Source organism: Xyrauchen texanus, chromosome 14, assembly GCF_025860055.1.
Source record: "Xyrauchen texanus isolate HMW12.3.18 chromosome 14, RBS_HiC_50CHRs, whole genome shotgun sequence".
Taxonomy (NCBI): Eukaryota; Metazoa; Chordata; class Actinopteri; order Cypriniformes; family Catostomidae; genus Xyrauchen; species Xyrauchen texanus.
Genome location: NC_068289.1, coordinates 26,097,512 through 26,169,600, shown reverse-complemented (window position 1 = coordinate 26,169,600; position 72,089 = coordinate 26,097,512). Strand labels below are relative to the sequence as shown.

Sequence of the window (72,089 nt, the reverse complement as noted above, 5' to 3'; positions counted from 1 at the left end):
AGCTGGCATACTCATACTCAATTACCTCGACGACTGGCTCATACTGGCACGCTCCCAAGAGTTACTATGCGCACACAGAGACCAGGTGCTCAGCCACCTCAGCCGTTTGGGGCTTCAGGTCAACTGCGAAAAGAGCAAGCTCTCCCCGGTCCAGAGCATCTCTTTTCTTGGTCTGGAGTTAGACTCAGTCTCAATGACAGCACGTCTCAGTCAGTGCTGAAATGCCTCGCTTCCTTCAAGCCAGGCGCCGTGGTCCTGCTAAAACGTTTCCAACAGCTCCTGGGGCATATGGCATCCTCCGCGGCGGCCGCGCCGCTGGGGTTGATGCATATGAGACCACTTCAGCACTGGCTCCGGACTCGAGTCCCGAGACGAGCATGGCGCCGTGGCACGCACAACATAAAAGTTACCTCTGTGCCACTCACATCCCCAGCAACCTCAATGTGATAGCGCGTCCGCTGTCAAGACAAAGCTTGCCTGGCGGAGAGTGGAGGCTCCACCCCCAGTCGGTCCAGCTGATTTGGGACCGGTTCGGCAAGGCTCAAGTAGACCTGTTTGCCTCCCAAGAAACCTCCCACTGCCCGCTCTGGTATGCCCGGACAGAGGCTCCCCTCGGGGCAGACGCATTGGCACACAGCTAGCCTGCAGGGCTGCGCAAGTACGCATTTCCCCCAGTGAGCCTTCTTGCACAGGTGCTATGCAAGGTCAGGGAGGACGAGGAGCAAGTCATTCTGGTAGCCCCTTACTGGCCCACCCGGACTTGGTTTTCGGACCTCACGCTCCTCACGACAGCCCCTCCCTGGCGAATTCCCCTGAGGAAGGACCTTCTTTCTCAGGGACGGGGCACGCTCTGGCACCCGCACCCAGACCTCTGGAACCTCCACGTCTGGCCCTTGGACGGGATGCGGAAGATCTAGCCGGCCTACCATCGACCGTCATAGATACAATCAATCAAGCCAGAGCCCCCTCTACCAGGCATCTTTACGCTCTAAAGTGGCATCTGTTCGCGGACTGCCGAAGACCTGCAGAAGTGCGCAGTTAGTTCAGTGCTCGTGTTTCTTCAGGAGAGGAGGCTGTCCCCCTCCACCCTCAAGGTGTATGTCGCCGGCCCACCACGACACGGTAGACGGCAAGTCTCTTGGTAAGCACGACCTAACACTTTTGCGAGATTCTACAATCTCCGAGTTGAGTCAGTATCGTCCCGTGTTTTCTCAGGTACCGAGCCCGTAGAACTCGGTAGCAGGCCCACGATCTGACCGGGTGAATCGCTTGCACCTAGCGCCCTTCCCCCTAACCAGGGGAAACAGTGCGCCTTCATTCCCAGGAGATCCCAGGTTTGGGACACTGGTTGATTCCTCCCTAGCCCTCGTGGGTCGCAGTTCAGCGGAGGAACTCGCCGACCCAAGCCACTGCGGGTACCGCAAGCTACCCTGTACTGGTATAGGTGCTCCACAGGTATGGCCTCCTTCGGACTCCTCCTGTGTGTAACACCACGGTTCTGTCCCCTCTGGTGAGCGGACTCCGTGTTTCCCTTAGGCAGTCACGGCTGCCTCGGTTGCCGTGCTGTATGTTCCCCCCTCTATGAGGCTGGATCCACCACCACACCAACTTTTCCACATAGGCCCTAAGTCAGGCCTCTGATGGTTTTGCCACTTAAACTTGCCTCCCCTCTCGGGTAGGTGTGGCCTCCGCAGGGTCTTCTCCGCCCTGAATAAGGGCTAAGACCCCCTTCCCTCAATGCATGTAAGGGCCCCGGCCTTAGTTGCTCTATGCGAGAAACATAGAGAGAAAAGAGGCCCGGCCAGGCTTGGCCCGTTCCCAGGTTGGCGGCCAGCACCTTATCGTTACCCTGGGGGGGGGCAAGGAATCCTGATGGCTTAAATGGGGCATTGGGGAAGGGTACGTGCAGCCTGATATAGTTGGTCGTCCTGTACGTAAGAATACCTGCTCGCTCCTGTATCAGCAGTTCACCTACACGGCTCAGCGCATGGCACTTTTATAAGTGGACCCCTAGTGTCGCTTCTCTGACACAACGTGGAGAGAGCGACAGAAGGGGAACATCTAGGTTACGTATGTAACCTCCGTTCCCCGATGGAGGGAACGAGACGTTGTGTCTCCCCTGCCACGTCGCTGAGCCGAGCCACTGTTGTGGCCGGACCATTTCGGCTCCTCAGAAAAATCCTGAATGAACTCCCATATTTGCGCCGCTTAAATACCCGTATGTCCGGGGCGGACATGCAAATACTGGTTGCCAACTCTCATTGGCCTTTTTTCATAGTTCAGAGGTGAATATCGGCGCTCAAGAGAGACCCCTAGTGTCGCTTCTCTGACACAATGTCTCGTTCCCTCCATCGGGGAACGGAGGTTACATACGTAACCTAGATGTTTTCCATATTTTGGGGGAATTTATTTTTAGGAAAAATATTCAATAACTTCACTGTTACACATTGTAGTGTCCCCAAATTCAGTTCACACATCAGTGGTCTCCTGCTGGCTATACTACAACACTTAGTTTGGAGAAATTTGCTTTTTCATATTTTTGGGGATTTTATTTTAGGAAAAACAATCAATAACTTCACTGTTACACATTAGTGTCACCAAATTCACTTTACACATCAGTGGTCTCCTGCTGGTTATACTACAACACTTAGTTTGGAAAGATTTCCTTATTCATATTTTTGTGGAATTTTATTGGTGGAAAATATTCAATAACTTCAATGTTACAGACTGTAGTGTCACCAAATTCACTTCACACATCAGTGGCCTCCTGCTGGTTATACTACAACACTTAGTTTGGAAAAATGTCCTTATTCATATTTTTGTGGAATTTTATTGGTGGAAAATATTCAATAACTTCAATGTTACAGACGGTAGTGTCACCAAATTCACTTCACACATCAGTGGCCTTCTGCTGGTTATACTACTACACTTAGTTTGGAGAAATGTGTTTTTGCATAATTGGGGTATTTCATTTATTTATTTTTTTATGTTCTTATGGTTAACTCATAGATCTCATGGCCACTGCCTTTAAACCAATCAAATGCAAGATGCATAGGGTGACTACGTCACTAGCCAATCAGAAGCAACTTTTAATTAAGCTCTACCTGCAGTGATCCTGTTTTAGTCTGCAAAAAACCTATGAGCTGTAAAGCAATCTTTCAGTTCTTTATGCATTTGAATTGTACACATGATGTACCTAACATATCATTACCATGCATTGAGATATTATTCAAATTAAAAATTAGGAATATTGATTTGTGTAAAACTTGAAATGTGATGTGTACTTGTTTGATTAGTTCATAGTTATGCAAGTACTGTTTGTTTAAAGTGCCAACGGTAGCATTACATATTGGTTAACCTTGTCTTACTGCCAAAAAATTGTGTCTTACAACACAAACTTAATTTGTATCTTTTTTATAGATAATCTTGACAAAAGATTTTATCTTCTTCATCTTGACAAAAGGTTGAAGCTTTGCCTGTACAACAATGGCTAGAGTTAAAAAAGGAAACAGAGCTCAGAGGGAAAACTTATGTGCAGTGGAAGCTTTGGTCAGAACAATGATAAGTGCTAACATTTCAAAAACAGATACAGGGTATTCCTCAGAAATCTGGGGCCCGTTCTTCGTACGTCGCTAACTCACTTAGCTGGATTTGATTGTTGGCGATTTGGCATGATCTTGGATTGTTTGGTTCTTCGACGCTCATCCTGGACTTGCTGTCATAGCAACAGGTGTGCAAGCTTGAACCTGCTCGCGAGCAGGCTTATTTCATGTAAACAGGATTAGATTGCGGCTTTATAAGCGGAGGAGATATGGAAGTCTGTAGTAGCCATGTCTTGTCCTTTTTTACGACAGCAACCTGTTGCGGAAGGTGCAAGAATAATTCGCAGAGCTTTTCGAATTAATCGCGTATTGCAGGATAGACAGGATCCTTTAGCGCAGCGCGACAGTGTAATTGTTGAGAGATATCGTTTTTCTCGTGAGGGTGTTATTTACATCATTTATTTGTTGGAACCACACATTAAGTGTTCAACACGGAGGAGTCGGGCTTTGACAACTGCACAGACTGTGTGCATTGCCCTGAGATTCTTTGCGAGTGGCACGTTCCTTTACACTATTGGAGATGCAGAGAACTTAGTGAAAAGTGCTGTCTGTCGTGCCATTCGCAAAGCACTCGCATACCTGGCACTCAAGCAGTTTTTAGGGGTTTTGTGGTATTTCCAAGCCACTTAAGACCCCAGGTTGTAAAGCATAATTTTTTTGCTATTGCAGGTACATTTATAATTGTTGTGATTGGTGCCATAGACTGCACACACGTCACCATCAAGGCCCCACCAGGCCCCAATGAAGGGGATTTTGTGAACCGAAAGGGGGTTCACAGTGTAAATGTGCAGGTAAGTTACTATTACAATTTATAATATTCCAGATTAGTAATATATTACATAAAAAAAAAAAGGAATGGAATCAAAAAGTATGCAGTTGACTGACTAAAATCTCTTAGATGGTGTGTGACTCTATGTTCCATATAACAAATGTGGAAGCAAAATGGCCAGGATCAGTGCATGACTCAAGAATTTTCAGAGAGTCACATTTATGCACATTATTTGAACGTGGTAAGGGAACATATACATGTCAAGCTCACAGTATTACACACACTTATGCTGAGCCTAACAAAACTGCATTTTTCCAAAATACAGGGGATTTTGATGGGATCCTGCTTGGAGACAGGGGCTAAGCCAGTATTTCATGACACCATTCCCTGACCCAAACCCTGGACCACAAACCCGTTACAATGCAGCTCTAGCCAGGACAAGGGCACGCATTGAAATTACCTTTGGGCAACTAAAGGAAAGATTTCAGTGTCTGAAGGGTCTGAGGGTTGCACCTGACAGGGCCTGTGACATAATTGTTGCATGTGCCATATTGCATAACATTGCCACTATCAGAAAGGAGAGGACCCCTGTGTTGGAGGTGCAGCCCGATGATGACTTCCAGCCAGTGCACTTGGACCAACCTAGTGGCAGAGCTGCACGGGACAGAATTGTGGAACACCATTTTTGAATGTGTAATAAAAGACAAGACAAATATGCTTAGTTCCTGGAGTTTTATTTAAACAATTCTTTATAAAGAAAATCCAGCAAGTCATCTTTTGCCTGCAATAAGAGATAGTTATGTAAAGTCAGCAATACTACTATGTGTCAAATGGTGTATTAGCACTTACTCTGAAAGTCCTTTTGAAGCAACTCTATCTCTAGTGCAATTTTTCTCTTTTTCAAGTTGTCGAGTTCAATTTCTCCTCTTAATTTGTGTTTTTCAGGTCAAAATACTCGATTTTTTGTTGAAGATGCCGTTTATATAGGGAACGGATGTCACCCTGTGTCATTTTGTGAAAGAAAAAGAAAGGGTCAAAACATGCCTCATGCAACAAAAGTAAAAAGTAAAAGTACAACACTGTCCACCTCTGTATCAGTTCTTTGTGCAGGCTCTTCTGCAAGCCTTTCTGTAGGCCTTTCTCTAGGTGTGGACTCCTGCAACTCATATTGCAGACAGAAAGAATAGGTACACAAGTATATACAAATTAGTGTAAAGTTATTTATGCACTTACAGGTTCTTCCTCCAAAGGACAGTCATCTGAGAGGGTTTCTTCACTGTCCTGTGCAATGGAAATAAATGGGTATTACAAAGTGTTGCATTTTCTTAGAAAAAGTACACAACTTACTGCATATGCTTCAGCCAGCACTTGCTTGGGAACAGGTAAAAGTGTTGGTGTATTATGTAAAACTGCACAAAAGAGGGGCAAAAAAATTGTCATTACAATTAACTACACTGTAAAAAATATAATGTGATCAATAACTCATGGCAACATATTTTATATTAACTAAAAGTTTAGAAGTTTTCACTTTCACAAACGGTTGAAATGACTGTCCCAGCCATTTGGATTATACTTATGCAGCAACAAATAATTTTACAGTGTACTAAGAGAATTGAAAGCTCATTTAGCCTACCAGTAATGAAGGTGTTGCTGCTACTGGTCCCTGGCTTTGGGTCTGAGGAAGAGCTGCCCCCAGGGATGCCCTCCACAATGGGTCGGTTTTCATTCAACCCAAGTGCCAGCTCCTCTGCTGGGGTATATGGTGGTGGTGCAGGACCACCACCTGTTTTTTTTTTTCAGCCTTTTTCTTGGTGGCTGTTATAAACAGACAAAGACCTTATTTAACAGTGGCTTTTAAAAATAAAGACAGTATAAGAATTAAAGGCTACCATTTTGTAGAATATTCTTGTACTTCACTTTTACTTGTCCCCATGTTCTAGTGGGTCCCGTGGAGGCTCTAACATAATAGAACAAAGTAAATATGAAATTATTAAAATGCAAAAATACATACTTTTTGCCAGCCCTCTCTCCTGGCTTTTGCAGACTTTGAGGTGTCGTTTTAATTAAAGACTCAAATTCGGCATAACCTTCCATTAAAATCTCTTGTTCTGCTTGGGAGAAAAACTGGGCGCATTCTTTGGCCATTCTGAACAGCCAATAACAGCGTTGCTGATCAAAGTTTCTACTATCGATACATATCCCCTTTTAAACCAACGCATGAACGCGCAATTATCTCAGATAACTCAATCCAGCGATACTAATCATAAACAACAGGTGTGTTCGAAGAACCCAATTAGCCGGATCATGATTAGCACGATGATATCATATTGGATGTCTCATTTTATCTCGGATGTTTTAAGCAATGTGCGAAGAACGAGCCCCTGGTCTGAACTCTCTGACTCTGTTTGGTCAAGATCATAAGAAAAAACATCATTGACTATGGGTCATATGGACCAGAAACCGAAGTGGAATGAGGGATTCAATTAGTAAACAACAGATTAATGAAGCTCAGGTTATGAAGAAAAACAAATCTGATTGTGAGACTAAGGAGCCAAAAAAAACTGATGAAGAGAGACATGTTAGAGAAGAATGTACTCAAGACAGTGGGACAGAAGACCTGCCTCTGAGCATGATTCATTATATCGAACCAGTATCAGATGAGGACACAGACAAGAATGAGGCAGAAGATGAACAACAGAAAATGTCATTGCAGAGAGGAGCCCAACCTGAACATGGAAAGACAGGAAACAAAAAACAATGGAGAAAGTTGCCAGTGGTTTCAAAAAGGTTCACAATTACAGTGAACAGAAAGAAATGGCAGACTATTGTTCTACTGCACGGTTCAACGAAACTGAGGCAACCATGGACCAACATATTGTACAAGAGTTTCAGAGAGAAAACTCCTTGTTGTACCCTTGCCTTCAAAAGCCATCATATCAAAACTCCTCACAGCCGGAAAATTAATAGTCCCTATTTAAAGAGCAACATGCAGATTGGACACCCCTATATAGCATAGTGTATGTTGATGATAAAACAACTAGATTTTCTGAACTGGAGTAATATATATTTAGCCATTAACAATATTTTGAGATAAATTGTGATAAAATAACTTCCGCGTCTATAAAGCACTAACCGGAAGTGACGATGGCCGAGGGAGTCTGGTCAAGCTCAAGCTCAGGTTACAATGGATGCGAATGAAGAAACCGAGTTCTCCGGTGTGGACGAACATGCCTATGATGGCCCACAGGCCTATAATTATGAGTAATACATTTGGACCTTGCAATTTACTGGAGAGTATAACGTTAGCCTCACGGGGATACAAAATCAGGCGGGAGGCGGCGGAGAACAGTTTGAATTGAAATCGCGGGAAACGGGAGAGTTGGGCTAGCTTCCTGCCAATAGCTATAGCATTGTGCAAACTACTAAATTCATTTCAGAAGGCAGACAATTACGTTACGACAACCTGTCCTAAAGCTCAGTCTCTCTCCCTCTCTCTGTATTATTATAATACTAAATAAATATTAAATATTTAATATTATAAAAATATATTATATAAAAATATTATACTATTATTATTACGAAATTACACAAATTAAGAGTTAAAATAATTAAAAGTAAGACTTACTCTGCTAAGTGCTCGTTTTCGTTCTCCGGAGTGAAATGTGCGCCACAAACGACCGAGTGTGTGGTAACAGACGCGGCAGTGAAGTCTGCTCTCTTCACCTGCACAAAACGCACCCAAGACCGAAAAGCCTTGTTTTTCCTAGAAGGAAAATTATGGACACGATGTCCTGACAGGCTGGAATTCGTGCAACCAGCACAAACACAATAATTTACCATTATGGCTTCTCTAAAACTCGATCTAAAACTTTCTGTCTCTCACTACTGCTCTAACTACATCAACACCCAACAATGACAGCTGACCACGAGCTCTTTTATTTGCCTCGCCCTACGTCATATGACGCGTTGCTATAGCGGGAAAGGCGTATTCCAGAGCCTAGCACATTTTCATCAAAATCTCTACATCAAATGAGATTTCATTAGTAATTTCTATGTGTTTTTAAAAGACCTCTGCAGACAATATAAAGTATTAATTCAGTTATAATTTCAACCTGCATGTTGCTCTTTAAACATTAGCGCTGTTTGTACATTTCCTTCCTGCTATGCAAAGTACTTATTTACAAGGAAAATGGAGCCAGAAGGAGACACACTGGATATCTGTGCTACAAAGAGGAAAAATTCAGACCAGCAGCAAACACAAGAGGGAGAATTGCAAGAGCTCTAAATAAAGGAGTGAGCCAACTCTTCTATAGTAAACTTAAAAAAACACCTTTAACAGAACTAATTTCAGGAAACATAACCTGATGTTCTTAAAGTGATTAGTTAAGAGGTTAGAAAAAGTAAAAGAATTCATGAAGATGTTTTCATGGAGATGTACCTCACACAAAATATCATGAAGGAATGTGACTTCAGATTTCACAAAATGCCTGGGTACATACAGCACTTTCAAGTTGACCCCTATGGTGTACATATGTAAACAGGAATAAGCATTGTTGTGCAACACCTAAGGAAGAAGACTCCACTGAACTTATACTTAGATGCTACAGGTAATATTGCATCCAAAGTTCCTAATCAGACCAAAAGACTCCTTTACTACTCTCTCACTCTTCCTGGATGTGGTCAGAATGCACCTCCCCTCCTAGTCTGTGAAATGCTGACAAATGAACACTCTATACCACCAATCACATTCTGACTAATGCAGTTCCTCCGAAAACTGTCACAGTACACAAAACTAAGAGTAAAAAAGGTAGAAACAGACTACAGCTGGGCACTACTCCAAAGTGTTCTTCTGTCATTCAATAGGGAGAACATTGTCAGCTACTGGGACAGGGCTTTTGCTATTTGTTAAAAATTTAAGACATAGAAGGATATTAGAACATTAACAGTGCTACACATATGTTCTGCACATGTGCTCAAAGCTGTCGCTCAGTCAATTGGGAGAAAAACAGCAGACAAATGTTTGAAGGGTTTTGCAACATTTGCATTTGCCAGGTTGCAAAACACTACCTCAATGACCACAGCATTGAAGATTTTTCGCTCACTGTACACTGTATTAACTGGCAAACACAACACCAATATTGTCCTGATTAGGCCACACAGGACCTAATAAAAGAATGCAAGATTCCTGAAAAATTGTCAGGAAAATGCATGGCTCTCTATAGGGGAGATACAGAGAACACATAATGTCTAATAACTTCTCTGAGCAGTTACTCCTTAAACCCATGCTACCAAAAGACATCAATCAATCTCAGGAGGGTTGGGCAAAGAGAGATGGAGCAAAGCCCCACACTGCCAACTCCAAATTTTACACTGCTCCTCACACTGTTCCAGTTCCAAAGAGAGCAAAGTCAACTCTAACCACTGGAAAAATCTTCAGAAGAGCACAGATGTGAAGAACCGCAGCAATGATCTCACATGTAAAGTGTCTGAGCCTGCCACAGAGGTACTTTTTTGATGATCACTAAAATAAAATGTATGCACTAAACAGATTAAAATCAAGTAATTGTAACTTGTAGATCCTGAAAACACTTAGCACTTTGCAGAGCTATATAAACATTAAGGAAGCATTATGAAACATTAAGAATTAAGCCAGCTGTATTGACACCCAAGGTGCGTTCACCCCAGGACACATGGTCCATCTTCCAATAAATACTTGCAAAATCACATAAAATAACTATTCTAATAATGTGAGAAATATCCATGAATACAAAATGGGCTAGTTTAATGACAGCTTTCTGTACCAGGACAGTAGAATGTGCAGACAGAGTATTGCAAATTTGTAATAGGAATTAAAATGTAGTTTTACAGTTACAGTTTTCTTGTTCATATCCCTGTAGGTTGATGTCCTTTGGACATGCAAACCAACTGAAGTTGTTGTGGCTGTTGTAAGGCATACTGAACAGAGGCTGAATTTCACCCTGCGGCACAGGGAGTTTCAGAGTTTGAGGCCTGATGAACTCATCATAGGTGAGGCAAGTTTCTCATTAAAACTGTGGTTGTACCAGATTGTTTATCTCAATCATTTGTTGATGCATCAATCCTTAAAAAGGTTTTTAGGAAAATATCATGGGTTGTTCTGCATAAAATGATATCCAAGTAGATTGTCAGTCCAGAAGTTCTGGAGTGACTTCAGACAAACCAATCTCACCAAAGTGTTGCAAAAATGATCTATTCTCAAACTTGTTGACAGCAATGTGATCAAACATTAACTTTAGCCTCTAAGTTACCTGACATTTTTGTGTGATTTAATTTTCTTTACAATTTATTCAAAAGGTTATATATAGAATGTTACATTGGAGACATCCTCAATTCTAAGAATATACCACATGAATCATTATACCATGGGTGTCATTTTACACCGGCACAACAGAACAGATGACCAGGCAAGGGTTAAAAAAGGTAGGAAGATCTGTAATAATTTATTATAATTGTATCACTTTAGTACTGTATTCTGAAAGGGTGTCAGTACGGTTTGAAATGTGTGTATAGACCATTTATAGTGTTATTATAATCCTTGATATGAAACTGGAATATGTTGTTTTTAGCCAATACATTTTGGTTTGTCCTGTGGAAGATAATGCATAATGTATACTGTGTACATGCAATCTCTCTTTTACTTCTGTATATTAAATAGAGTAGAGAAAAAAATGAGATTTTACATTTTCATACATTGTATCAGGTCAAATTTGATGACTGTGATGGAGCCATTGGATTTGTCAATATAAAAAATGTACACTGGAAACTTGTGGCGAGTATATATGTACTCATGTAATACTTTGTGCCTTTAAGCACTTTTTCATGTTTCATTGTTTGTGCATTTAAAGGTTATCAGCATTACAATTGCTATAAAGATTTATAACTACATATAATCAAGTAAATATAACTAAATATACATTAATATTTCTTAAACATTTTAATAAAAGTTAACGTTCTTTTTTTAAATGTACTTAACTCACAGACAGTGACATATACTGATATTTGTATCTCATGCAGCCTTATTTTGTTCATGCTGATAATAACATATTATCAGTGCCTCAAGATGCCTCTTCATTGTCTTCATCTCTATTTTTGTGAAATAATTTAAAATGATTGCCCAAACAAAGCACTCAGTTCATCCAACAGTATCTCATTGATGGTCCATGCTGTTCCTCTAAAGTTTTGAGTCTTCTGTCATTCAATATGGGTAATATAAAATAGATTATGGGAAATAAATAGGTTACACACATTTTGGGGAAATTCAAAAATAATGTCGAATTATTTCGATTATGTGCAAATATAAAACAAAAAATAATTGTACTTTTGTCCTTTAGACAGTATTTCAAGATGCGCCGCAATACATTTGGAAAGGAGGACTGGGATAACATCAAGTGGCAGCCTGGAAAGATAAACCACACCTTTCAAAAAGATTGCACCAGTTGTGGGATCTTTGTGATGCAGGTGATTCTATGCAACATATTGTCTTTAGGTTAAATAAAACAACATGTAGTTTTACTATGTAAGACCATACACCATACATGTGTTATTATGCCATTCATACAGATGGCCAAGATGACGATGATGGAATTTCCAAACATACCTATAACGTTTGGTGCCCAAGGAGTCAAGAGGAGACGCAGGAGTAGAAACTTTAAATCCTTTAATTACAATAACTGGAGTGGAACAAACGCAGGAGTAACATCAAAAATAACAATACAATTCAAGGACTGAAGTCAAGTCAAGTCAAGTCAATTTTATTTGTATAGCATCTTTCACTACACACATCGTTTCAAAGCATCTTAAAAATCAAATCAAATCACTTTATTGTCACACTACCATGTACACAAGTGCAACAGTAGGTGAAATTCTTGTGTGCAGTTCCGAGCAACATAGCAGTCATGACAGTGACGAGACATATACCAATTACAATAAACAACATACTTACACAACACAATTTACATATCAAATGTACACATACTTACACAACACGATAATTATATACAATACACACAATATAGAATACACAATATACAATACAATAAGTAAGGAGTATATGAAATATATGAAGTAGTATATTGAGGAGAATATGTTGACAGTCCAGTGTGAGATTCTAGATTAATAAAGTGCAGTGCTAATTATTGATCCTGATAGATCAAGTGTTCAACAGTCTGATTGCTTGGGGGAAAAAGCTATCATGTAGTCGGCTGGTGCGGGTCCTGATGCTGCGATACCGCCTGCCTGATGGTAGCAGTGAGAACAGACCATGACTCGGGTGGCTGGAGTCTCTGATGATCCTCCGAGCTTTTTTCACACACCGCCTAGTGTATATGTCCTGGAGGGAGGGAAGCTCACCTCCGATGATGTTCCTGGCAGTTCGCACCACCCTTTGCAGGGCTTTGCAGTTGTGCGCGGTGCTATTGCTGTACCAGGCGATGATGCAGCCAGTCAGGATGCTCTCTACAGTGCTGGTGTAGAACCGTGTGAGGATGTGGTGGTTCATTCCAAACTTCCTCAGCCGTCTCAAGAAGAAGAGGCGCTGGTGAGCCTTCTTCACAACGGCCTCAGTGTGGATGGACCATGTGAGTTCCTCAGTAATGTGGACACCGAGGAACTTGAAGCTGCTGACTCTCTCCACCGGTGCTCCATTGATGGTGATGGGGCTGTGTTCTCCGTCTTTCTTCCTGAAGTCCACAACAAGCTCCTTGGTTTTACTGACGTTGAGGGAGAGGTTGTGCTCTTGACACCAGCATGTCAGAGTGTGCACCTCCTCTCTGTAGGCTCTTTCATCATTGTCAGCTTTGTGACCTACCACCGTCGTATCGTCAGCAAACTTAATGAAGGTATTGGAGCTATGTGTTGCCACACAGTCATGTGTGTACAGGGAATACAGGAGTGGGCTGAGAACACAGCCCTGCGGGGCTCCAGTGTTGAGGGTCAGTGATGAGGAGGTGTTGCTGCCCATTCTAACCACCTGACGTCTGCCTGACAGGAAATCCAGGATCCAGCTGCACAGCGAGCTGTTTAAGCCCAGAGCCCGGAGTTTCTCATCAAGCTTGGAGGGCACTATGGTGTTGAATGCTGAGCTGTAGTCTACAAACAGCATTCTCACATATGTGTTCCTTTTTTCCAGATGGGAGAGAGCAGTGTGTATTGTAGATGCAATGGCATCATCAGTGGAGCGGTTGTTGCGGTAGGCAAACTGCAATGGGTCCAAAGAGGGGGGCAGAACAGAGCAGATGTAATCTCTGATTAACCTCTCGAAGCATTTGCTGATGATGGGGGTCAGAGCAACAGGACGCCAGTCATTTAAGCAAGTGATTGTGGCTTGCTTCGGTACAGGCAAAATGGTTGATGTTTTGAAGCATGTGGGGACTACAGACAGGGAGAGGGACAGATTGAAAATGTCCGTAAAAACACCAGCCAGTTGATTCGCGCACGCTCTGATGACGCGGCCCGGAATGCCATCTGGACCCGCGGCTTTACGGATGTTCACCCGTCGGAAGGATCGGGTTACATCCACAACAGAGACGGAGAGTGAACCAACCTCTGTAGCGTCAGCCGCGAATACTCTCTCCGCGAGGGCGGTGTTATTGTCCTCAAAACGAGCATAAAATGTATTAAGTTCGTCCGGGAGAGATGCAGCGGTGTTCATGGCGGAAACTTTATTCCGTTTGTAGTCCGTGATTGTGTTAATTCCCTGCCACATACTTCTAGAGTCAGTGGTGTTGAACTGACCTTCAAGTTTGTGCCTGTACTGGCGTTTGGCTGTACTGATAGTGTTACGGAGGGCATAACTGGCTTGTTTACGCTCCTCCGTGTTAGAATAATTAAAAGCGGAGGTCCACGCAGTGAGTGCCGCGCGAACATCGCCGTTAACCCATGGTTTCTGGTTGGGGTATATCCGTATAGTTTTGGTTGGAACAACGTCCTCTACGCACTTCCTGATGAAACGCGTTACGCTGTCAGCGTAAACCTCGATGTCGTCATCAGAGGCGGACCGGAACATCTCCCAGTCCGTGTGATCAAAACAATCTTGTAGCGCAGAGTCTGATTGGTCCGACCAGCACTGGATCGTTCTGAGGGTGGGTGCTTCCCGTTTTAGTTTCTGCCTGTAAGCAGGTAGAAGTAGAACGGAAGAATGGTCCGATTTGCCAAATGGGGGGAGGGGGAGGGATTTGTAGCCTTCCCGGAAAGGAGAGTAACAATGATCTAAAACCCGGTCCCCTCGTGTGTTGAACTTTATGTGTTGGTGGTATTTTGGAGCGATTGTTTTGAAGTTGGCTTTGTTAAAGTCCCCGGCAACAATGAATGCAGCCTCAGGGTGTGCGGTTTCCTGCTCACTTATACTCCCATACAGTTCCCTGAGTGCCCGGTCTGTGTCGGCTTGTGGGGGGATGTACACAGCTGTGATGATGACCGCTGTGAATTCCCTCGGCAGCCAGAATCGTCGACACAGAAGCATGAGAAATTCCAGATCAGGAGAGCAGAAAGACTTGATTTGAGACTTGAAGAATGTACGTTCCTCTGATCACACCATGATTTGTTGATCATAAAACATACACCACCACCTCTGCTTTTACCGGTGAGGTCTTTCGCTCTGTCCGCTCGGTGCACGGAGAAGCCCGTGATTTCGATGGCCGAGTCTGGAATCTCCGCAGCCAGCCAGGTTTCTGTAAGGCAGATAACACAGCAATCTCTCGTCTCTCGTTGGAAAGAGATCCGTGCTCTCAGCTGGCAGAGCTTGTTGTCCAGAGACTGAACATTTGCCAGTAGTATACTGGGTAGCGGGGGTCGATTTGCACGACGTCTTACTCTGATGAGAACGCCGGCTCGTTTTCCTCTTTTCCTTCTGCGTTTCCGCGGCCAGGTAGCCCAGACAAAGGGCTCCGCCCACGTGTTTGTAAACAGCGGGTCGGCATTAAGGAATTTGAAGTCCGGTTTTCGATGTGTAATTGTAGAACCAATGTCCAAAAGCGTTTGTCTGTCGTAAACAATAAGGCAGACAACATCCAAGACAAAAAAGCAAAGAACTGTAAACAAAACAAACAATAAACCGCAGTGTTGTAACGGAGCTCGCAACGCAGCAGCCATACTCGTCGCCATCTTGAGACTATATCTTTACAGAATATCAGCATTAACAGACGATAAAACTGTAATGTCTATAAAGTCAATGAATCATCATTGTGTAATTTAGATAAAATAAGATTTTAATAGTGTTTAAAAAGAATTAAATGACAATTGTATTAATAACCCCAGTGAGCAAGCTGTAGGCGACTGTGGCAAGGAACACAAAAGTCCATAAGATGTAGATTAATGGAGAAAAATAACCTTGGGAGAAACTAGACTCACTGTGGGGGCCAGTTCCCCTCTGGCTAACATTATGAATGTAATGTAAATATTAATTATGTATAGGTAAAATCATGGTTTAAAATTATTAAACTAAGTAGGCGTTAAGGGGTCAATGATTAAACATTGATTGTGTTTGAACTGTAAGATTAATGACCAAAGTCTTTGAAGTCCATCTAGATTAATTGCAGAAGTTCACATAGATGCAATTGTCCTTGTTAATTGGCTGATGAAGGCTTTTGTTGGCAATAGTTAGTCTATGCATTCCATTTCAAGATCGTAGTCCATCAATAGACCGAGGTGATGCAGGTTGGAGTTTGTATCATTTCATCCTCTGAAGTCCATCATAATAGACTGAAGTGATGTTTGGCTGACACCGGCTGCATTTAGTCATCATCATTCTGCGACATGTAGCTGTGGAGTCCAACATGAAGCAGGAATGGTGCTGGATCCAGCCAGTTCTGGTGACCTCAGGATAGGAGTCCCGAGGTTTAGACAGGGAAACAAATAAAAAGATGTAAGCATAGATGCCATTCAATTTATTGCAGAGTTAGAGATCATGCTCAATGTTTCTGGTTTCTGGTTCCGGCAGACCCAACTAAAGCAGCCTAATTGTGGGTTGGAGGATAAATTAGGTGTATGCCTGGCTAAATAGCTGAGTCTTTAGTCTAGACTTAAACTGAGAGAATGTGTCTGCATCTCGAACAGTGTTTGGGAGACTATTCCATAGTTTAGGTGCCAAATATGAAAAGGATCTTCCTCCTTTAGTGGATTTTGATATTCTAGGAACTATTAACAGGCCAGAATTTTGCGATCTTAATGAACGTGTTGGAATATAGCATGGTAGAAGGTCACTTAAGTACTGCGAAGCTAGACCATTCAAAGCTTTGTACGTAGTTAACAGAATTTTAAAATTAATATGGAATTTAACAGGTAGCCAATGTAACGATGATAAAATAGGGCTAATATGATCATATTTCTTGGTTCTCGTCAGCACTCTGGCTGCTGCATTTTGAACCAATTGAAGTTTATTTATTGATCTTGCTGGACATCCTCCCAGTAATGCATTACAATAATGTAGTCTTGAGGTCATGAACGCATTAATTAGTTTTTCGGCATCAGCAACCGAGAGCATGTGCCTTAATTTAGCAATATTTCTTAGGTGGAAGAATGCTGTTCTATAAACATTTGTAATTTGATTTTCAAAGGACAGATTGGTATCAAATATAACACCCAAGTTCTTCGCTGTTGAAGATGATGTAACAGTACATCCATCTAGAGTCAAATTATATTTTAGTGGCTTATTTTTAGAGTTTTTTTGTCCAATAAATTAGTACCTCTCTTTTGTCAGAATTGAGTAGAAGGAAATTTCTGGCCATCCAATCTTTTATTTCATTGATACACTCTGCTAATTTTGAGAATTGTGAAATCTCATCAGGTTTTGAAGAAATATAAAGTTGTGTATCATCAGCATAGCAGTGGAAACTTATCCCACGATTCCTGATAATATCTCCCAGGGGAAGCATATACATGGAGAAAAGGAGAGGCCATAAAACTGATCCCTGTGGCACTCCATATTTTAATTTTGTTTGGTTTGACAATTCCTCATTTACATAGACAAAGTGGTAGCGGTCTGCTAAATATGACCTAAACCATGCTAATGCAACTCCACAAATTCCAACATAATTCTCCTGCCTATTCAAGAGAATGTCGTGATCTATCATGTCGAATGCAGCACTAAGATCTAAAAGCACTAGAAGAGAAATGCAGCCGTGATCAGATGATAAGAGCAAGTCATTTGTAACTCTGATAAGTGCAGTCTCTGTACTGTGATGAGGCCTAAATCCTGATTGAAATTCTTCATATATACTATTTCTCTGTAGAAATGAACATATTTGGGAGGATACTACCTTTTCTAGTATTTTTGACATAAACGGGAGATTTGAAATCGGTCTATAATTAGCAAGTTCCCAAGGATCAAGTTGTGGCTTCTTAATAAGCGGTTTGATAATTGCCATTTTAAAGTTTCTTGGAAGAGCTTGGTGCAGGGCTTATTTCTTTTATTTTCTTTAATCGGAGTGGGGCGACAACATCAAGGGTGCTAGAGAAGACTGCATTTACATTTTTTGTTATTTCATCAAGTTCTTCTGGGCTTTGTGGTTTATTGAGTTTATGAGATAGATCTGGAAGAGTATTAGTGAAGCTATCTTTAGTGGTCGAAAGAATAGTTCTACCTGAACGATAACGTGGTGTAGATTGAGTAACATTAGCTGATTGCAGTATACAAGAGACGAGGTAATGATCCGAGATGTCATCGCTCTGCTGCAGAATTTCTATATTATCAACATTAACTCCATATGACAGAATTAAATCTAGCGTATGATTATGGCAATGAGTTGGTCCTGTTACATTTTGTCTGACTCCAAGAGAGTTGAGAATATCGATAAATGCTAATCCCAATGTATCATTTTCATTATCTATGTGAATGTTGAAGTCACCAACAATTAAGGCTCTATCTACAGTAACTACAAGATCTGATAAAAAATTAGCAAATTCACTAAGGAAATTAGAATAAGGCCCGGGTGATCTATACACTGTAGCAAGGGTAAAGGATGACAGAGATTTTTTATTTATATTTGACGGTGTCACATTAAGCATTATTAGTTCAAAAGACTTACATTTATATCCTGTCCTCTGAGTAACACCAAAAACTTCACTGTAAATTGTAGCAACACCTCCTCCTCGACCCTTCAGACGAGGCTCATGTTTATAACAATAACCTGGGGGAGTAGATTCATTTAAACTAATATATTCATCCGGTTTAAGCCATGTTTCAGTCAAACAGAGCGCATCCAATCTATGATCTGTAATCATTTCATTGACAATTAGTGCTTTGGTAGAAAGAGATCTAATGTTTAGTACCCCTATTTTTATATGATGTGTATTTTTAATTTGTTTGTTTTGTTCAAGTTTGACCTTAATCAAATTTTTTCTAAATGATTTAGTGAGGGTATTGTGTTTCATAGTTCGTGGAACAGACACAGTCTCTATGAGATATCTAGGTGATACAGTCTCTATGTGTTGTAGTTTATGTGACCTGTGTGACGTCTCAAGGCAGCTAGCAGACGTTCGGATTAACCAGTTTGTCTGCTTCCTGACCTGGGCCCCATTTAGTCAATTAATATCATTACTAAGACTATGAGCCAAATTACTAGAGAGGAGAGCGGCACCTTCCCTGGAGGGATGGAGTCTGTCTCTCTTTAGCAGGTCAGGTCTACCCCAAAAACTTTTCCAATTGTCTATAAATCCTATTTTATTCTGCAGACACCACTCAGACATCCAGCCATTCAGTGACACTAATCTACTATAAACCTCGTCACCACGACGAGCAGGGAGGGGACCAGAGCAAATGACAGTGTCTGACATCGTTTTTGCAAATTTGCACACCTCTTTAACATTATCTTTAGTGATCTCCGACTGACGAAGCCGGACATCGTTAGTGCCGACATGGATAACAATTTTAGAAAATCTATGTTTAGCATTAGACAGCACTTGTAAATTTTATTTGATGTCAGATGCTCAGGCCCCCAAAATGCAATTAAAAATAGTGGCTGGAGTCTCTATTTCCACGTTCCTTACAATAGAATCACCGATAACAAGGGCTCTTTCAATATGATTCTCAGTGGGTGTATCACTGAGTGGGGAGAATTGATTGGAAACCCTAACAGGAACGGGAGAGTGGTGTCTCTTTGCTGAATGAGTATGCCGCCGAGACGTCACCCAAATGCCCTGCTGCAGGGGCTCTATAGCCGGAACCAAAGTGTGTGTGTTGCTCTCTGTACTGCCCGCATCCGAAACAGTATCTACCGTCTTCTCTTTCTCACTGACCTCTACTAGCATTCGGATGCGAGTCTCTAACTCATTAACCTTCTCCGTCAGCCTGACTAATTCCTCACATTTATCACAAGTGAATCCCTCACTGCTGACGGAGGAGGCTATTTTAAACATGTGACATGCAATACAGGAACAAATAACATGAGCGGATGCCATGACTTACCGCAAATTGTTTGTTGTTCCTGAGCGGTGAGGGTTTTGAGATTGATGTGAATCCCTCACAAAATTGTTTGTTGTTGGTGGTGGTTGTTCTTGATATGCGGTGCTTTGAGATCGATGCAATAATCTGTGTACCGCAGAGGAGGAAAAAAAAAAAAAAAACGGGTGCGCGCTGAAAAAATGCACGCAGTTTAATCGCGATAAAAATAGAACGCGGATGCAGGTGGAATATGCGCGCAGTTGAATAAGAGAATAATACGGGAAGACCCGATGCGTGCGTAAAAATGGGAGATGTTTAAGGATTAAAGGCTACAAACACAGACTCTAGCTAGGTGTCAGCAGCAACCGGTAGCCAGTAGACTGACAACTACTGACAAAACTGGAGGGTATATATATATATAGGAGGCCTGGGAGGCGGTCGCAGGACAGGGACTGGGTCTGGAGAGAGAGGGTCAGGAGTTGGCCACAGGGCAAGGACTGGTTCTGAAGGTCTGGGAGGCGGCCGCAGGGCAGGGACTGGTTCTGGAGGCCCGGGAGGTGGCCGCAGGGCAGGAACTGGTTCTAGAGGGCCGGGAGGTGGCTGCAGGGCAGGGACTGGCTCTGGAGGACTAGGATTGGGCGGAGCCGTGGAAGGCAGAGCCATGGAAGGCTCCGGGGACGGAGCCACGGAAGGCGGAGCCATGGAAGGCTCAGGAGGCTTTGGGGGCGGAGCCGTGGAGAGCACTGGCAGAAACAGAAGAGAAGGTGCCCTTTTCCTACTCTTTCTCCTTCGGTCAGCAGGGAGCGTGGTTACGTGGACGGTCGAGGCTACAGGCTCTGGCTCGCTGACCGTGGCAGGCATGGGCTCTGGCTTGCTGAAGCAGTGAATCGACCACTGGAAACAGGATAGGATTGGTCCCTATAAAAAACTCTAAGGACAATGCAAAGGACATGTTTCCAAACTATGTGTTGCAGTATAACCAGCAGGAGACCACTGATGTGTAAACTGAATTTGGTGACACTACAATGTGTAACATTGAAGTTATTGAATATTTTTCCCCAATAAAATTCCTCAAAAATATGAAAAAGCAATTTTTTCCAAACTAAGTGTTGTAGTATAACCAGTAGGAGACCACTGATGTGTGAACTGAATTTGGTGACACTACAATGTGTAACAGTGAAGTTATTGAATATTTTTGTAGTATAGCTTTTCGGTTTTGCACTTTGCAGACGGTCCCTGCGGACTTGTGTCTCAGCCGGCTGCGCTTAGAGATCAATGTAAATTGTCCAGCTCTGACGGAGGCTTGTTTTGAAGAAAACGAGGTTGTAGCTCGTTGTCTACATTACTGCGGTTTGAAATAGGTGTTGTTTGTATTTTAAGAACGTTCCGCGTATGAGTTATTGATCCGGGAAATTCGAATCTGTCCAAATTTACCGAACTACTCGAGTTCTCCTTCGCCGTCCCGTCATTAATTTTAACTATATGCCAGTTGATGTAAGAATGAAGAGACGAAACACAAGCATGTTGTTACGTAAAGTTTTACCACCAGCTTCACTCCCTAATAGGGAGCGCGTGAAAACAGAAAGCGATAATAACCAGGTCGAACGTTAAATTAAAAAAAATAAAAATACAAATAATTTAAAATCTAGAAGCACTTGGTAATCACATTCTTTCTGGTTATATGAGAAATTCCATCTTTTCTTCATGCCAATAGTGTTTAACACTGCTTAAGACATCGTGAATTATTGCATTACGGTCCATTAACCGGTGTTTAGCCGGTGATTGAGCATTAGTGGAGCGCTCTTGCAGTGGGAGAAAACAACGACGCTCTGATTTATTAAAAACGACTCGGTTACTAACGTAACCTCGGTTCCCTGAGAGGAGGTCTCTCCTATTGCGTAAGTAGCTTACGCTATGGGAAAACTCCGTTTCTCGAGAAATATTGAAGTCTTTATGTAAAACGCATTGCAGCTGCACAGCAGACAGCAATGAGCGAGGCAGCTCGGTCATTGGCTGTGCTGCGGCAACTTGCTCGAACCAATGACGGGGCGACTCTCAGAGCCCGCCAAGATGGGCGTGGCTAAGGCTATATATTAGGCGCCCCGTCATGAGAGTTCTTTAGGTTGGCCCGGCGTGACGTCACTGAAGTCCGCGTGCTCTGGCGGCCTCCGTGAGCGGCGCTTTTTCTTGCGCGGCTCGAACAGAGGGGATGACAGCACGGTGGTAGCAGGCTCGTTCGCGGCGAAGGCAGCAAAGCGAGCGCGCAGCTCGGTGAGGCCCAGGGAGTCACATTCGGGGCATCCGCCTCGAGTGAGAGCAGCTTCTGCGTGGTCAGGTCCCAGGCAGCGAGCGCAGAAAATGTGACGGTCCCCGTCAGGAAGAGGGCCTCTGCACGAGGCGCAGGTCGAAGGCATTTGAAACAACGCCTCGAATTTGCTCTTTTACTAAATGACAAAAAAGCGTCGCAGAGGCGAACACTTGCAAAGTAGCTTAGTAAAAGGATATCAAGGTGATGTGCGCCGGATGGCTTAGCAGAAGGCTTTGAAGGCGGCTGAAGGCGCCGGCGTCCTCGTAACAGTCCTGCTGTAGGCTTGTCGACGGCGGGCGAAAAGACTCCAATAATCCGGAGGATCCAGCAAAGAGAAGGTCTTTGCTGAAGGAGATTAAATCTAAAGAACTCTCATGACGGGGCGCCTAATATATAGCACGCCCATCTTGGCGGACTCTGAGCGCGCGAGCGCGAAGCGCGCTCATTGGTTGCACGTTCAGAGTCGCCCCGTCATTGGTTCGAGCAAGTTGCCACAGCACAGCCAATGACCGAGCTGCCTCGCTCATTGCTGTCTGCTGTGCAGCTGCAATGCGTTTTACATATTTCTCGAGAAACTGAGTTTTCCCATAGCGTAAGCTACTTACACAATAGGAGAGACCTCTCGAGAGGGAACCCGCTCCACACTCCATAGAAAATTCTTGCCGCTCCGCTCACATACTATTTCATCTGTAAAATCGTTGTCGCTACAAAATAATTCGATATAATGCGAATCTATGAAAATAACTTACAACTATCCAGTTGATCTTTCACATCCCGTAGCAATTTGTACCGCGTATTGCTACTTGACACTATTTTGTTCTTCTTTCGGAGTTTTATGGCGGTTGGCAAACCAGCTAAAAGGTGCATTTACCGCCACCAACTGGACAGGATTGTGAAGCATTAACAGAGTGAAGCAAATTATCAAATAATTAAATGATCGAAAAATTCTGAAAAAAAAAATTTAAAATGATATTAACCTATATTCTGTTAACCAATCCTGTTTCCCTTAGATACCTCATTAAAGCACTATAGACCCTTTTCTCTTTCTGTGCATTTTGAAATAAGCTATTGACTGACAATATATCAATACCTATGTAGCTTAATGAGTCTGCAAAATTGATTCTTTCTCTGTCGTATTCTGTTATTATGGAATCTTCCTTTCTGCTTCCGTATTTATTTCTCTCACCCCCAACTTTATTTTGAATTTTATACAGATATCTTCCTTTTGTCTCCTTGTCCCATTTCTGTTGCCACATCTTGTTTAGAGCAGATTTTATTATTGCTTTAACTTCAGTTTTACTCAGTGATACATTAATGTCTATTACATTTTGCTTCAAAGATCTCTTTGCCAACTGATCAACCTCCTCATTACCCTCTACCCCCACATGTGCTGGAACCCATAAAAATGAAATGTTTACTCCTATTCTGTACAGATTTTGTAGTATTTCATACAAGATATCCTGCCTGGATGCTGACTTTCCACTATTTATACTCATTAAAGCTGAATAGGAGTCTGAGCAAATCCCTACATCCATAAGATGAACGTCTTCCACCCATTGAAGTGCCATTAAAATTCCAATCATCTCTGCGGTATATACTGAAGCATGATCTGTAATTCTCTTTTCAATACTATATTTAAAATGGGGAATGTAAACTGCTCCTGCATGTCCAGTATCTGGATTCTTAGATCCATCCGTGAATATTTGAATACTATTATAATATTCTTGACTTAGGTGCTGCTTCACAACTATATCCTTTGTTATGCTTATTTCCTTTGTTTGTATCTTGTCTTGCAAAGATCTACATCCGGTTTAGGGAAAAGCCATGGAGGTATTGATGGTTTTACCACTGTGAGACTAATATTTATATTATTTATTTCTATGTTCTGGGCTTCTTTTTCTACATTCCATCCAAAACTATTTATTTCTCCTTTTCCATACTCCCAGCATTTTTCTAGGATCTTTTTCACTGGGTGATTCTCATCGTGTCCCTTTAGTGTACTCCAATATGACAATATGTAACCTCCTAACATCCTGAGGCATTTCTGCCATTTCTACCTGCATTGCTGGAATAGGGGATGCTCTGAATGCTCCACAACTTATTCGTAATGCTTGCGACTGAATAACATTTATTTTCTTTAACTTGGATGCTGATGCTGAGCTATATATTATGCATCCGTAATCTATTACTGGTCTGATCATTGCACAATATATTCTTTTTAATGATTGCCAACTTGCACCCCAATCTACCCCTGCCAGACATCTTAAAACGTTAATTCCTTTTTTACACTTATCTATTACTTTCTTTATGTGACTGTCAAATTTAAGTTTTGAATCCATCCACAACCCCAAATATCGAATTTCCGATACTTGTTCTAATGTTTGTTCATATAATTTTAATTTTATTTGTGGGCTACTCTTCTTTTTTGAGAAACAGATAACTTGCATTTTTTCTACTGACAATTTGAAACCCCAAGTGTTTACCCATTTTTCCACTTCCTCTACTGCTCGCTGCATGCTTTTTTCAACAAATTTAACATTCCGTCCTCTTTTCCACATGGCTCCATCATCTGCATATAGGGATTTTCCTATTCCTTGTCCTACCTGAGAAAAAATGTCATTAATCATTATATTGAACAAAATTGGGCTACATTGAGGAGTACCGTTATCTATTGTGTATATTTTTGAGTAACTTGAACCGATCTTGACCTGTATTGTACGCTTGAAAAGGAAATCCATTATCCAATTATACAACCTTCCTTTAATACCTATTTTATCCAACTTAATTAATAGTCCCTCCTTCCACAACATATGCTTTTTCCACGTCAAAAAACACTCCAACTAACACTTCTTTATTTATAAATGCTTTCCTGATTTCTGATTCTAGACATATGATAGAATCCATTGTATTGCGACAAATACACTAAATCCACTCTAAATCCACTTTGATGTGGGCATAAAATATTTGTATTTTTTATTGTGTAATTTAGTCTAGCTATTACCATTCTTTCCATTATTTTACATAAGTTCGATGTTAGTGCAATAGGTCTATAGTTAACTGCTCTGGAATGATCTTTCTCAGGTTTAGCTATTGGAACAACTACTCCATGTTTCCAGGAAGAAGGGAGCTTTCCTGCCTTCCATACTTTATTGAACAGATGTAATATGATATTCAACGATATATCTGATAATTTCTTTATCATCTCATTACATATATCATCCTTTCCTGGAGATGTATTTCTTAAACCTGTCAATACCTGTTTGAGTTCATACAAAGTAAAATCTTCATCCAGTGTTTTCAGACGGCCTTCTTTGGACCATGATATTAGGATTATCTCTTATTGCTTGCTATCTTTGCCTTCTCATATCCTCTGATATGTTACAATTACTGTGAAACTTTACAAATGCTTTTTCTAACACCTCTGCTTTTTTGCTTTCAATCATTATATATTTGTCATCTATTATTACAGGTATATTTCTATAAATTGTATTCCCTCCCATTTTCCTAATCATTCCCCATAATTCACGTAGATACTCTCTCACCAATTTCATCGCAGAATTGTCTCCAGTATTTTCTTTTAGCAGATCTAATTACTCTTCTAACCACTGCCTGAGATCTTTTGAATATCATCACATCCTGAAAGGAATATGTTTTCTTTACCTTTTTAAACGCCTTATTTCTAATTGAGACTACCTCACTGCAGTTCTCTGTCCACACTTTTCCCTTTTCTTTCTCCTAAACTTTTCCCAATTACCTCCTCAGTGGTACTACAAATTATCTCATAATTGGATTTAATTCCTCAGGTTCCTGTTTATCATTTACAATTCCTAACAATTTAGCCTCACTAACTTCCTTAAACTTTTTCAAGTCCGCCGTTTTAAATTTCCACCTGGGGATGTTCTGGGGAGGGGGGGCATCATATAGATAGCCGATCTATATGACGCTTCTATACGAGAGCTCTCAACCAATGATGTAAAAATAAATGCATTTATTAATAAATATGGGAATATTTAAATATGGAAATAAATGTATATGGGAATAAATATAAAAATAGATTAACACATAAATAAAAACAATGCTAAATGAATAAATAAAAGTACAGAAAATAATAAAGGAAAAAAGTCATACAAAATAAATTCAGGACTACATTTAATTAAAAATAAGTTATATTTGTTAACAAGACATTTATTCCTTTTATTTATTTTCCGATTACATTTATTATTTCTGTAGGTTTGGGCCTCCACAGTGAACAGGGTATATGGTCATGGAAATCCTGGAAGTCATGAAATTTAGAAATTGTGTTTTCTAGGCTTGGAAATGTCATGGAAACAGTGGCAGAGCTAGGGGGTACCCAGGGTTGGCCGTGGCCACCACGGTCCGAAGCCTGGCCACCCCACTCGCAATTGCTGTTTTAGTATTTATTTATTATTATTATTTTTTGGCACAACTTAGTTCTTTTAGAGGTGAAATCATCTCTATACAAACTTAACATGTGCACGCACCAAGGTCACCAAACCTCTCCGTCCCGGGTGTCAATGTATCCACAAGTCTACTACTCAATCAATTTGATAAATGTTGCAAATATATTTTACAATTCACAGACAAATGCCTTTCAACTTGTGTATGTGAAATTCAAAATTAAATGAATGTGCTGAGATTTGTACAAATAAAGACATACTTGTGAACACCGATGATCCCTTTCTTATAAATGTATTACAATTTGTGTGTGCAACCTAAGGAAGATGTTCCAAATCAAACACAAAATGGTCATGTGAAGTACTGAATGTGCATTAATGGATCAAGTGAAGCGCATGCATTTACTGATGTCTATTTGGGTTGATTCGGTTTGATTAATTTGTATTTTGAGACTTTTGTTTGGCTGTTTCTACCATGGCCAACTCATAAACAACTACCAATGGAAAAGTCCTAAATGTATTCATAAATGTGTGCACATCTACCCATTAATTTGAGGAAAAAAAAATATATAAACAAATGTGTATTTCAACCCTTAAAAAAATGCATTTGAACTGGTATCTGTAAAATTTGTCATTAATAAATGTGCTGGAATTTGTACAAATAGACAGATTTGTGAATACAATGGTTACTTTTTGTACAACCAAAGGGAGATCTTCCAAATCAAACTCATTGTTTTTGTGAAGCACTGAATGTGCATATGTGGAACAAGAGATACACATTCATTGACATATGATTCCCTTTGATTCATTTAGATTTTGAGACTTCCTTTCTGCTGGTTTTGCTTTGCACGATCCATACGTATCTTTGTGAGAGCAAAGCAGCTACCACTACATGGCAGTCTCATTTTACAGAAATGCCATATAGCAGTGTGTTGTTCATTCACATGGTCAATGAGCAAGTGCTCCACACTTCAAGGAAACAGAGGCTGACATCAGCAGAAAGGATCAAAGGTTTTCCTAAATTTTTCTCATATACTGTATAGCCAAGGATAATTTATATTTTAAAAGGTGAAAAAAGCCAATTTTAGAGTGCAAGTCCTGGCAACAATGCATTAGTTTTACATGTCAGTAGCTTCTAGTTAATAGGATTCAAACACTTGACTGTGTCATTGTTTCTGGCACCAGACAGAGTTAAAGTCTGCTGTTTTAATCATAACAAATGTATAGATCAGACCTGGTTTAATGTGGCCTGCGGCTCATTTATCCTAAAAGCATTTATTTTATTAATATTTAATCTTGCATTGGGACCAAAATATCTTGTCCATTGTCATTCATATTAGATAAGATACACTGTGGTACATTTTGACATGTATTTTTCTTATTTGACATGTGTACATAGAAGTTTTAGGTAATGTATGGTCATGAAAATTCACCTCAAATGTCATAGAAAATTATTGGTAAAAATGTGTATGAACCCACTGTGAAATCAAGGGAAAACCATAGTGAGGGCTAAATTTCTCAAATGAACCTTTTCAGGTTTTATTCTTTTGGTGGTGTTTGAACTCTAGTTCTGACAAGTGTTTAAACCAGTTTATAAAAAGATTTAATTTACAAAAAATACACAATTAAATACTTCACACATTAACACAATATATACATTCACATGGTATATTAATTCAAGTCCACTTTTCATTCAATTTTCAATAAAACAATGTGTCAAGTTTTAGACCTTTTATGCCTTGGTGTCAATAGTGACTTGACCATGTGCATCTTTTAAGCGCACACGACCTGTGGGGTATTGGGTCTCCTGCCGTCCGTCCGAGTAAACAGTTTTTACCGTACCATCTGGATACTCCCGTCTCTTAAAATCTGTATTGTGGACCTCTCGCTGACCTGTATTAAACTGGATCACCTTACTACCATCCCTGAAAGAAAGCATTATAAAAATGTTTGATTGTTTTGACTTAATATATGCTTATAACACAATGGAGTGGAGTAACTCACGGATTCAGTTGTATTATTGTTCCATCTGTGAGTACACTTTCCTCTCTCCCATCAGGATAAAGACTTTTAACTGTTTGATCAGGGAAAGTGATTTCCTTACGACCATCTGGGAAATGTTTCTCTGTAAGGAAGGGTAAAGAGATGTTTGAACTTGAAAATTAACTTAACCACCAAAAAAGTATACACTGGACTAAAACCAAATTTTGAAAGAATTTGTGCCCACCTGTTTGATTGTTAGGAAACTGAAGCACTTCCATACCATCAGGGTACGTGATGTGTGTGGTCTGGGCTTCTGCGTAGTAATAAATCTGAAAGAGAATGAAACTGCTTAAACCATTAAAGACAAACATTTAATTCACTTATTAAACATTAATATTCACAGTAAAATGCATCTTGCCCTCAGTATCACTTTTAAATACTCAAATCTACCATATAAAATACATTATATTAAACACTTAATAATCAGTTACATTGGAGCCAAATGTATGGTAAGAGATGGAAATACATGCATCCAGTCTGTAAGTCTCACCACTCTTTGATCAGGCATTGTATGCTTAACATCTCCATTGAAAAATGTTACTTTAACCATCTGTCCATCTGCGGAGAGCTCTTTCCTCGTACCATTTGGGAAAACAATGATTCGCCCTCCATCAGGAAGCACCTTTTCTATCTGAGAGATACATGCATACAAGTCAGTGAATTGAAGTGAATACTCTGAAAAGGCACATATGTCCCCAATTATTACACCCTATAAAAATCTAGAGGGTTAAGATGCATGCCATTTCCACATTAGTTTGAATGCAACTGTAGCCTAGTTTCCATCCACTTTTCGCTCTGTTATCAACAAAGTAAAAATGCGTAAAACAAATTTTGCGAAATTTGTCCATTCATATGGCCTTTTATCGATAAAAATGGGTGTGCATGATGATGTCATGCCTAAAAAAAAAACACTTTGTCGCATAAGTTTTGGTTTATTGCAAAAGAAATCTGCCCTTAAGCCATTTCCATACAGAAATGTGTGTTCATCGCTAATTCGCCTCCCAGATGTCCCTAATTTTTTTCCTCCAAAGTTTTGGTAAAATGGGGAGAGTATTGAGACAATTCATTGAAATTAGCCAGCTTACTCTCATTTTAATTTCACAAATTAATGAAATCAGAAGATGAAGAATTGCAATCAAAAGGGAACAGTTGCCCTTCTGATAGGACTATAATATTGGTCCTGATGTTGTGCCAATTGCAGGTTGCCACCGGTTCTGACCCGAAAACGAATCATCATGGCCCTGTTCAAGCTGGCAACTTGCACCAAGAAGTGGGGAAACTTTGTGTCTTAGTATATGGACCATCCATCGATGTGTATATGATGTGTGCACAGCTATTAAAAGAAAAAAAATTTACTATCAGGGTTTACATATATGATACATCCCTGATATTCAATAGGCTATTTTGAACAATCATCTAATCTAAAGCATTGCCATCACAATTGCATTATGTCCAGCATATTTGTCTACCAACTTTTAACAATGAACTGAATTTGATTGTCATCTCAAATAAATTTTAGTGTCATAATGCAATTTACATTTTGTGAAGAAGCTCAGCAAATGTGATCAGAGGTAAAGAGGATTGGATTTAAAATATTTAAAAGTTTTAAGATATTCAAAAGCTCGTTTTCTGAAAGTGAAGTCAGAATTGGACAAATAGTTCTGATAGTTTATAGCCTTGAAAGTGTAGAACATTTTGAGAATGTCATTCAACCAACTTTATTAATCTACAGAACAGTTCATGTAAAGAAAAGGCATATATATAGGTCTATTTTTTTTTTTTTTTTGGCAATTAATTTTTTTTTAATTTAATGCTTTTTTCATTTGATAATTTATTTAATTTTATACAGGGAATTTTGCTGGCATTTTTTCAAAAGTAAACTAAATAATTTGATAGAATTGGGCTATATTTTAGTGTTCTAAAAAAGCACTGATGCTTTTCTCTGAGCATTGAATATTTTTAATTTAAAACTTGTTTTTTATTAATTATGTTTTAGAAATTAAGTTTTTTTGTATTGTGGACTAATTCCATGACTGCCATCTATTATTTGAAATGGTGTGTAAAAGCAACATAAACGGATGGCTACTGCGATTAAATTAATCACAAAGAGTGGCCCTTCATTTGTTCTCAGTGCACTTGTCGACATGCATGATACGAGAGATTTGTGTTGGCACTCCTGGAAGTGTCACGATTGCAGTATCGGATCTATATGCCATTAAACTCAATCCATAATCCTGTACAATAAATTAGCTTTCATGGATGTATATACAGTACCTTGTCGTCATGATTAACACAGGCTAACGTTTGGGGTAAACTCTGTCATGTGACACTACATTTATGCATTAATGCCAATTTTCTCGACAAAAAGTGTTTCCAAACCAGTTTTTCATGACATTTGAAGTATCAACATAGAGTTATGCGCTAGAGTTAAACGGAAACATATTAGGTTGACACTTTTAGCGATAATTAGCATTTCCATCAGCTTTATTTTAATGCGCTAAAACTTTTTCGCCAAAAATCCTTGGATGGAAACTCATGTTTATATCTAAAGGTTTTTGTGGTGGAAAAAAAATTCTGGATCAAATTTCATCAGTCTTCAGTTAAATTCAAGCTCTTACAGTTTGTCTTTGTTTTTTTTATATATGCATAAAAGAAAAGTACTTCTGTAATGAGACTGACCATCATCTCTCCACTTCACTAATGGTGTTGTGGAAGGGACACTCATGAAGGCATTCTGTTGCCCTGCTTATTTTAGAACAACTCTACAAAATTTTGTAGTTTTGAGTTGGAGCCACGTGAGACTGAACGTTTACCTTGCTGTCTGCATGCATGATCTCTTCCTGTTCCTCCTCTGACTGTCCAATAATAGCCATGTTGGGAAGAGTATGATTGTTCATCTCAGGCAAAATCAGTACATCTGAGCACTGGGTTCTCACTGGGCTGTGGTCATTTTTTAAGCTGATCCCCTCTTTCACTTGATCAGAGAAAGAATCTGAGGCAAAACATGTTGAAATAAATGGGTTCATTTTAAATGGCAACAAAAGTACAGACAGATGTAAATGTGGAAAAAGTCCTTGTCAACTCCATCATTGTTACAAGTACAATACAATATGCATTTCAATACCGAAGACTGTGGGAGCTGTCTGTGTCTCCGGATTTCCCTTCCAGCTGCTGCTGCTTTTTGAAATCTGGGAAGCACTCTAGACACAAACAGACTATTATGAAAGAAAGTAATTTTGCACAAATTTAAAATGTACAGTGCCTATAGAATATTAATATACCGATTATCATCAAAATCTTTATTCGTCACGTTACACCCTGGAAATGTATATTAATTCTAACTTCTTCTAGTGGTTAGGTTAGGTGCAACCAACCTAACTGCACCCCACCTGACTTTAATGTTAGTGGTGGTTTTGATAACTTCAGAATAAAACCAGGTATTCCATTACTAGTAGTGCATTGTAAAGAATTCAAGAATTCACCATGGTTGGAAAGGTGCTTTGATGAAATGATTCTGAGATATAAATTGTGTAAAGGCACAACCAAAACCTTGCCTTGACTGGGCCATCCCTCCAAACTGGATGACTATGCCAAGAGGATATTGATCAGTGAAGCTAGCAAGAGAATAAAGGCAACCTTGAAGGCATGCCCTTATGGCTGAGGTTGATCGATCTGTGCAACAGATGTGACAACAATTTCCCAAGCCAATCACACAAAGCTTGCAGGATGGCAAGAAGCAAGCCTTTTTTTAAAAAGTGCCACACTAAGTCTCGTTAGCACTTTGCAAAAACAAAAAAACACTTGAAAGATTCTGGTGGCATGTGACAAAACGTTTTATGGTCAGCTGAGACAAAAATGTTTGAACTTTTTGGACTGAATTCCAAGCGCTATATTTGGAGAGAACCAAACACAGCACATCACCCAGAACATACCATACCATACCTACTGTGAAGCAAGGTGGGGGTAACCTTATGTTGTAGGGGTGTTTCTCTTCAGCAGGGTCTGGGCAATTGGTCAGGATTGAAGGGAAAAAGGATGCAGATAGGTGGTTCACCAGCACAACAATAACACTGCCAGAAAAACAACGCAGTGGCTTAAAGGTATTTACTAAATCATAAAATGACCATAATATGTCATTAGAGAAAGGAAACCTGCTACGTTGAAATACTGGCTTCTCCGATAACAATGCTACAGCCAGTATATTCTACTTTGAAGTTTCCATTCCGGGCCGGAAGTTCTGTTTATGTTTTGACCTGTGTGATCCCGCCCACTGCCCATTCACCAATAATATTTTGACACTGCCAGGTTGCCAGATTTGAACAAGTTTGCAGGCAAACAATACTGTGTGCTGCAGCCATGGAAGCCAGCAAACGAACTGGATCAGAGATAACGGATTCCACCCAACCTAAAAAGTTTCGCCATCCATCTAAAAACCACCATGACCAGAGGCGTAGTAAAACAAGTATAAATTTTGGAGATGCCTTTGGAAGATGGAGACAGCTTAAAGCTCATAAATCCTTTAAAACAGTTGGCTAATTTGCATGTCAACACTCTGGCAACCCACATGATCTTAGAGTCTTGGGCAGGGCAGACAACTCACCAATATTTTAATTTGGACTGCCGTACCAATTTCAAACGCTTGTTGTCAATCTTACATATAGCACCTTTAAGGACAGGAAGGTCAAAGTCCTTGAGTGGTCAAGTCAGAGCCCTGACCCAAATCCAATAGAAAACCTGTGGATGGACTTGAAGAGAGCAGTCCATAACCACTCAGCCCACAATTTGACTGAACTCTAACAATTTTGCAAGGAAGAATGGGAAAATATTCCCTAATCTAGGTGCGCATAGTTTGTAGACTAGAGAACAGACTGATGGCTTTCTTTACAGCAAAAGTTAGCTCGACAAGTATTAAATCCAGGGGTATGATCACTTTTCAAAACCTGTTATTCTAATTTTTCATCTTTTATACATTTTTGGAACTATTACCTTTTTTTTTTACTTGAATGATGTAGGGGGCAACATTTATAAATAAAGTTGAGAATTATTATTTTTTTTATGAGTTTTGATTTCAGACTGTTAAGACAAAAACAAGTTCCAAAGGGGTATGATTATTTTCTATAAGCAGTGTATTTATGTCATTTGAAAAAGCAATTATTTATATGTAATGGAGGAGTGTATAATCTAGCTGTCTATGAAGGGCTTCATTGAAAATGTTTTTCATTTAAAAATGAACAGCCACTATACACTTACCCTGGAATCTGAACATTTGGATCCGGTACAGATTCTATTGCCTGACGTACAGAACTTTCCTCTTTCCTGCTCTCTCTCTCGTTCACTCTCAGCATTTTTCCATGCACTGAGGCGCAATTTCTCCAGTGTCCGCACTTGGTCTCTGAGAGACGCATTCTCTGCACTCATGGCATCTGCCTGCTGCAGCAGACGTCTGTGTGTGTTGCTCCAACGAGCTTCTCGTTTGCATAAATCCTCCTGCAGCACGTTTATCTGTTGCTTTAGAGCCTAATACAGACATAAACCATAAAATCTTAATGTATAAACTATAAACTAGTTTAAACTAAACATTATTTTACAGTGCCCTTGTTACAGTGCAATTACACAAGTACTGAGTAAAATTAATGAACAACATGTACTTACTATAGATTTAGGGTTAGTTGCTTGTAATTATGCATAATTTACTGTTATTACTAAATTTAGTACTTGTAATATGTATAACAAGGACACTGTGTGTGTGTGTGTGTGTGTGTGTGTGTGTGTATATATATATATATATATATAAAAAGAAGAAGAAAAAACAACAAAAAAGAGACTAAAGAAACAGACCTGGATCTCATCTCGTTCTTGTTTGTCTGGTCTTGCTCTCACAGTTGCTGCATGCTTTCTGAAAAGTTTCTTTTCTTGTTGCAGTTTCTTATTCTCTTCCCTTTTATACTCCTCCCACTTTGCACTTTCCTCCATCCTCTTCTTTTCAAATTCAGCCCTCTCTTTCCTGTATGTTACATTTTATTTTACAAGTTTTTAGTTTACATGTGCTTTATTAGTACAACAGACTGTAGTAGACCTAGTCTGTTCACAACTTGCCATACTTGATATTCTCTATTTTGTCCTGGTTCTCCTGCTTTAGTTTGGCCAGTGCTGCATTCTCAGATTTAAACCGTTCAATCTCAGTTTCCAGCTCCACCAAACGCTCACGAAGCAGCCTTGACTGAGCTGGAAGAAAATAAAAAATTAAACCCAAGCACGATTTAGTAATATCATGCAGATTGGGTCTGCTTTGATTGGCTCTTTCAAATTTGTTCTTGGGTTCTCATGAAAGTAAGGCTGCAGGCTTGCAAGGGGGGAATATAAAATTGACAGTTATTGACACATTGACATATTTCATGCCAAAAGTTTTGCAATTACCTGCTCCTGCACCTTTACCGAAAGGAAAACCTTTTATCTTTAGTGCTGGAAACAGCTTTGATACCAACTGGAATGTGGGTGGAGCTTCTTTCTCCTTTCCAACTGCACTGGGACTACAACTTACTAATTTTTCTCCCTTAGAGTTCAATGGAAAAGAGGCGAGAACCGGCTTAACAATATAAATAATATTGTAATAATAAACTTTAACAAAAAGACAAACACACAGGTGTCAGGCAGTTGCCCGTAACTGTCACACTGCCGTCTCTGGTCGCCTTTATCTCTCTTGGGCTTAATCAGCCTAATTAGGGGTTGGGTGTGTGGAATCACAGCCCAGCCCGCCCTGCCACAGATGGGCAATGCCCAGAAACTTTATGCAAATGAGAGGCAAAAACCCCAGGTAGCACCAAATCGCTGTGAAGTAAAGGCAAGCCAATGTTGTGACGTCTATAATAAATTAATAGCTCATGAAAATTGCATGGTGATATTGATTCATTTGGGTATAATTGTAGTTGTCCCTTTTGCTTACTTATAAAATAAATTCTCTCCCAGCTAATGCGGTTAATTATACAGGGGAATGAGGTACAATATGAAAATATAATTTTTCCTAATTGGTCTAAATTCCTAATTTTTCCTGGTCACATTTTAGATTTAAGATACATTTTTGGAAAAAGTTGTGTGGATAATCCCATTCTACCATATCAAAGTCATTTGATATGGTAGAATGGGATTATCTTTTTAAAATTTTGGAAATATACAGGTTTGGGAATACTTTTATTGGATTGTTTACTTTATAGACACCCGGTTGTGGCAGTACAAACAAATTGATTAATTTCAGATTGTTTTGCTATGGATGGGGGTGCCCGGCAGGGTTGCCCTCTTTCCCCATTATTGTTCTGTCTTGCCCTGGAACCATTAGCGGCCGCAGTGAGAGGGGAGGATTATTTTCCAGGGGTTGGAGGTATGACGCATACGATTTTGCTCTACGCAGATGATATTTTCTTATTCGTCCCCGGCTCCACTAGATCTATGCCTTGCCTCCACAGAATTATGAATACCTTTTCTAATTTGTCAGAATACAGAGTCAGTTGTCTAAATCTGATGCTTTGTCTCTGACAGCGTACTGCCCAGCGACAGCTTTTCAGCTGGGCGCCTTCAGGGTACTAAGTATTTGGGCATTTTATTCCCAGCAAATTTGTGTGATTTATTTAGAGTTCATTTTGACCCCTTCATAAAAAGGTTTGAGCGATGTGGACAGGTGGGCTTCATTACATTTATCTATGATTGGGAAGGTTAAATGTTATTAAAATGAATTGTATTCCAAAATTCAACTACCTGCAACAATCTCTCCCTGCAGAATCCCCCACTCTTATTTTAAGCAATTTGATAGCATAGCGAAGTCCTTCATTTGTAATGGTATGCATCCCAGATTACATTATAATAAGTTACATAGGCTGATTGACTAATGTGGGATAGGCCTACCCAAGATTTAGTTTTATTATTATACATTCGGTCTCAGACATTTTGCTCATTGGTCACTTCCACCTGAGAGAGCCCCTCCCTGGTTTTGTATTGAACAGGAAGTTCTTGCCCCTATTTCGCCATCGCAAAGCATTTCTATCAATCAAATCTGAGAAGTTACACCCTGTTATCTCGCATTTGAACTGTTATTTGGCATTTTTTTTATGTGTGTGTGTGTGTGTATTTATGTGTGACCACGGGGATGTTCGTTGGGGGTCGGGGTGGGGTTGGTGATTGGCGAGGGGTAGTATTGGGAGTAAAATTTGTATTCAATGTTTTTTTTTTCTACGTCAACTTAATGAATCAATAAAAAGAAAAAGTTAATAAAATAAAATAAAAACAGTCAGTGAAGGATCTTGCTGCTGAATACTCCACTATACTACACAATTACTGGTGAAATCTAAACATTCACAGTCACATAGTGTGAAATTTGGTTGCAAATGCAAGTGAATGCCTCTCATTGTAGTGGACGGTTTGCATAGAATAAAAGATTGATCTTGGGATTTAAGAATCAATATTGAGATCATTCAAATGAAAATTGTGATGCATTGGGAAACTGCCATTTTTACCCTAAACTAGATGCAGGGATTGTCTAGTGTATTGTGTCACCACAATAACCTGCTAAAGATTTTGTCTATTTCACAGCTCATATCTGTTTAAAGATATAACAGGACCCTTTATGATTCTACATTTAAAAGGAAAACTGACAAGCGTTTCAATTGACAAATGGACCTAGCTTTGAAATATTCTTAAAAAAAAAGAAAAAGTTATTGACATATTTCATGCCAAAAGTTTTGCAATTACCTGCTCCTTCACTGTGCAAGGTCTGTGGCTCCTGCACCTTTACCGAAGGAGAGACTTTTATCTTTAGTGCTGGAAACAGCTTTGATACCAACTGGCATGTGGGTGGAGCTTCTTTCTCCTTTCCAACTGCACTGGGACTACCACTTACTAATTTTTCTCCCTTAGAGAAGGCAACCTTCCTTTTAAGTGCCCTTTCTGATAAGGATTCCACTGTAGGATTGCAGGTCACATCCTCAGGTTCATTCCAGGTATCATCATCATCAAACTCTAATTGGCCCCTTGTGTCTACCAGAGTAGAGTCTCCATTGTTACTGGAATTTCTCTTGTCCCCCTCTGGACTGCTTGCTCCGTCCTTGTCCTGATAGGAACGTTTATCATAAGGTAGGGTGGGAACTTGAAAGCAGTGGCTTATGGGTGGATTGGACAAAATGGGATGGTGTTGCAACTCTGAGGTGCTGCACTGTGAGGTGTTGAGATTTTTGTCATCCTTTAACTTTTCGTCAGCTTCCTCTTCAGAGAGCTTGCTCATTAGTAACTTTTGCCCCATGATGATAGCATCTCTCACAAACACACTGTTTGTGGGAAGTACAGATACACTATGGCCTGCCTCGGGACAAGGAGCTACTGCAGTACCCTGACCACGACTAGGTAGTGCAGGTTGATTTGAAAATTTTATGGGCGTGGAGGAGAGACGCCTGCGGTCTCTTTGAAGGAGGGTGCTGATGAAGGACGAGTTGCTGGAGAAGGATATTTCATCCGCTGCTTGTTCTAGCAACTCAAATTCACCAAGTTCAGCGCACTCACGCCAGTGATCTTGCTCCCAGCGCTCCCTTCGCTCTGTGAACCACACCTCAAATGAGTTTTCCGCAACACAAATGTTATCCTCTCCAGAGTTACATGCACCTTCCTTAACAGCATCTGTATTAGTGATACTGTTGACCTTCTGCGGAGATGAAGGATCTCTCTGGCTTTGGTACTGAGTCAAGATGGAACCTACATTCTGACCCTGATGTGCACCAAGAACACAGGGTTGAACAGTCGTCTTGGTAACTACCGCTGCAGTCTTATTTAGAGGAAAGTTCTCTTTGTTGAGCACTGCAGTCTTGCGTTGGATCACAGGGTGTGTGGATTTTGAGCCTTCATTTTTGCTGAAAACCGATTTCCTTTTGGATCTCATGTCCAGGTCTTGGGAAACTTTGGGATTTTGGCATGATGTGGGCATTGGGTTTGGTGGACTTTTTCTGTGTGACAGTTCCACAGCTTTCCCCCTTGTAAACCTGGCTAGACCTTCTCCGCGTTTAAGGAAAGGTCTCTTTACTTTCACGAGTTCAGCAGGGGCATTCTGCATGAGTAAATTATGAAAACAGATATTAAGACAGATCTGGATTACTAGTTAAAGTCACACTACATTATAAGAAACAAATGCAACAAAAGGATTGTGCTATACTGCAGAGTTGACAAATTTAAATTAAAACTTTTAAACACATTCATTATATTTCAGAACATCAGTTAAGTCAGATATCTATACCTCAAACAGTGCATATAAAAAGATATAGCAAACAACTACAGATCTGAGTAACTAAGTACTCTGCCACGCCCTTAGGCAAAAGGTTTGATGCCAAGCTGATTTTTTTAATGAGATATTTAAGACATTGATATTCAAGACACTTCTATTCAAAATCTCTTCATTCAGTCTGCATTTGTATTATTTTTTCACGCTACAACAAAAAAAAACGTAGCTTAATACAGGAAAAGAAAACAATGCAGTCTTTCACATCACAACCAACAATTCATAAGTCCTCTAAGGTTTGTACACAAAGTAACCTGAAGTTGATACTAACTGAAGCATGTCCAATATCTGACCTTGCCCATTCGTTTCTGATCTTCCATCTTGAGCTGCTCCTCCAGTATTTCCTCAAATGTTCTCCCAACAAAACCAGATCTAATAGGTCTTTATAGAAATCAACACATACATGACACAGTTAGACAGATCAATATACATTTGGCTCTCCCCCCAATCATGCATCTATCCTTGTTTATATATTTTAAATACAGCTTTGATGCATACCTGTTCTCTGGCTCTGGGTCACACTCTTTCCCATACACAGTTTGATCTTCAATTGTAGACTGAATTGATTCTTTGTAATCATGATTAATGTCATCATGTCTAGTGTTCAACTCTACTACACTTTGTTCCTGGTTCCACATAATGGACTCTAGATATATATGGAGAAAGTAGGTCAAATTTTATTACATTTTCGATTAAATAAAGCAATAAGCCAGGAGAGGTTGTGGGTAAGGGCCGTTCTTAGCCACAACATGAAGCATAGGCAAAATAGGATCCTGGCGCATTAATACAGTATGTGCAATGCCATGTGTGCTTTTATAGTAATTTTACAATAAAACACGACTCATCTGATCAAAATTCAGGGTCGAACCTTCTTTTTTCAGTTTAGCTTCTTTAAAAAATCATAATTGTCGATTATTGCTCTTGATATTGCAATCATGATTATTAATGTTGATTAAACATTGTAATTAATGTGACGTCACAAAGCAACCGTGTGGTTCTTCAGAGTAGCAGATTTCAAAGGTGGATATGAGCTGCGCTCCAGTTTCTTTTAAGCATCATATTGTATTGTATATTGTAATAATGTTTGTTAAGGTAAGGCAAATTAAAATTATTGTAAATTGATATCTATGGTATAGAATACATTGAATTATTACTAAATTACTGCTTAAATTATTAATCCACGTACAGTAAATAATATGGCATATTCAATATTCAAACTTATTAACAGCTGATCTAAATTGACTGAAGTTACTGTGTTCAGTAAGCCCTTTAGTGGCGGGATAGGGGGCCATTAATCCAGTTAGATCTTCAATGTTGATCTTGTTCATGTAAGATCATCGTTAGATAATTTTTGGCCTCAGTGGTTGCACCCTGGAAATTAAAAAGTCATTTGCGATCAGAGTTTTAGCGATTCGTGAAAATATTAAATCAACCAATACCAGCTGCGTGGCAAATGGGTCTTATTAGAGTAGACACGATAACAATGATGGTGATTCCTGAAATTTGCTATTCATGCCATATTATTTACGTTGGCTACACCACCAAAACACACTTAGAACAGTTAAGCTGAATTACTTTATTGCTATTTTGTACAAATCAAATTCACATGACCTACTAATTAACATGACAAAACAAAACTGTTATTACATTTTTAATAAATTGTACACAGAAATCGAGCAACACAACAAACTCTCCCATTACGATGATTGCTGTCACTCACTGCAGTTTAACACTGTTTGAGACCTGCATTTCGACGCCAGCTCAGTGATGCTCGATCCGCACAAAGTTCTGCACTCTCGCATTAAAAATGAAGCTGTCTAATCAGCATACCAACTCAATTATTTACACCATGTCTGTGCCTTGATTAGAACAGGATCATTTTAGTTTTGTTGTGTTGCTAATTTGCAGTGTATTTAACATCTAAGTTCAAAGCAAGTGCAATATGCAATGAATCCAAAATATTTACAAAGTGCTTTTCGCTCTTGTTCTTCAACTTCTTTTCAAGTGTCAGGTGATGTTTTTCAGTATTAATGTTCATGTGCTGCGCGAACAGAGCAAGAACTTAAAGCAAGCATCTGTGCATTCAGACATTAGGATCATGCGCATTAGGATCGGTTGTCATTACTGATAGGATGGAGAACTAATCTAAGTGGCACTGATTGGCCATTGCCATTTCATTGCTCAACGGACATGTTAGTGATTGGTTAGAATACTCAACCGCTGCAAAAACATGTTGTAAATAGAAACTATTGATGCAACAGGAGCAGACATAAATTGAACGCTATAATCTTCAGTTTTCACGATTACATAATCGTGGCAGCCGTAATTGCGATTCGTTTTTCTATTAATTGTGCAGCCCTACCTTCAGATGGAGAGATATTAATCCCAATCCAATTTTTTAAGTTCAACCATGGTAGATGTCCTGATGTTAAAGTGTGCTCTGTGTACAAGTGAATGGCATATGCACCATAACTCCTGTACCTGCAGTTTTCTGTGCTATTTCTAGAAGTCTCTGCTGTTCCTGTTGTACTCTATGCAGCGGTTCCTTCTGGTGGGCTTTAAGCTGCTCCTGCATGCGATGTTGCATTTGCTTCAGCTGGATACAAAAATCAGCCATTAAGTAAGTTCTTCACAACCAATATTTGCAATATTGCTAATTTAAAAGGATAGTTCATCACTGACCATGTTTACATGCACGTTCTCACACCGATTATGCTTAATAAGCAATGCATGCAGGCATTTAAATGCAATAAATTGTGTTCCTGTATCAGTGTAAAGGCCCTAAACAGCTTATGAATAACCTGGTTTTTACTGATTTCGCATGCAACTTAAACACCTTAAACTAGCTCTACACTAGCTGATTTTTCCAATAATTTTAAGGTGTTAGCTTCATTAACATAATCACCAGCCAGGCAGGAGAAGACCCGTTAGCACCTCTCAGTGGGAGGTGTTAATCACTTGACCATCGGGACTGCCTCATATTGTTATTTTGTCAGAAAAAGATAGTTGCAGTGAGTCGTTACGTGTGTCACCATCCACCTCCACCATTTTTAATCTGCAAGTGTGTCATACCTCTGACTGAAGAAAGCAAGATCTCAGCAAAACATTCTGCATGTGTAAAACCCTGTTGTTTTGAGTCTGCTAGTGTTGAGCCAGCTTTACCCGGTGTTCTTACAGGCTCATCCAACATGCACACGTGCTGAGCGCTTGCCTCTTCACAGTTTGACATCAAAAGTAGAGAATAACACGATTATTACAAATGCCATGTAAACGCAGATTTCTTGCCTTAGCAGATTTTTTAAATAAGCTGATTTTAGAGAGTAATCAGCATAATGGTGTGCATGTTAACGGGCTCACTTAATCACTCTCATGCCATCCCAGATGTGTATGACTTACTTCTACAGAACACAAACAAAGATTTTTAGAAGAATATTTCAGCTCTGTAAGTGAATGGAGGCCAGAATTTGAAGGTCCAAAAAGCACAGAAAGGCAGCATAAAAGTAATTCCATAAAACTCCAGTGGTTAAATCCATATCTTCACAAGATATATGATAAGTGTGGGTGAGAAACAGGTCAATATTTAAGTCCATTTTCACTATAAATCTCCACTGACAAATTAAAATGTGACAAGCTGACAAATTAAAATGTGCACACAGTAATGTTTACATTGCGCTGACTGACATCGGACATAAGAGTGGTCTTGGACTTACACTGACACCTAGTCCCATCTTACAAAAACAAATGTTTTCAGTTTCACTAACTGTGTAGAAATGTGCTATTTGCAGTCAGCCATTATATATTTATTCCTCAAGTGAAAGTTTTAGATAATAGGGGGATTACCAGGATAATGCAAATTATGCAGATAATTGAAGTATTCTGTTGGTCATATGATCTCAACATGACAACCCCCCCTGACGGGACCCTCTCCATGTAGAATAAAACAGCTTTTATTAGGCTACTGATATGACTTGATACATGACTATTCATTTGTCAGTGCACTCTTGATGTATCTGTAATTTAGCAAGAGCTCCACGAAATGCATATTAGTTAAAAAAAAACTAGGAACCCACCTGTTCAAGCTTAGCTATTAATGGGAGACCTTGTGTGTTTCTTAAAATGTCTTGGAAACTTTGCATCTCATTGCTTAAAGATGCACCAAACGGCTCCATTTCTCTGAGCGTTGTGCCACGTTCACCTGGACTGCACATGTCCACGCTGCCGCAGCTACTGCTACGGGAGAGAGGTAGCGGGGCAAACTGGCAGCTGAAGGAATCATCTGGATCTTGAACCACCAGACTACCACGGCTCCGGATGGACCCAGATTCCATTTCTCCTGGGGACCCATGTAATATCACCCCAGCGCGGGAGCTGTCCGGCATCCACTGAGAGAGGAAGTGAGACTGCCCTTGCTGGAGTCCAGCTGGAGATGACATAATGATACTGGCCCACCTCTAACCCTAAAAAGATGGGATCACAAAAGAAATGCATGTGTTTACAGTTTTAAATCTGATTGTGATGTTCACTTCAAATCCATTCATATTGTTTATAGTTTTTCAGATTTATTAGGAGAGAAGAGAGTTCTTCATAGCCATATGTAAAAGTATTTGGGTACACTGATCTCTTACACCATACATATTCTACTCTAAATGCTATAAGTACACTTCAAATAATGTATTAATGTGCAAAAATGTAACATTGTGACAGACTGCTCCTGGTGTATGGTTTAAGAAATATCAAGAGCAATGACATGATCTGAAGTAATTTAACATGACAGGACAATTTATAGCAGAACGATTATTTGATCCAGAATCAAGATTAAGAACTTTTTTTTTTTTTTTGGAATTTGTTACATTGTAGTCAAAGTTCCATAATAGTAGCAAAGAAGAATGAACTAAAGGCACTTTGTATAGAAATGACAAAACACAGAGTAGCAGAGTGTAGGAATAAAGTAATAGCATCTCACTTTAATTAAATAAAGTCTATATATCAAACAAAATACACTAATATATAAACTGTTTTGCTGTCACTGTCTCGGAGTAGAAGCTGGATATGTCATAAATGAAAACCACTAATTATCACAAAAATAAAATAACACTCCGGCTGAATCTTAAAACCTAGAAAGATGCCGACATTAATGCCCTGTCGAGCTAGGCAGCTCATTAGGTTATAGCCATTGTGCATCAGAGCTACAATTCATAAACAGTATTTAAGACACAGCAAGCGTCACAACGCATTCAAATATAATGTCAGATTTCGATGGTTATTTAAAAAGATCGAACCATATCGTAATAGCTGTAGGTGAAAATGTCGTACCTGTCTTTGTGTAGTCGAAGAGGGTATTTAAAGATTTCAGCAGTTGACGTCTGAACTTTAAGTTTCGAAAGATACCGCCATAACAATGCAAAGCCCGCGAGACAATCAAACAAAATGAAAGAATTGATGCATGCTGGGAGTTGTAGTCAGAAATATGTCCTTATGCTCCTCCCATCGTTTAGGTTCGCCTACAACTTTGCTGAAGGCTTAACTCTTATTAGGCTTGTTCGACTTCATGCAGCTCTGCGCAGACCGATCGGCGGCTGACTTGAAGCAGTGCATGCCGGTTAGAAATTTTGTCCGACTTGATACAGCGCCGACGCCATGTGACTGTGACGTATGCCATCAAAGTACCGCGAGAGCGATTCGAGAGTAGCCGGAGGACTCAGCCAGCGCAGCTTCTCAAGAGCAGCTGCACAGGTTCTGATGACGACACAACTGATCCACGATTGGCCTGATTCACTGACAACACCGATGACGTGCGTTTCAAGTTTATTGCGACTTTTAAAACAGTTCAATACCTTTTTATGTCGTCTTTATCTTAAAAATCATATTTATTAGATATTGTTTTACTGTATTTACTTTATTGTTAATAAAGGGTTTGTGTATGTTTATTTTGCATGACTTTCTTTTTCATACAGACCTTTTACAGTATTCGGCTGCATAACCTATTCAAATGAGCATTTTTAATAACTCAAATGTTAATCTTAAAAACATACAATCTAATGTGGTCATAAATGTATGCTCCTGCACAAATGATGCATAATACATTGTTCTTCCATTTGTTCATATGGTTTCTTCATATTCTCTAGTTTATTTAGCTGTGGTCATACTTCACCTGCATGTGGTTAGCAGTTTGTTAACAACTTGCTATATCTTCAACTTAACAACAGTACAACATTCTGTTCACTTTCAAAGAGTTGGTCTAAATCACAATATAAATCCAACAGAATTGTGCTTTTCTGTATATGAAAATGAATGGTGTTTTGTCTCAAATGTTAAAAAGAGCTCATCTGGAGAGTACTGTAAATCCTGTTGCTGAAACCTTTTTTTTTTATAGGTTACTTTTATGATTTTGTATTAGCAGAAACACCCATGTCAAACTGCTAAAGTATACAGTGAGGAAAATAAGTATTTGAACACCCTGCTATTTTGCAAGTTCTCCCACTTGGAAATCATGGAGGGGTCTGAAATTGTCATCGTAGGTGCATGTCCACTGTGAGAGACATAATCTAAAAAAAAAAAAAATCCAGAAATCACAATATATGATTTTTTAACTATTTATTTGTATGATACAGCTGCAAATAAGTATTTGAACACCTGTCTATCAGCTAGAATTCTGACCCTCAAAGAACTGTTAGTCTGCCTTTAAAATGTCCACTTCCACTCCATTTATTATCCTAAATTAGATGCACCTGTTTGAGGTCGTTAGCTGCATAAAGACACCTGTCCACCCCATACAATCAGTAAGAATCCAACTACTAACATGGTCAAGACCAAAGAGCTGTCCAAAGACACTAGAGACAAAATTGTACACCTCCACAAGGCTGGAAAGGGCTACGGGGAAATTGCCAAGCAGCTTGGTGAAAAAAGGTCCACTGTTGGAGCAATCATTAGAAAATGGAAGAAGCTTGACATGACTGTCAATCTCCCTCAGACTGGGGCTCCATGCAAGATCTCACCTCGTGGGGTCTCAATGATCCTAAGAAAGGTGAGAAATCAGCCCAGAACTACATGGGAGGAGCTGGTCAATGACCTGAAAAGAGCTGGGACCACCGTTTCCAAGGTTACTGTTGGTAATACACTAAGACGTCATGGTTTGAAATCATGCATGGCACGGAAGGTTCCCCTGCTTAAACCAGCACATGTCAAGGCCCGTCTTAAGTTTGCCAATGACCATTTGGATGATCCAGAGGAGTCATGGGAGAAAGTCATGTGGTCAGATGAGACCAAAATAGATCTTTTTGGTCATAATTCCACTAACCGTGTTTGGAGGAAGAATGATGAGTACCATCCCAAGAACACCATCCTTACTGTGAAGCATGGGGGTGGTAGCATCATGCTTTGGGGGTGTTTTTCTGCACATGGGACAGGACGACTGCACTGTATTAAGGAAAGGATGACCGGGGCCATGTATTGCGAGATTTTGGGGAACAACCTCCTTCCCTCAGTTAGAGCATTGAAGATGGGTCGAGGCTGGGTCTTCCAACATGACAATGACCCGCAGCACACAGCCAGGATAACCAAGGAGTGGCTCTGTAAGAAGCATATCAAGGTTCTGGTGTGGCCTAGCCAGTCTCCAGACCTAAACCCAATAGAGAATCTTTGGAGGGAGCTCAAACTCCGTGTTTCTCAGCGACAGCCCAGAAACCTGACTGATCTAGAGAAGATCTGTGTGGAGTGGGCCAAAATCCCTCCTGCAGTGTGTGCAAACCTGGTGAAAAACTACAGGAAACGTTTGACCTCTGTAATTGCAAACAAAGGCTACTGTACCAAATATTCACATTGATTTTCTCAGGTGTTCAAATACTTATTTGCAGCTGTATCATACAAATAAATAGTTAAAAAAATCATACATTGTGATTTCTGGATTTTTTTTTTTAGATTATGTCTCTCACAGTGGACATGCACCTACGATGACAATTTCAGACCCCTACATGATTTCTAAGTGGGAGAACTTGCAAAATAGCAGGGTGTTCAAATACTTATTTTCCTCACTGTATATCCAATATGTTATCTTGTTTTGGAAGACCCCCTTCCAAAACACCACTTATACACACACACACATCTCAAAAGTGTGTTAATACCATTGTCCATGGTTAATACATAAAGTTACTTAATCACTAAATCATGAAAAAAATGGAAATCACTGCTAATTAATGTTGAGCCAAAACTGAAAGTTGACTTAAAAGGGTAATTGCATTTGTTGCTAACTATTAGTAATAATGAATGGAACTGGTGTTGGCTATGGTCCCATGGTTCCTTAGGATATATAAAGAACCTGCACTACCCTATGTAACACACAACAAAATGGACAACGTAACCATTAATGTGTTAGACAGTTAAAGGTAATGTTGTCATGCTAACAGTTTCCAATGACATCGCTGAAAGGATGAAGAATGGTAAGGAAACCGCATAACTGTGAAATAATTACAAGGCACCAATGATTTGTGCAAGTGTTTTATTTATCATTTATTCCCCCAGATCAAATGTTCCTTTCTTCTGTCATGGAGCAAGTATCAGCTGTTGAAACAAAAGGTACACATTTACTTAATGACCAAGAATATACTGGAAATATTTCTTGAGTGACACTGACCACATCTACAATCTTCTCTCCAACCAGCTCTCCTCAGTGGCCCAGCTTGTGCTGCAAAGCTCCTCCAACCTCCTATTCCATGTCTCACTACCTCCACTAGGTCGCCGGTACCCCTAAACCTCAGTTTTGTGAAACCACCATCAACCAGCCAGTACCCGATTACTACCACTAGGCCCCCTGTACCACCTCCACCATCAACCAGCCAGTACCCGATTACTACCACTAGGCCCCCTGTACCACCTCCACCATCAACCAGCCAGTACCCGATTACTACCACTAGGCCCCCTGTACTACTTACCTCCACTGTCACGGACCCACCACCTGCCACTCTGCAACCTGGTGCAGTGTGTGGAAACCCTTCAGCATCCATTCAACCTTCATCCCCCTCCTTCCAGTCAGACAGGCATGAATCTCAAGGTATTATATCAAATACTGTAAGGAAGATAAATGTCAATACTGTGGTTAAATTACATTTTCTTTGTTTTGTAGTGTTAATCTATTTCTCTCCTTATCCCCTCCATTTTACAGAAATAACACATCAAATGACACTATTTCTACTGGACCTTACAAAAACTCACCAGCAACTTTATTTTAGGAACAAAATGGCATTCTATAAAAAAATACAAAACTCATTCTCACAAAAGGGCTACAACTTGTCAAGTGAAAAAATTCGAAAAAAACTAACAAACATGTTAACCACTTATAAGAGAGTAAAAGACAGGCGCCGTGCAACTGGGGAGGGGAAGATCACCTGGGAGTACTATACAGTAAGTTGAAGACTGCTTTACTTTATGTTTCTGAAATAACATTGTCATGTCTTACATTGGCCATTTTCATTTTACATTTGAAATCCACCCCCACCAGCTAATGGATGAGTTATTTGGGTCATCGGGGATCGGTACTGCACCACTTGGCACCATTCACTCCACACCTCTAGGTTTGGAAGAGACCTCCACCCAAAGCATGCCCACAACGTCTTCTCTTCAAGACCAGCCAGCAGGTGCTAGTATGGATGAACAGCCAGGAACCTCTACCATACCAAATACAAACGTCACAAGCAGGCAAAGACAACCACAACCCTTACAATTTCTGGAGGCTTACTGAAGAGCATGCAGAGAGAAGGACTGCTGTGCTTGAGTCCCTGGTAAGGCCAGATCTGGAGAGATGGTGGCGACTTAAGGAGAGGCGGAGAAGGTCCTTCGAAAAAAAGATGGTGACCAGCTTGGGAACAATTGTGGAGGAGCTGAAGAAAATGGGAAAAAGACAAGAGCAAATTATGCATCTATTACAGAATCCACATGAACCTCAATAAAATGATAATGTGAAGATGTTTTCTCTTTTGATTTACACCTTTCCCCAAAATGTCTACTATGTATTTTTTTTTTTATGTTCCCAAAGAACACAATTTCTAATGACAAACTAATTTTGTTCAATAAAATAAATTTCTTTATTTCAACACAAAATCTGTTTTTTTATCATTTGTTGAATATTTCTGTACATTCAAATCTTTACTTTTGTATGTTTAGTATACACATACACGTTAGATCTGGCCACAAATCTGGTCTCTATAATGACATGCATTAGTGTTGTGGGGTTGCTGGGGTTGTGGTTCATCATCAACACCATCATCTACCACAACAACTTGATCACTGGGCTCTAAACAAAGATTATGCAAAATGCAGCAGGCTGAGACTGCTGAACTGATTTTGGAAATGCTTCTCATTTGCAGGCAATGGAGCCTCCTAAACTTAGATTTTAGAATGCCAAATGCATGCTCAATGACCACGCGAGCTGCATTGAGCTTTCTGTTAAAGTATCTTTGCCTAGCAGACAAGTGGCCATTGTCTCTATAAGGCCTCATAAATTGAGGCAACAAAGGGTGGCAGAATCCCCAATTATGTGCATTCCTTGTGGAACAAGGGAATGAGGATCTTCTTCAAGAACACAACAAACTTCTGTGAAGCGAAATGCTCTGGCATCATGCCAACTCCCAGGGTAACCCACACTGATGTGACAGAAGCGCCGCTGACTGTCACAAAACCCAGTTAAATTTACAGAATAAAACTGTTTCCTATTCATGTATGCTAGGGGATTATCACAGTGGGGTCTCAGTATAGGAATGTGACACCCATCCACTGCACATACAGTGTTGGGGAAACCTGCTGCGTCAAACCCTAACTTTGACATCTCCAGTCTTTGACCTCTGGGCCAGGAAATGTGGTGGGCCATGTATGTGTTTACATTGCAACAAAACTCATGGAGATGCTTGGCAAGAGTGGATTTTGATATGTTGAATCTATCTGCCACCCCACGATATGACTCCTGATTCGCCAAAGGCAGGCAAGAACACTGTTTGTGAGTGGAAGTTTGGTCTGTTGTAAATTCATATAAACAGGACCAAGGGTAGTAATGACATCCTGCAAAGGTAGAAAAATAGGTTATCAAGACAACATGCTAACACTTGTAATAGTTCAATGAATTTTATATTAACCAGTACAAACCTCCACTTGTTCTTTGGAAAGCCTGAAATGACCTCTAAATTCTGAGAGACTGTAGAGAGGGACAACATCCTCCACAAAATTGTCTATTTTTGGAACCATTCTAAATTAGAACAAGAGGAATTGTACTCACTATATACACGTAGCCTAACTGAACACACATGTAGTCAAACATTTATTTTCAGTGTTTTATGTTGAATTGGGATTTTAATCAAATAATTAGTGTATACAGAAGTGTTGAAATTGGAGTAAAACTCCATTATTTCTTTGTCAGTATGAGTAATTCTCTATTTAAACCAAAATAATAATAATTATTATTAAAAGGCAAGCAACAGTAGCTATTGATTACAAAAGCCACCCATTACATCAGTAATACATTGCAAAGACTTTACACTTTCGATACAGTATTTTTATTCAACATATAATTTGCAGATTCTAGGTATAGTAACTTTAAAACTAAATTGATAATGTGTAATTTGTTTAAATAGATACTTCTTACATTTAACCATTTAACTCACCTTCGTTGCTCATTGTGCCCAATGTCATGCAAAAATAATGGAATTTCTATCGCTTCCAGCTCGTCTGCGATAAAGCAAGCAAACACCACGTGATCTGCCATGACTGACGTAATTGCAGCAAACTACGGGAGCCACAACGTGTCCGGCTTCATATCTCCGTTTGCAGATCCTCCCCGCCTGCACTTGGCAACTCTCGCAGATCGGTTACATCCAGCAGCAGCCGATGTCGAACACACCTAATATTAACGAGACAGCCTTTCGCCATTGGAAGATGGCCAAACAACATTCGCACAGTATGATTAATATTCATTAGCCAAGGTGTCGCCAGAGAAGAGAGGCTGCTCGCTGCAGAGCAAATGGGTGGAGCTTACGTCTAGCTCCCCCTCGCATGGAATTCACAAGGCAACAAAAATGAGCTACGCCTTCTTCTCCATAGGGAGATTCTTTCATGCTTCTTTTAGAAGCGAAAAGCACGACAAGATTAAACTATATTTTATATTTGAAGAGCACACGTAAACACAAAATCTACATCTACATAAATTATTAACATTTAAATAAATGTTTGAACATATTTAATCTACCTGCATTATTATTATTAGGGCCCAAGCACAAAGTGCGTAGGACCCTATTGTTTTCGTTAGGATTATTATTATTAGGGCCCAAGCACAAAGTGCGTAGGACCCTATTGTTTTCGTTAGGATTATTATTATTATTAGGGCCCAAGCACAAAGTGCGTAGGACCCTATTGTTTTCGTTAGGATTATTATTATTATTATTATTATTATTATTATTATTAGGGCCCAAGCCTTGAAAAGGCAAGGCCCTATTGTTTTCGTTAGGATGACTATGATTATTATTTTTTTTACGACTATTGGGGCACTTTTGGGGCTCTTAACGTGCTCGAAAACTCTTGAAACTTTGCACACGGGTCAGAACCCGCGGCCATTAGGGCCGGGCTGAAGCTGGTACCGGGCGTGGCAGGGGCTCGACGGCGCCCCTGGAACGGGGTCCGAAAACTTGGTCCATAAATCAAACACGCTTGCATGTAATAATATGAAACTCGGTACACATATAGATCTCATCGTTTCATATATCCTTCATACTTTTACTTTTTACCTCAGCCCAACAGGAAATCGTCTATTTAGGGTTGTTTGGAAAAGGCACGCAATGGAATTTGAAATACTCCTCCTAGAGAATTCCACCAATCGCCACGAAACTCGGTCAGCATGAAGTCAAGACATTGAGGATGAAAAATTGCCGGCGGATTTTTGATATCTCGAACGGTTTGGCCGTGGCGAGGAAACGAAATGATGGCGCGAAAAGAGAAACAGGAAGTGTGTTATAACTTCTGCATACATTAATTGATCTCGATGAAACTTCAGCAGTTTGTTCGCTGTAAGAGCCCGATCGCATGGATGTGACTATTGTGAGTCAAAGTTATAGCGCCACCAACTGGCAGAAGGAAGTGTGTCACTTTCAAAATGCTTTGAAATCACCCTCTTATTTTTACCCGATTTACTTAAAACTTTTGGTGTGTAATGTAAACACACGGCAGATGTAGACATGTGAAAGGATTATTGATATCTTGGATACTGTTGCAGCGGCAATGCTTCAAACTCGAATATTCTTTTTGATGCTTTTGAGACTCTTAGCATACTTGAAATTGCATGAAACTCGACAGACACATCACATTTATTAGCCAGTAGACATGTGCAAAGTTTCAGAAACGGGCGTGGTGCAGGGGCTCAGTAGCGCCACCTTTTGACAAAAGTGAGGGGGTTGGTTTTACACTTTAACCCACAGTCACAAAACTCAGTAATTATATTGTTCTCATCGAGCCGGACAACTTTCTAATTTACAGTCATTAGCTCAGACCAACAGAAAGTCAGATATTTTGGTTTGAATGTGGATTTTTTGGAGAATTTTCTCTGCCTCTCCCACTGACCCTACGTCTCTCTGTGTCTGGGGGGAGGGGGCTGATTTTGCTGATGAGTGAAATGCTTTTATTTTTGTTTTTCAAGGTTTTGGGGCCCTTAACGTGCTCAAAAACTCTTGAAACTTTGCACACGGGTCGGAACCCGCGGCCATCAGGGCCGGGCCGAAGATGGTACCCGGGCGTGGCAGGGGGGCTCGACAGCGCCCCCTGGAATGGGATTCGAACACTTGTCCGTATATCAAACATGCTTGCATGTAATGATATGAAACTCGGTACACTTGTAGATCTCGTCGGGCCGAACAACTTTCGTGCTCTAAGTTTTACGCCAGCCCAACAGGAAGTCGTCTATTATGGGTTGTTTGGAAACACGTGCTCTGGAAATATATATTTTCCTCCTAGAGAATGAATCCAATCGCCACCAAACTCGGTCGGCATGAAGTCAAGACATTGAGGATGCTACATTCCGGACGGATTTTTGATATCTCGAACGGTTTGGCCGTGGCGAGGAAATTGATTTAGGACTAAAAATGGACACATAAAGTGTGTTATAACTTAGTTAGTTCTATCTACAGTTACAAAACTCGGCGTGTATATTGTTCTCGTCGAGCCGAACAACTTTCTAATTTACAGTCATTAGCTCCGACCAACAGAAAGTCAGATATTGTGGTTTGAATGTGGATTTCTTAAAATTTTTCTCTTTCTGAGTGACCCCTCCTCCTCCCTTTCTGTGTTTTTTCTCTCAGTGTCTCTCTGTCTGACAGGCAGAATCGGCCTGCCAAATTTTTTTTTGTGTGTGTGTGTGTGTGAGGAGGGGGGCGGGGGGTCTCTGTTGGGTTTAGATTTGCTTTTTGATTGTTTGATTGTTTTTCAAGGTTTCTGGGACTTTTGGGGCCCTTAACATGCTCGAAAACTCTTGAAACTTTGCACACAGGTCAGAACCCACGGCCATCAGGGCCGGGCTGAATCTGGTACCCGGGCGTGGCAGGGGCTCGACAGCGACACCTGGAATGGGATTCAAACACTTGTCCATATATCAAACATGCTTGCATGTAATAATATGAAACTCGGAACACTTCTAGATCTAGTCGGGCCGAACAACTTTCTAATTTACAGTCATTAGCTCAGACCAACAGAAAGTCAGATATTTTGGTTTGAATGTGGAACACATTTCAAATTAACTTTGAAGCTCCAAAAAGCACATCAAAAGTAACATAAAAGAAGGGAGTGTGTTATAACTTCTGCATACATTAACTGATCTCGATGAAACTTCAGCAGTGTGTTTGTGGGAAGAGGCCGGTCGCATGGATGTGACTACTGTGAGTCAAAGTTATAGCGCCACCAACTGGCAGAAGGAAGTGTGTCACTTTCAAAATGCTTTGAAATCACCCTCTTATGTCTCAAGTGAACAAACAGACCAACAGAAAATCAGATATTTTGGTTTGAATGTGGAACACATTTCAAATTAAATTTGAAGCTCCAAAAAGCACATCAAAAGTAACATAAAAGAAGGGAGTGTGTTATAACTTCTGCATACATTAACTGATCTCGATGAAACTTCAGCAGTGTGTTTGCGGGAAGAGGCCGGTCGCATGGATGTGACTACTGTGAGTCAAAGTTATAGCGCCACCAACTGGCAGAAGGAAGTGTGTCACTTTCAAAATGCTTTGAAATCACCCTCTTATGTCTCAAGTGAACAAACAGACCAACAGAAAATCAGATATTTTGGTTTGAATGTGGAACACATTGCAAATGAACTTTGAAGCTCCAAAAAGCACATAAAGGCAGCATAAAAGCAAGGAAGTGTGTTATAACTTCTGCATACATTAACTGATCTCAATGAAACTTCAGCAGTGTGTCACATGGATGTGACTATTGTGAGACAAAGTTATAGCGCCACCAACTGGCAGAAGGGAGTGTGTCACTTTCAAAATGCTTTTAAATCACCCTCTTATGTCTCAAGTGAACAAACAGACCAACAGAAAGTCAGATATTTTGGTTTGAATGTGGAACACATTGCAAATGAACTTTGAAGCTCCAAAAAGCACATAAAGGCAGCATAAAAGCAAGGAAGTGTGTTATAACTTCTGCATACATTAACTGATCTCGATGAAACTTCAGCAGTGCGTAAATTATAATTACATTAATAAACCTGAACAGAGACCTCCGGATAAATACTGGCCTTCTGGATTAACACGCTTAAGTGCTGCAAAAGATATTGACCTATGACATCAAAAAATTATTCTACATTTGAATTACCTCATAGATGTGACTATTGTGGTTCACGGTCCTAGGCACTGTCCCTGTCTCAAATGGCACACTTCATATGAATTTTCAGTCTTGTGTACTTATTTCGTGTGTCCATTAACTCCATGAGACCGTAGGGTGTCTCATTTTTCATTTTAGGTATCGGAAGGGTGCTCACGCATACTTTGTGGTTGATATGTGCCCTCCATGCGAACTTTTGCAGAGCCCACGCTGATGCGAGCTCTACAGCACACGTCTTCTCGACGGTCAAAGCGAGGTTACGTTATTGCCCATTGTGCACAGCGACCCTAAAGGCACGGGGGTGCCGGTGCTACCGGCTTGGGCCCGCCATCGCTGCTCGCAGCTATATTTATTATTAGGGCCCAAGCACAAAGTGCGTAGGACCCTATTGTTTTCGTTAGGATTATTATTATTATTATTATTATTATTATTAGGGCCCAAGCCTTGAAAAGGCAAGGCCCTATTGTTTTCGTTAGAATTATTATTAGGGCCCAAGCACAAAGTGCATAGGACCCTATTGTTTTCGTTAGGATTATTATTATTATTATTATTATTATTATTATTATTATTTATTTATTTATTTTTTACGACTTACGGGGCACTTTTGGGGCTCTTAACATGCTCAAAAACTCTTGAAACTTTGCACACGGGTCAGAACCTGCGGTCATTAGGGCCGGGCTGAAGCTGGTACCCGGGCGTGGCAGGGGGCTCGACAGCGCCCCCTGGAACAGGGTCCGAAAACTTGGTCTATAACTCAAACACGCTTGCATGTAATAATATGAAACTGGGTACACATATAGATCTCATCGTTTCATATATCCTTCATACTTTTACTTTTTACCCCAGACCAACAGGAAACCGTCTATTTAGGGTTGTTTGAAAACGCACGCAATGGAATTTGGAATACTCCTCCCAGAGAATTCCACCAATCGCCACCAAACTCGGTCAGCATGATGTCAAGACATTGAGCATGAAAAATTGCCGGCAGATTTTTGATATCTCTAACGGTTTGGCCGTGGCGAGGAAACGAAATGATGGCGAGAAACGAGAAACAGTCAGAGTGTTATAACGTCTGCATACATTAATTGATCTCGATGAAACTTCAGCGGTGTGTTCGCTGTAAGAGGCCGATCGCATGGATGTGACTATTGTGAGTCAAAGTTATAGCGCCACCAACTGGCAGAAGGAAGTGTGTCACTTTCAAAATGCTTTAAAATCACCCACTTATTGTTACACGATTTACTTCAAACTTTATGTGTATAATGTAAACACCCGGCAGATGTAGACGTGTGAAAGGATTATTGATATCTTAAATACTGTTGTTGTGGCAGCTCTTCAAACTTGAATTTTCTTTTTTGATGCCTGGTGCAGGGGCTCAGTAGCGCCACCTTCAGACAAAAGTGGGGTATTGGTTTCATACTTTGACCTAGAGTCAGATATTTTGGTTTGAATGTGGAACACATTGAAAATGAACTTTGAAGCTCAAAAAGCACACAAAGGAAGCATAAAAGCAAGGAAGTGTGTTATAAATTTTGCATATATTAACTGATCTCGATGAAACTTCAGCAGTGTGTCACATGGATGTGACTACTGTGAGTCAAAGTTATAGCGCCACCAACTGGCAGAAGGAAGTGTGTCACTTTCAAAATGCTTTGAAATCACCCCTTATGTCTCAATTGAACAAACAGTTGATAAAGAAATTGGGTATCAATATATTGAATTATGAATTATTGCAGTGATCAACTTTAATGTCCGGTTAAGATGAAAATAAACTATTGCTCTGTCTAAGCCATTATCTTTCTGAAACACGTCACAAAAACTTACAGAAACTGATAACACAAACATGATGTTGGAAATATACACTTATCAGAATAGTTATATTAAACTTTAGTCTATTTCAGTTAAATCCATTTCAGTTATAAAGAAGCTGTCTCATGTAATTTCTCCTTTAATTCTATAATATAACCACTAGGTGGAGTTCTAAGCCTATTTTCTGTATTCTCGTTGTTTTAACGTATGAAGAAGACTTGTAAATGTTGTTGAGAACGCAGTAAAGTGTGACGCATATTTCGTTCTGTGAGTTTTATGAGTACTCGAGTCTTTATTAAAACCAACACATGAAACATATGTCTAAAGAAAGTAGGGATGGGCTGATCGATCCGAACGTATCAAAACGTCCGAGAATGATGATCAAATTTCAAAATGCTTTGAAATCACACTCTTATTTTTATTGTAAACCTGTGATAAAACATATATGCTTGTGTTTTACATTTTTAAGAAAACAAAAAAATGGCAGCAAACAACCACTTTTATAATTATTGTTTTGCGATCTTTGCGATTGATTTTCTTTCTGATTAATTTTCTGATAAATCTACCATTTGTTTTTGAAATGACGTAGTTCCATCGGAGTGCGAAGTGGAGGGCGGGTCCACCTTCTTCATGTAGCCAATCAGATGAGCTAATCGCTAACTCTCGATTTACTCTTATCTGATTGGTTTAAAAACACGCCAGTCACCAGAACACATCTTTAACATAATTTGGCTCAGACCCGTTCTCGTTGCTGCAATGGTACTTTTAATAATGCACACATGCATGTTAAATAATAAATAAATAAAAGAACAAATGAATAAATAAATCAATAAATAAACCATGATTACTTAAGGTTACAAATACACACACACACACACACTCCATCATTGCAATCTTGACATCGCAGCCTGTTCATTATATCCGCAATAAAATATAATAATAAAATAGTAAACCTAACATATAAAAATTACTCTGTTTAAATTAGGGCTGGGCGATAAAACGATCTCGATATGGCATCGCGATAATATTTATTTAGACTACGATGATAAACTTTTGACATGTTTACTCGATATGGATAGACCTAACAGCCTATTACAAAGCAGAAACAAACGGACAACAGCCAGTCAGAACGCAGATTTTGGCTTGTGCGTCTAAGTACACGCCCATTTGCTAGCAGAGCACTGTTTGAGCTACCGGCAGTGAAGAAAGTGAGTGTAAAGAAAAAATGAGTGGAAACGACGAACTCGAACTATCTTCCAAAGCTGAGGAAATTGTTGACAAAAAAGGTAACAAGACGTCAATTATATGGAAGTGGTTTGGATATCTGAAAAGCGACGACGCGCAAATAAAGACGGTCTGCGAAATATGCCGTCGGTCGGTGATAACCAAAACGGGAAACACAAATAAAACCTTTTCGGTCACCTGAAAAGGTACCATCCCAGCGACCACACCGAGAGTATGAAAATGCGGGCCCATGTTAATGTTACTCCGTCCAAAAGTTTTGCAGACTAGTCTTTCTGGCAAAAAACCTATAATAGGGTAATTAGGGTTACATGAGCGCTACCTAAAAGGTGTAGCATAGTGACTGGTTTACAATGTTTACATTTTGCACTTTTTACTCAGATTGCTACCTCTAAAACATTTGAGATATTTAAAACCAGTACACAATTAATATTTTATTTATCTGACAGTTAAGTACTTAAATCTGCCAGGGACTTTGTGGTTCACTTGTTTACATTTGTTGTCTTGGTTGTACCTCTGCAAACATTTTGAAATGTTTGCTGCCCTGCCAAAGAAATTTGATGTGATAGTACTGTAGTCACAGCTTTTAGTTTGATATTTTATAATCAGTTACAAGGCAAGCTAACTTGCATTGTTTTGTCAAGGCAGATAAAGCATGTTTGCTAAAAGTAAAATGTTAACATTTAGATTTAAAGTTTATCAATATTCTTTTATAACAAAATATATTCTCAACCAATCCATGTTTGCACAGTTAAATGTTTGCATTGTTATTTATTTATGTTAATAAACTATATAGTTCAACTATTGAACCTTCTGGTTTCTTCAGGCATCATTATCAGTATACTTTTCAAACGGGCAGCATTATTAAATTATATATCGTAACAAATATCGATATCGATCAATATGGAAAAAAATATCGTGATAATATATTTTGCCATATCGCCCAGCCCTAGTTTAAATAGTCAGTAGTACAATTCGTATCATTCACAGTAAGCACTGCTCCACTGTGATGTTTCCAAGCATATTTTTGCGCATGTAAAGCGGATGATTTTCTACGTCGGTATTGGAGCGTGAGTAAAGTACAAAGCCTATAATAAAGAATAGTTTAGCATCCAAATACATCGCAAATGTAAAAACATTTTGATTGTAAAGAGAGCGTTTTTTTATTCGTGTTCTGTTCTGAATATCATTCAATTTCAAGGATTTGTTGTGGAATGTTTTGAGAGTATCATCAAATAAGAATAATTCTCTCGTTTTAGTGATTCCCTAGTTATTTTTTTTATAATTCTAATCAGGTAAGGCAAGTAATATTCTCTGTGTCTTTATATAAATAAACCAAAACAAAAAAGTTTGAGCACCGCTGCTTTATAGCACGTTTTGGATTGTGGTCAGCACAGAAAACAGCGCACGATTCTTAAATGGTTTGAAAGTTATATTGAAATGCTTACAAAGGAATGGATAAGAGGAATCGACATTTTTATTTAAAAACAAGTCATCTGAAACCTGACATCAAGTAAGGTGAGGAACAACGAATTTCACACACTTGGAAAATGCTTTTTATTTGAATGAGTGAATGTGGCTCTTAAAAGAGCCATTGTTGCTGCCCTTAAAAGGACATTTGTTGCTTCATCTTCTGAGTTCCACCTGCAGAGCTTCTCGGAGGTTGCTCGGCAGAAGCTGGTTTCCCTCTGGTCTCAGGTGGACTCCGTCTCTGCACAGATGGAACAAGCCGATGTTTCTGTGGTGAATGCAGCGCATCTGCCTCTCTGCCAAGAAGCCAGACATGGCGCCGTTGATCCACCGCCGGCTTCGTTCAATGCCATAGCCAGTCCTGCCAGTCTGTCCTCTCCAATTTAGACGGGGTAAAATGCCAGAAAACACCAGCCTGGTTCTGGGAAACATTTGTAAGACTTCGGTCAGGTCACTCTTTATTTCCCGAAGAAAATCGAGGCGGTTGCGGCCCACCCGACACAAACTGTTCCCTCCCAGGTGAATAATGAGAATATCTGGAGCTGGAGCTTTGGCCCTGAGAGAGCGCAGAGCTGGAAACAGCTGCTCCCAGAGTCTGCCTCCTCTGCCGTCCCAGGTGATCTCACACTGAAGACCGAGGTTTCCGTCCAGGCGCTGCTCACAGAAGCGAGTATGCAGTGTGCGGATGATGGAACTGCCGACGATCCAAACACGTGAAGCCATCTCAAAGACGAGTGAGGGAATGTGATTTACAACCGGTATTTATGAGTGTTGCACGCTTGGTTCCTAAAGGTGTTACAGGCCCCACCCATTTCCAGATTCAATAATCGGCTCGTTCTTACATAGTAGAGCACGTTCAGCACATGCGCAGTCTTCAAAAACGGTGCTTTATTTATTTATGTACCGTACAAAAACGGTACATAAATAACATTTGTATGTGTTCTAAACAAAAGACACAGGTTGTACTGAATGTCAGCTTGTTTATTTGGCTCAAGATAAGGATTTATTAAGTCCACATGTCATGCAAACAAGAAATGCTTCTAACTAGGTCGAGAGCTGTCGTTGCGAATGTTCGTTGGAACTCTACAGCACACATCTTCTCGACAGTCAAAGCGAGGTTACGTTATTGCCCATCGTGCACAGCAACCCTAAAGGCACGGGGGTGGCGGTGCCACCGGCTTGGGCCCGTCATCGCTGCTCGCAGCTTTAATTATTATTATTATTATTATTATTATTTTTTTTTTTTTTTACGACTTACGGGGCACTTTTGGGGCTCTTAACATGCTCAAAAACTCTTGAAACTTTGCACACGGGTCAGAACCTGCGGTCATTAGGGCCGGGCTGAGGCTGGTACCCGGGCGTGGCAGGGGGGCTCGACAGCCCCCTGGAACAGGGTCCGAAAACTTGGTCTATAACTCAAACACGCTTGCATGTAATAATATGAAACTCGGTACACATATAGATCTCATCGTTTCATATATCCTTCATACTTTTACTTTTTACCCCAGACCAACAGGAAATCGTCTATTTAGGGTTGTTTGAAAACGCACGCAATGGAATGTGAAATACTCCTCCCAGAGAATTCCACCAATCGCCACCAAACTCGGTCAGCATGATGTCAAGACATTGAGCATGAAAAATTGCCGGCAGATTTTTGATATCTCTAACGGTTTGGCCGTGGCGAGGAAACGAAATGATGGCGAGAAACGAGAAACAGTCAGAGTGTTATAACTTCTGCATACATTAATTGATCTCGATGAAACTTCAGCGGTGTGTTCGCTGTAAGAGGCCGATCGCATGGATGTGACTATTGTGAGTCAAAGTTATAGCGCCACCAACTGGCAGAAGGAAGTGTGTCACTTTCAAAATGCTTTAAAATCACCCACTTATTTTTACACGATTTACTTCAAACTTTATGTGTATAATGTAAACACCCGGCAGATGTAGACGTGTGAAAGGATTATTGATATCTTAAATACTGTTGTTGTGGCAGCTCTTCAAATTTGAATTTTCTTTTTTGATGCCTGGTGCAGGGGCTCAGTAGCGCCACCTTCAGACAAAAGTGGGGTATTGGTTTCATACTTTGACCTACAGTCAGATATTTTGGTTTGAATGTGGAACACATTGCACAAGAACTTTGAAGCTCAAAAAAAGCACATAAATGCAGCTTAAACAGCAAGGAAGTGTGTTATAACTTCTGCATACATTACTTGATCTCGATGAAACTTCAGCAGTTTCTTCACTGGAAGAGGCCGGTCGCGTGGATGTGACTATTGTGAGTCAAAGTTATAGCGCCACCAACTGGCAGAAGGAAGTGTGTCACTTTCAAAATGCTTTGAAATCACCCCTTATGTCTCAATTGAACAAACAGTTGATAAAGAAATCGGTATCAATATATTGAATTATGAATTATTGCATTGATCAACTGTGATGTCCGGTTAAGATGAAAATAAACTATTACTCTGTCTAAGCGATTATCTTTCTGAAACACGTCACAAAAACTTACAGAAACGGATAACACAAACATGATGTTGGAAATATACACTTATCAGAATAGTTATATTAAACTTGTCTATTTCAGTTAAAGCCATTTCAGTTATAAAGCTGTCTCATATGTAATTTCTCCTTTAATTCTATAATATAACCACTAGGTGGAGGTCTAAGCACATTTTCTGTATTCTCGTTGTTTTAACGTAAGAAGAAGACTTGTACGTGTTGACTGTTGAGAACGGTGTTTGGAGTTTTTAAAAGACGCGGACCAGACGGAAAAACAAGACATACTGCATCATTGCGTTCAATATTTTAACGAGGGCCACTCGTACGCTGTACACGGTGTAAACATCAGCTTGAGGACTCTTAAAAATGTATATACGTCTCAGTTCTGGATGGAGTTATTTGCAGACCTTAGAGATGCTGGATACTTCAACGGGAGTCGTGAGCGTCATTGCTTTGGTGATTTTACTCAGAACAGGGTTTCCGCGGGGTCTTAAAAAGTCTTAAAAAGTCTAAAATTTCAAAATCACAATTTAAGGCCTTAAAAAGTCTTAAATTTGCTGAAGTATTGTGTTCTAGGTCTTAAATAATTTTTAACAGGTCTTAATTTTCCTACGTCCATGTAAAACTCATTTAAATGCTCCCGCAGCGCTTTGGAATGTTTTTTTTTTTTATTCCGTGGTGTTGTAGTTTCTTTTTTCAATAGTCCAAATATAATTCGCTGTATTATGACTACAAAATAGACCAACATGCAACAGCCAATCAGCTTTGAGCTTTCGTGTTATTGGCGCGAGTCTCTCGGATACCACAGAAAGACGTTAAACGGATTTTATTCAGCTATGAGGAAGTGCAAGTTTAGCGATACTTGTCTTGAAAAATCTGAATTTCGTGCTTGGTTAAAGCCAGTTGCAAATAACGCATTTGAAGCCTACTGCTTATGCAAGAAAGCTATTAAATTGGGAATGTTGGGTGTACGGGCGCTGGAGTCTCATTCAAAAAGTGAAAAACATCTAACTGCTGTGAAGGGTCTCCAGCAAACGACAGCCATCAGCCATTACGCGCTTTGGAATAGCGGATGATGACTAATTTCCAAAATCACGGGACCGTTCGTGCTGATGTTCGACGAAAGTCTTAATCGCACCACCAAAACGAAACAGCTGGACCTGCACGTACGTTTTTGGGAGGGCGGGCAGGTGCAGTCAAGATACCTGGGATCCCAGTTCATGGGTCATGCAACTGCCGAGGACTTAATGAAACATGTGAAAGTAAGTAAATGTTTTATTTTAGCAAATAAATAAATTTGAGCTTAAATTATTTTAGCTGTTACGACTTTGTTTATAGATTATTATTTTTTCATTAGCAAAAGGGTGATTAGAGTGGTATTTTCTGTTGAGAACTCTGTTGCACCCGGTTGACTTAAATGGGGCGCGTTCTCTTGAATTGCTTAGTTACCAATGATCGCTGCGTTAACTCGACAATCGACTACTGTGGACTTCGACCGAAAACAGGAAGGCCCTGTCCCAATATGCACACTATGCCCTAAGGCCTTCCTCGAAGTGGACACTTGTTGAAAGTGCACTTAGCGGAGTAAGTGCGCAAGGGCCCGAGCTGTGAAAAGCAGAATTGGGACAGTTTTGCACACGTCACTATCTACGTCACTTCTGTTGTGATCAGGAGAGCAAACATAACGTGCAGGGTAGTCCGATAGACTTCTATATATCTCTGAACCGGAGCCTGTAGCGTTGAAATTTGACGTCTTGGGTAAGCTCACCGCAATGGTCTGCTGCGAATGGGTCGAGACTGCAATAAATAAAAATAAAAAGGAATAGGCTACAATAAATGATCTATGGCAGGGCTAGTATAATGGTGGCCCCCAGATCATCTTTATCTGGCCCTCCAACAGTTTTTTTATGTTTAAAACCCTCACAATCTGATATCAAAGTGCCCTCTCAGTAAAGGTTTAGCGCGTTCATAGGCAACCGCATTCATCGGTGAGTTTAACAACGCTCATTGTGGTGTACAACCCCATTCATCGGTGAGTTTAACAACGCTCAACTGCAGGTAAAGCGGCATTCAGAGGTGAGTTTAACCAAAACAACGCTAAACTGCATGTGGCTAATGTTTACACTCAGGGTACATTACGGCATGTTTTCCATAACGTTACGACGTTCTCAATATAATTCATAATCCCACGTTTATAATGAACAACGCGTTATGGTTATTGTGTTATTAAAAACTGTGTACGCAGGTGTTACAGTTAACATGGTAACACTAAGTTACACCTGGTTTACTTGTATGTTACTGATTAAGAAGTAATGTCAAAAAAACAGTTATAACTGCATGAAGATGAATGGTAACACAATACTGGCAAAATACTGTTTACATCTTGCAAATGCATATGATTCAAGACTAGAATTCCCCAGAACGGAGGGAGGGGCGGGGTGACCAAACCTCATTATCATTTAAAGTCATATGCACTGAAATGGCGTGCTGAAAACGGAGCTGTTTTTGAGCAGTTAAAATTAGTGTTTTCTTAAAATACTAATGAGAATTTTTAATAAAAGTATATTACAAAGTTTTCATTTAGACCCTAAAGATTCATATTAACTTGTACAAAAATGGCATTATATGACCCCTTTAAGGTTACAAATACACACACACACACACTCCATCATTGCAATCTTGACATTGCAGCCTGTTCATTATAGCCGCAATAAAATATAATAATAAAATAGTAAACCTACCATATAAAAATTACTCTGTTTAAATAGTCAGTAGTACAATTCAGTATCATTCACAGTAAGCACCGCTCCACTGTGATGTTTCCAAGCATATTTTTGCGCCTGTAAAGAGGATGATTTTCTACGTCGGTATTGGAGCGTGAGTAAAGTACAAAGCCTATAATAACTGGCAGAAGGCAGTAAGAGAAACAGGAAGTCTGTTATAACTTCTGCATACATTAATTGATCTCGACGAAACTTCAGCAGTGTGTTCGCTGTAAGAGGCCGATCGCATGGATGTTGCTATTGTGAGTCAGTTATAGCGCCACCAACTGGCAGAAGGAAGTGTGTCACTTTCAAAATGATTTTAAATCACCCCCTTATGTCTCAAGTGAACAAACAGACCAACAGAAAGTCAGATATTTTGGTTTGAATGTGGATTTCTTGGAATTTGCACACATCTTCTCGACGGTCGAAGCGAGCTTACGTTATTGCCCGTCGTGCGCGGCGACCCTAAAGGCCCAGGGGTGGCGGTGCCACCGGCTTGGGCCCGTCATCGCTGCTCGCAGCTTTAATTATTATTATTATTATTATCATCATCATCATTTGTCTTATGGTTTCTCGTTGTGTATAGTGAAGTCACACCACTATAAGCTGGTTAATGTGTAGTACATTTCTGTTTGTATGATGAAGTGTGTTGCTAATTATGTCAGGTCTGATATAACCACTGTATCCAACACTCGTATTTTAGAACCACAAAACAAGGAGGTGGAATTATTTGCTGGTAGGAGCAACCAAAAAACAGGTGAGTTTCTAAGAAATAATATTGTAAATGGGCCTTGGAGCAAGACACTTACCCCAGGTTACCGTTAGCATACTTTTGAAGCAATGTTTGAAGCAATAAACAGCTCTGTCAGCACCTCTTCACTTAAAAAAAAGACAGGAATGAAGACTGTTAGTTGTTAGCAGGGAGTTAAGGTTTGGCTGCTTAGCATGGTCCAGTTAGCCAATGTTAGTAAATATAGCTGTTCAGGTTGTAGTCCAAAAACCCAGAAGAGAACTCATCTTGGGTTCCCTCAGGAATTTCCTATTGGTTTTTAAAATGGGGTTCCTTTACGACTCAGTACACGTGACATTGCTTCCTGCTGACATATGTGTGTGTGTGTGTGTGAGAATTAATTACATGGTGTCCTGATTAATTAATCGAATATACAAATATTTTCTGAGAAAGCCCCTCATATAACAATAATTCAATACATAATGATGAAATAATTATACATAGTTATCTTTATATATTTAAAAAAATATTCAGAAAATTAAAATGCATTACATTCTTGTAGCAGGCTGAAATGGGCCACCTCATTATGCAGAACGGGCCACAAAACGCTGCCATGATATGCAGAAAAGGACAGTCCCATTTGAGCAGAATTAAATTCCAATGTTACACTTTCAATAGCCAAATCCATTTTCAAGTGGCACATCTCTGCCCGGCGAGTATTGGGGCATGAGTTCCATCTTCCTAAGCCATGTCTACTAATATCCGCACTGGCTGGAAAAGCATACTCCGCAACAGGCCAAACTGGTTCAGCAATCCACGCGATGACAGTGCTCCAAGTTTTCCAAGCTAAGTTCTTCAAACAAATGGACGAGCAAGGTGTTGTGGCAAAAAAATTATTAACCAACCATTATCACTGCGTAAGAGACACTCTGAATCAAACAGTCTTTTATAAGAATTTATTCTTGCAAGAAGGACCCAGTCATTACACAGGAATTACTCTGTGCCATGAGTGAGACGGAGAAGGGGAGGGCTGACTTGTTTTTTATACCTCTTTTCCCCAAGTTCTCCAACAGAAGCAGATCCTCCTCCTCTACATTCCTCAGACACAGGGGCATTCCCTTGCAATGACTATTACTGATCAATGAGTATTCAAATTTCTACACCAATTCCCCGCTTTTTATCATTCAGAGTACTTAATCACAATAATAAACAATAAGACAAATTTTAAGTCATATCATCACACTTACACTTTTCATCTCTGATTTTCGCATGAATGATTATTCTCTTAAACATTTGTGAAATAATATTTGGGAAAAGTAAAAAGCTTAGGCTGTTTTTTTTTGTGTGTGTCTGTGTGCGCATAGTCCCTTAAGTATTGGCAAGCAAGTAAAGACTTTTGCTAAATGATTAAACACTGTTACTGCACTTCTGACGTAAAATCAGACCCTCAGTCACCTCAGTATAAACAAGAAATAGTGTACAGATTAAGTAGGAAAAAACACAACAATTTAACATTTTGGTTATGTCAGCAGGCTATAAAAATACAAAGAATAAAAGTAGAATAAAATCCCTCATTTCAAACCCTCTCCTTGTACGTCATCCCGTAACACGGATGACCGCTGCTTATAACACTCTTTAATAAAAACATTCTCAGAAAGAAAAGACATACCTCATTTTAACACATTTCATAGTAGCTCTCGCTACTTGTATCTTGTGTTCATCATCCTCTGGATAGACTGTAATTTTTTACCAATTGAACAGACATCCCTGCTTTAACCAGTCTCTGTACTGAGCTGGAAACACACGTTATGATGCATGGTAAACATAACAATATCAACAGTCCTATCACCGCAATTGGTAACACAGTTTGAATGAGCCAATACCCCCATCCTCCCCAAAGATTCATAAACCAAGTAACCCATGTACTCTCAAAATGTTCTGGCTCCTGTACGGCTTTTCTCATGTGTTCAAATACATTTGTGATGTTGTCGCTGTAATCTGGAATATTGAAACAAAAAGACATTCCCAAAATTTTGCAAACTCCCCCTTTCTCTGCAGTTAACATATCAAGAACCAACCTGTTTTGAATGACCGCATCTCTTAACTGTTTCATTTCATCATTTATCATTGTCAAAGCATTTTCTGTGCTATTAGCTATTGCTAATACTGTCCATGCTAGCCCATTTATCTTATTAATTGTTACCGTTGTACCCACCCCTAAGAACATTGATCACCCCACATTTGCTCCAGGCGTCATCCATGGATCAGATAATGTGTACCCTGCATAGTGCTTTGGTAAAACCCCAGGCAAAATTTCAACATCTCTTTTTTGTCTTCCCACCCCAGGTGCCTTGTTTGGCAAATACACAGATGTACCCACATTCATCAAAGCTGGATAACAACACCCTGACCATTTCTTTGGCATCCGATGAAATGCCCTGTTGCCACACACCCACACTGCTGCAGGTGAAGTTTCCTGTGGCTTGCTGAATGGGCATGTGAAGTTGACTTCTTTGTCGTTGATGACGGCTATGCAGTTGTCCGCTGTTCTGTCCTTCACGTTAATTCTGACCCTGCAGTCAGACCATCCTGCTTTAAACTGTCTCGCATTGTTCTTGAATTCTTTTCAGTTCGTACCTTTTCACGATGATTACTGCTTGTGACCACACGATGGGTTCACTCTGCACACAGGCCGTGTTATTCTCTGTGGTTGGCCTTGCTCTTCCACTGATAGTGGTACTTGGTGTTAAAATTTGACCTCGGCGTTTATTGACATTCACACGGAACAATCTCCTCCTGTTGCTGATTCTCCAGCGATGTGGGCGGAACTTTCCTGCAGTGGTTGGCATGAACCTACGTAGCTCTCTCTGCGACCTTCACCGCCGTGTGAGTCGTCGGTAGCACTTGGAATGGTACCAGCCACCTTTTCGCCTTCCAGCTCTTTCTCCTCAGGTCATGAATCACAACGAAATCGCCAGGCCTGATTTTATGCAGGAAGGTTTCAGCAACCTTCCCCTGAGCAGCTTTCACCTGAACACAAACATTGGACAACAGAGAAGACATTTCTTTGCAATAATTCAACATGTCATTCTCACACAGATCTGTTGATGGCAGCCTTTGATTCCCCCCCCTCTATTCCCATGAATGGCAGTCTACCAAATAGTATTTCAAATGGACTCTTTTCCTCATTCTGGTGTACATCAACACAATTGGGAGTGCTTTAACCCATGTGAGCCCAGTTTCCTCACAGCACTTAGCCAATTTGTTCTTGATCGTTTGATTCTCGCTCTCAATAGCGCCTCCACTGGTGGTGTGGTAACTGCAGTGTGTTCTCATGTCAAATCCCAAAAACTGACCCACCTGCTTTATTGCTTCATTGATAAAGTGTGTCCCATTGTCCGAGCTGATTTTTCTTGGAATTCCCCACCCTGCAGTCAGACCATCCTGCTTTAAACTGTCTCGCATTGTTCTTGAATTCTTTTCAGTTCGTACCTTTTCACGATGATTACTGCTTGTGACCACACGATGGGTTCACTCTGCACACAGGCCGTGTTATTCTCTGTGGTTGGCCTTGCTCTTCCACTGATAGTTGTACTTGGTGTTAAAATTTGACCTCGGCGTTTATTGACATTCACTCGGAACAATCTCCTTCTGTTGCTGATTCTCCAGCGATGTGGGCGGAACTTTCCTGCAGTGGTTGGCATGAACCCACGTAGCTCTCTCTGCGACCTTCACCGCCGTGTGAGTCGTCGGTTTCAGCAACCTTCCCCTGAGCAGCTTTCACCTGAACACAAACATTGGACAACAGAGAAGACATTTCTTTGCAATAATTCAACATGTCATTCTCACACAGATCTGTTGATGGCAGCCTTTGATTCCCCCCCTCTATTCCCATGAATGGCGGTCTACCAAATAGTATTTCAAATGGACTCTTTTCCTCATTCTGGTGTACATCAACACAATTGGGAGTGCTTTAACCCATGTGAGCCCAGTTTCCTCACAGCACTTAGCCAATTTGTTCTTGATCGTTTGATTCTCGCTCTCAATAGCGCCTCCACTGTCGGTGTGGTAACTGCAGTGTGTTCTCATGTCAATTCCCAAAAACTGACCCACCTGCTTTATTGCTTCATTGATAAAGTGTGTCCCATTGTCCGAGCTGATTTTTCTTGGAATTGCCTACCCATCTCGGAACAATCTCGGTTAAAAGAGCTTTCGCTACTGCTGCCGAGTCTTGTTTCGAGGTTGGGAAGGCCTCAATCCATTTGGACCACATGTCAACCATTACCAGGCAGTATTTCTGTTTCCTACAAGGGGTTAACTCGATGAAATCCATAATCAGATACTCAAAAGGCAGGGGATGGTGGTTGAGATACTATAGGTGTTTTTATCCCTCTTGCCATGTTATGTGCACATATTTTGCAAAAATTTTCAGCAAATATCCTTTAAAAAATACCCTTTTGTAAACCACAATTCTTTCATTTGCGCAACCATCCCCGCTTTTGATTCATTGTCTAACCCGTGTATCAACTTTCCATAATGAGGAAAGAAGTGTTTGGATAAACAAGGCATGCCATCACAGCTCATCCACACATTCTCCTTAAAACTACAGCCAGCCGCCTTCCACTTGTTTTTCTCCTCGCCTGTGGAAAAAGTTTGCATGCTCTGTAAACAAGAAGAAATGTCGAGGTTATTGTCCGATATGAAAGCACACATAGTCTCTTTTGTCTCCATCGCTGCGGCGGCCTTCGCTGCTGCGTCTGCTCGTGCGTTTCCTGTTGAGACTGAACTGTTATCGTTAGCGTGTGCTGCGCATTTGCAAATCGCGACCTTGTCTGGTAAAAGAATGGTCTCCAAAAGCTCAGACGCAAGAGATGCGTTTAATATTGGACGACCATCTGACTTCAAAAATGTTCTGTGCTTCCATAAAGCACCAAAATCTTGTGTTACCCCAAAGGCATAACGCGAATCTGTGTAAATTGTCACACATTTCTCTGCCATGAGTTTACATGCTTCTGTTAAAGCAACTAGTTCAGCTGCCTGAGCTGAATAATTTGATGGCAGTTTGCCAAAAGTTACGACCTCAAATTCAGTGGTTATCGTGTAACCAACCTTATTCTTTCCTGTTTGTGGATCTTTCGAAGCCAACCCATCCACAAAGAGGATATTGTCACAATTGTCTAATGGCGTCTCTAATAGAACTGGACGCAGGGTGCACACCTGTTCAAGCTCTGACAGACAACAGTGATGTTCCTCGCCATCCTGCTGTGTGGGGAGGAGGGTGGCAGGATTCAAAGTTGTGCATCTTTTAACATTTATGTTTGGCATGTCCAATAAAATTGTGTGGTACCTCAGCCATCGGGCTGTAGATAAATGTGACGTTCTCTGTTCTTGCAAAATCATGGAGACTGCGTGTGGAACCATCAAAGTTAAATCAGAATACCCCACAAATTCCCTGGATGCCAGTACTGCCAGTTCAGCAGCCATCACAGACCTCAAAGAGTATGGTAGACCGGCTGCTACTGCATCAAGTTTGGTTGAAAAATATGCCACAGGTCGCAGTCTGTCTCCATGAGTCTGCAAAAGAACAGAAGTCATAAACCCATTTTTCTCATCAACCATCTGAACAAACGGTTTGTTTACATCTGGCAGACCCAAAGTGGGAGCCAGAGCCATTTGTACTTTCATGTTAGCAAATGCCTCCTCGGCTTCGCTTGTCCAAACAAGCTTGTCACATGACCTCAGCCCTTTCCCTGTCATCAGGGCTCGTAAAGGCTGTTCAAGAATGGCATAATTAGGAATAAATGTACGACAATAAGCACACATTCCTAAAAATGACAATAATTGTTTTTTCGTAATTGGTTTTGGCATATCTTTTATGGCCTGTACACGTTTGTCACACTCACTCTTATACCAAAAGAAAATAATTTAGTCGTCTCTTATCAGAGATATTTGGGTTGCCACGGGTTCATTTTAATTTGATTCCAGTGCGGTCGGTCCCTCTCTCTGAAGCTTACGAGGTAGAGCTGGAACTTCTCAGCCCAGGTGGCCAAACACCGTCCGCTCTCAGGTCCAGAAGGCACTTCCAAGGAATCCCACTATTCTGACACCAAATTGTTGTGGCAAAAAAATTATTAACCAACCATTATCACTGCGTAAGAGACACTCTGAATCAAACAGTCTTTTATAATAATTTATTCTTGCAAGAAGGACCCAGTCATTACACAGGAATTACTCTGTGCCATGAGTGAGACGGAGAAGGGGAGGGCTGACTTGTTTTTTTTATACCTCTTTTCCCCAAGGTCTCCAACAGAAGCAGATCCTCCCCCTCTACATTCCCCAGACACAGGGGCATTCCCTTGCAATGACTATTACTGATCAATGAGTATTAAAATTTCTATGGCTATGGTCCAGAGACATTCAAAGAGCTCCGCACTGCTACGGACTTAGCGCTGCGGGCCACAAAAGTCACTGCACAGGCCATTGGCAATTCAATGAGCAACCTGGTGTTTTTGGATCGTCACATCTGGCTGACCCTCTGTGTGAATGCGTGTGAAGTCCTCACGGGCATGTCAGTGCTGGTGTATACAATGATAGAGCACAATCTGTTGTCCTACCACAGGACATGAACAGACTGCGACACACACAGTCGAATTTACAGCCGTAATTTCCTCGTTATGGAAAAGGAAGGCGGTCTCCGGCCCATTCTAGTTCTGAGATGCTTGAATCGTGCGTGTTATGAATAGAGGAAGTAGGAGAAGACAGAGGCAAACGGGAGGTGTGGATCCAAACGCGGAACTTTATTGTAAACAACTAAAAATAACACAAAACACAGGAACAAAAGAAAACATCCACGATGGGAAAACGGAGACT

The 72,089-nt window shown here is 40.3% G+C and overlaps 1 protein-coding gene across 2 annotated transcripts; it reads right to left on the bottom strand.

Annotated features, from left to right (window-relative positions):
• Window positions 1–28,100: 28,100 nt before the first annotated feature.
• cenpj (centromere protein J) lies at window positions 28,101–44,309 on the bottom strand. Of its 2 annotated transcripts, XM_052142679.1 has the most exons (15): window positions 44,175–44,309; window positions 42,932–43,318; window positions 41,343–41,457; window positions 39,360–39,507; window positions 39,155–39,242; window positions 37,292–38,633; window positions 34,654–34,777; window positions 34,391–34,556; window positions 33,803–34,069; window positions 31,677–31,752; window positions 31,366–31,544; window positions 29,043–29,183; window positions 28,737–28,821; window positions 28,514–28,634; window positions 28,101–28,434 (listed from the first exon to the last, which is right to left on the bottom strand). In XM_052142679.1, exons 2-15 carry the CDS (start codon window positions 43,292–43,294, stop codon window positions 28,242–28,244), a joined length of 3,408 nt encoding a protein of 1,135 aa, XP_051998639.1. In that variant the 5' UTR covers window positions 43,295–43,318; window positions 44,175–44,309; the 3' UTR covers window positions 28,101–28,241. The 2 variants fall into 2 exon arrangements, with proteins under 2 accessions (XP_051998639.1, XP_051998640.1); XM_052142680.1 differs by lacking the exon at window positions 28,101–28,434 and having other exon boundaries at window positions 28,515–28,634; window positions 29,135–29,183.
• Window positions 44,310–72,089: the final 27,780 nt, after the last annotated feature.

Excerpts from the sequence above, each read along its gene's own strand:
- cenpj (XM_052142679.1), bottom strand. The coding sequence starts at position 43,294 with ATGTCATCTCCAGCTGGACTCCAGCAAGGGCAGTCTCACTTCCTCTCT. Across the intron at positions 29,184-31,365 it reads TCATGCATGCAGACAGCAAG|ATAGAAAAGGTGCTTCCTGA; the intron begins GTAAACGTTCAG and ends TGTATCTCTCAG. Across the intron at positions 28,635-28,736 it reads GTTTCCTAACAATCAAACAG|AGAAACATTTCCCAGATGGT; the intron begins GTGGGCACAAAT and ends CCTTCCTTACAG.